The sequence below is a fragment of the Ambystoma mexicanum genome, chromosome 9 (assembly GCF_040938575.1).
Source record: "Ambystoma mexicanum isolate Mex_15411 chromosome 9, UKY_AmexF1_1, whole genome shotgun sequence".
Lineage (NCBI taxonomy): Eukaryota > Metazoa > Chordata > Amphibia > Caudata > Ambystomatidae > Ambystoma > Ambystoma mexicanum.
The window spans coordinates 129,416,017-129,488,105 of record NC_090931.1 but is presented as its reverse complement, the minus strand read 5'-3'; the positions used below and the strand labels follow the sequence as shown (position 1 = coordinate 129,488,105).

Genomic DNA, 72,089 nt, shown 5'->3' with positions numbered 1-72,089 from the left:
AGGGCAAGACTTCACCATAGAGCACAGACCAGGGAAGAGTCACGATAACGCAGATGGCCTTTCCAGAAGGTATGTTGACCGTCTGGATGAGGGTGTCTATCCCGTGGGAGATTAGGCACCCTCCACCTCAGTCTGGCGGGGACGACTGTGATGCTGGAAATGCATCGGAGGGACAGGGCCTCTGTATCCTTGTCCTTTACTGCTTTTTATCGTGTGTTCTGTCGTGTTTTCTGCGCAGGAGTTCATGTGGGACTCCTGGCGGTGCAGCTCTCTCTCTTTTGGTTTGGTGAACGGACCCATGGGATACCCTTATGGCACCCATGGGTGGGGTACAACCCTGTGCCCCTAGTGTATGTTTTTGGGCACCTGTGGGTGGCCCGCAGAGCAGGGTATGGGCTGGTGGACGCTCCATGCTGAATTTGACAGGTGCGCGGAGTATCCTCCATTTTGGATACCCCGGCCCTGCCATTGGATCAGTTGATTCCGGATGGAAAACAAAATGGCCCCTGTGGCCTCTTGCTTTCTATTACCCATTACCTTGTTTTCCCAAAGTCCTGGGAAGCCCTGACTCTGTCCCTTCCCCCTGACTGGCTGTTGGATGGAAGTGCCATATATGGTGTTGTTGTGAAGGCCCGGCCAGACTAGCTGGAGCCTTCCCAGTGATGTATGTTGTGGGTACCTCCTGTGGGTGGGACCTGGGTGAATAGAGTGTGTGACGAATATGCATTCTGTGTTGTGGATGTCTAGTATCTGGTGGTTGACACAATGACTGAGACAGCCCTGCCCGAAACCGGTATGAATGCAGCTTGGAGTGTTGAATGGCTCGGTACTTGTCCCAATACACATAACTTGTTGTGAGTGTCTGGAGAGAAGTGAATGGCCTGAATACCTCGTGTGCCTGATTGGCTGCCTGCCTGCATGAATGCCCTTATTCGTGATTGGATGCTTGAGTGTGACCCAGCGGAATGAATGGGAGATCAACAGTATATCTGGGGACCTCTCACTGCTAGGAATCGTGTTCAGAAGCTGAAGTCCACTACGACAAATAACTGGAGTAACTGAAGCTTGACCTTGAAGCCCCGCTGGACGAGAAGAAGTGCTGTTGCTCTCCTTCACAATCTGAAAGCTGCTGTGCCTCCAAGGACTGACCCAGAGAGGACCTGGTAAGGCGCCCTCTTCCCGAGCTACGAGGGACCATCGTGCACAGCTGATCTTTGCCAATGCTCCCTGGTAGACAGACCTTCGACAGGCTGCCGACCCGAGATGGGGACTGCCGCGGAACCTCAAAGAGAAGCACCCGGACTGTTGTCCGCCACTGTCGATGACCACCGTCGCCGACCGGAGCCGCCGTGCTCCTGTTTGCCTAAGAACTTCATTTGATCATCGGACGCTCTCATCTGCATCGTCGCCCGCTTTATCCCGCTGGAGAAGGCCTGACCGTCGACGCGCTGAGGAGCATCCGCCGGTGAGTTTCCCGCCACCTAAGGACCACAGAGACGCAGACGACTCGACGCCCTTGCTGGGCCACAGTTCTTCATCATCTCTTTGCTGTCCAGAACTATCGTCACCGAGGTGCATGCCTCTTCCTTGCAGGACGCCAATGCTCTGTCGTCGACGAGCACCACTAGGAACGGAGCTGCCACTTCACGGCCGTAGTTCAACCTGTTCGCCGTCGGACGTTTGACGACCCATGACTCCTGCCTTAAAGGGAGGGCACTCAAGAAGGGCCGTCGATTCCCCGACACCGAACGCTGAGTTCCTCAACTCCTCTCGACGATCCGTGGCTCCTGCTTTAAAGGGAGTCACTCAAGAAGGATCGGTCGACGCATCTCCGGAGAACTCTACTCCACCAGGTACATTGGGGGGTAAAACCTTAATAGGAGGAAATAAGACTACCATTTCAACCATCTTACGTTCCTGCCTATCTCTATTGCTGGTTTCCTCGTTATTGATCTGTGTGACATTTTAACCGTACAGTTGATGCACTTTAATGAGATTCGATAACATTGGTGGTACCACTTTAGAATGGTATATATTTATCATTGTTGACTTCTGAGTACAAAGTGCGTTATTGTGATCGTGTACATACCTTTAAATATTAATTATATAAAGACTGTGTTTTCAGTAATACAGTGTGTGGACATTCCTTTGTGGGGTTTCGGGGACAACACTGTACTTAAGAACCAGCCCGCATCACCTGCTGTGAAGCTAGGCCTTGATTGCTCGTCCATTGCTACCAAATAGAGAATCTTGGCTGGGGTCCTCTGTGCCTCTCCTCTACCATATAGAGAGCGGAAGTACAGACACCCCCTACCAGTCTTTACACGAGTACCCTCACAAGAGGCAATTCTCAGGCATAGGACAAATGTGCATGAGATGTAGCCAGGAAAATCATTTCCAAGCAATGTGCAGAGAGAAAAACTCCACCCTCCCAAACTATGGGCCACCCACAAACCCCGGAGCAATGAGATGATAAGAACAAACCCAGGCGCCCAGCTACAGGACATACCCAGTTCATTACCCTCAGAGATCGAACATAAGAAGAAACACAGCCACATTCCAATCCCAGGCCAGAGTAATAAGAGCGATGGAAGACCTGACAGTACAAAACCCACCGCAACACTCTGACGACTATGACTACCCACCTAGCCCAGCAGGACACCACTGCAGCCTACTTGGACCTCACAACATCAGTTATAACATGGACCCATATTGAAACTCGCAATCCAGGCATGGACCAGATCCGTACAAAAACCTACCGGAGTATCAGGAAGGTGAATGACAAAACCAGAGAAGGTATAGGCCGCAAGATAGATACAGCAGAGAGAATGTAAGACTGATCAGCGAGGCGACAGACGACACCACAGCCCTGAAGGTCAATGTCCAAATAAGAGGACTCAACCATCAGTTTATTGTAGACACAGTGGATACTGTGAATGTGATGAATGACTCCCTATGCCAAGCCATCAAAGATGTCTACCCACTGCAACTGTGTCAATTCCAACACTTTCTTTGATGCTTGCTTCACTATCTTCTGACCTATTGCCTCCCTCCGACTCGTCACCTGCAGAACTGGAGTCCGAATGATAGTGCACAGGGCTCTCTCTATAATGCTGCAGTTGTGATGATGGATATCTGCCTCGATTAGAAGCCACAGTGGCCAGCGGTTGACGGTAGCACTGCGGCCCCCTCACAGAGGCAGGTGAATTTCTGGGAAAAAAGCCTTTAGCAGAAAAAACCCTGTGGTCGATGAGTCGTCCTGATGGTGATGTAGATGGTAAGGAGAGGTAAAAGGGAAGTTATCCCAGGAAGGTAAGTGAAATCCAAGCGGCTGTGACCAGAAAACAAACGTCCATCCACCCTGGAAGGAAAAAAGGAGGAAAATGGCTCCTGAGACTCCTGATTCCAGAAAGAGCCAAAGTAGAGGAAGTACGGAAAGGAGAGAGAATACAGGAAGAAAGTGTGTAAGTAAAAAGGGGGAAGCCAGGGACGGCGGAAGATAAGAGAGAGAAACAATGCGATAAGGAGATGAAGAGAGGGAGCGAGAACGGAGGAAGGAAGAGGCAGGAGCCAGGGAAACAGGAAACCGCCAAGGGTAAGCACAACACCGAGCACTGAAACCAGAACCGGAGAGAAAGAAGCAGAGGCTAAAAACGTTGACGTTGCAACGCGCGGCTCATCAGGAGGAAGGATGTTAAGTACTTCCCAGTCAGCCTCACGCTAGCAACCTGGGAGGGAAAGACTAGGCCGCCACCATAAAATAGAGAAAACGTGACAGAACATTCAATGGTCGCCCCCAAACGAAGCAATTCCACTTCTTCCAGGAACCCGGGCGTATGACAGTATGCCCCCTCTTCAAGGTGGTCCCACCGGGCTTCCCCGGGTGTGCCCTATGGAATTTGCACAGGAGTCCCAGAGCGTGAACATGAGGAAGGTTCCCAAGAATCCTCAGATCTAGGATAACCCTTCCAGCCAATCAGGTATTCCACTCGTCCTCTACGATATATAGAGTCGCAGATATGGGAAATCTTGTATTCCTCCTCAGAATCAGCCTGTAAATGTTTGTAGTTAGACTGGGAGCGACCAAGTGAATGTGAGGTACAGGGTTTGAGGAGAGAAGAATGAAAAACAGGATGAATTCTTCTAAGATTGAGAGGCAACTTGAGTTTATAGGCTACTCGGTTGATCTTGGCAAGTATGGGGAAAGGACCCAGAAACCGAGGAGACAGTTTAGAAGGGTGAACCCACCGAGAAAGAAACCTAGTAGAAAGCCAGACCTTTGAACCAATGTCCCATTCGGGACCCTTCTGTCGGTGCTTGCAGCCTGCTGTTTGTATCTTTGGGCAGTAGCCTCAAGACATGAGCGGGCAGTTGAATGAGCCTCCTTGATCTTGTCGTGTAACTCATCAATCGCTGGAAGGTTGGACTGTCGTTGGATTGCAGGGTGGATTCAACGGGGATGGAACCATTAGGAACAGTAGAATGGAGACATGTTTATGGTTGTGTGGGTAGAGTTGTTGTATGCGAATTGAGCCATAGCTAATAGAGGCATCCAATTGTCTTGCTGTTGGTTGCAATAACAGCGAAGATACTGCTTGAGTGTCCCGTTGACCCTCTCTGTTTGACCATTTGACTGCGGATGGCATCCAGATGAACAAGCTCTTTCTATACCCAGAAGCTGACATACGGCCTTCCATAATCTTGGGGTGTATTGTGCTCCTCTATCCGATATCATCTTGTTAGGCAATCCATGGAGGCGGAATACATCTCGGAGGAACAATCTTGCCATTCCTTCAGCCGATGGGACTTTGTGCAAAGGGGAGAAGTGTGCCATCTTTGTGTAAGTGTCGATGGTTACCATAATACAGGTTCAAGAGTACGACATCGGCAAGTCGACGATGAAATCAGTAGTGATGGTACCCCAAGGGCGAATCGGAAGTGGAGTCTGTTCTAGGAGTCCAATGGGTTTCCCTTTTAGATATTTTGCTTTAGCACAGACAGGACATCTTTTTACATATGATATTACTTCCTGTTTGAGATTAGGCCAGGAATACGTGCGTTGAATCAGGTCTAGTGTTCCCGACCATCCTCGATGACCCGCAGCTGGATGGTTATGGCACCAGTACAAGATTTTCTTGCGAAGACTTCAGTAGGTATATAAAGCAGGTTCCCTTTGAACCAAAAACCCTCTTCTTCTGTGATACCGTTGGGTAAGGAGATATGGGATTCCCGTGCTTGGGTGATGGCATGTCTGACTTGCTGTAAAAAGATGTCAACCACGGCAATCACTCGAGTGGTGGGGAACATGCGTTCCGGACTGTGGGGTGGTGAATCTTCATTGGTCCTCTTCCGGCACAGAGAATCCACCAACGTGTTAAGGCTGCCTGGAATATAGGTAATGTGGAAATCATACTGTGCATAATAATGGGCCCACCTAGCCTGGTGGGAGTTTACGCACTCCATGGTTTCCAAAACTTTTAAGTTTCGATGGTCTGTTCGGATAGTGAAAGGTTGGATACTGCCCTGATGGAGATGCCTCCACTCTTCACAGACTTGATTCATGGCTAACAGTTCTTTTTCTAACACAGAATAATTCCTTTGGCTAGAAGAAAGAGTTTTGGAAAGATAAGCAATGGGGTATTCAATGCTCTCTTCCTCCTGAAGCAGTACCACTCCTATAGCTGCGGCAAAAGCGTTGGTTTCTACGATGAAAGGTTTGGTTTGGTCTGGTTGTTTGAGTATAGGGGCCGAACAGAACAGATGTTTGAGATGTTTGAAACTGTCCTCAGCGGTCTCAGTCCATTGAAATGGACCAGCACGCTTTTTAAGGAGATGAGTGATGGGTAGTACTTCTCTTGAGAAGTTAGGTATAAACCTGCGGTAGAAATTTGCTAGTCCTAAGAATCTTTGAATTTCTTTGATGGACGTTGGAGACTGCCAATCTAAAATGACATTGACTTTCTTCTTGTCCATCGTGATGCCGCCTTCCGAAAGGATGAATCCTAAGTATGGGATTGACTTGACTCCGAACACACATTTTTCTAGTTTGGCTAAGAGCCGGTTTTCCTGGAGTCGTTTGAGTACTTCCGTGACCTGTTGAGTATGGCATGTGGGATCCTTAGAGAAAATAAGAATGTCATCGAGATAGATGATCACGGAAAGAAACATGAGGTCAGGGAAGATTCTGTCTATAAACCTCTTGAATATGGCTGGGGCATTGACTAGGCCAAATGGCATCACCTTGTATTCATAGAGACCAAATGGAGTACGAAATGCTGTCTTCCATTCGTCTCCTTGGCGGATGCGGAGCAGGTGATAAGCGCTTCTGTGGTCCAATTTGGTGAAAATTCTTGCCCCCTGCACAGCTTCTAAGATGTCATTTACGAGTGGCATGGGGTACCGATCTTGAATCGTGGCCTGATTCAGGCCACGAAAGTCAATACAGGGCCGTAATTCTGACGAATCCCTTTTGGGAATGAAAAATAAAGGAGCCCCAGCAGGAGGAGACTTGGAAGACTGGATAAGGCCATTCTTAAGGTGGTTGTCAAGATATAATCTGAAGGTGCTCTTTTCTGGTTGAGAGAGCGAGAACATACGTCCGAATGGAACCAAGGAGCCAGGAACCAAATCAATAGCACAGTCTTCAGGCCTGAGAGGGGGAAGCTCCAGTGGTAGTCTCTCCGTAAAGACCTGTTTGAATTCAGTATACTCCAAGGGCAATGAGTGTATTCCCACCGTACCCTCTTGGGCCGTCACCATGGCCTGTACTTTAGCCACATACGGCGGGGAGAGGCAATGCTGCTTGCAATGTTCTGATAGGAAAGCCAACTGATTCTTAGATCAGTCAATGTAAGGATTGTATTTACAAAGCCATGATATGCCCAAAATTATGGGGAAATGTGCTGCTCGGATCATATCGAATCTGAGGGAGTCTGCGTGTTGGAATATTCTCAGCTGAAGATCTTCAGTCTGGTGCGTTATTGGGCCTGAGGACAAAGGAGAACCGTCAACTCCTTCCACTTTCTGGTCTTCTGGTCGTTCGAGTCTGGCAATGCCCATTTTAGTTGCCCAATAAGTGTCCATGAAGTTGCCGGCTCCTCCGCAGTCTAGCAGAGCCAAAGCTTCTATCCAATCTGATCTTCCTTTGACGTGAACAGAGACCGCCAATAGCCGAGAGTCTTCTGTCTGTTGCATAGAAGAGACTGACAAGGAGACATAGGGACTGGCAGCGGATTTGACCCCTCGGACGCTTGTCCCCTTTAGCTCCGAGGGTGGTTGTTTCCCGACCTGCGAGATGACAGTTCAGTGCAACCTTGAATCGCATGGGTGTCTGAAACACAATAAGCACATAATCCTTTTTCTTGACGTCGTCTTCTTTCTTCTAGAGAGAGTGGCCCTCAAGTGATGCCTATCTGCATAGGTTCATCCTGACGTGAAGATGAGGCACGAGTCGGGGGAAAAGGCAAGAGTCTTTCCAGCATGGGTCTGCCTCTGATCCTTCGTCTTTCTGTCAGATGGTGTTCGGCTGAATAGCTGAATAGAATAAGTCGTTCAAAGAGATAGGCCTTGAAGATCTTGCCAGCTCTTCTTTGATCTCTTCTTTTAGGCTGTGCCTGAAAATAGTGTATTGTGCTTGATCTGGCCACTCTGCCTGGGTGGCTAACGTCTTGAACATTGATATGTAAGACAACACGTCCATGGACCCTTGATGTGCATCTAGCAAATCTTCGCATGCCGAGTATGTGATTTCATTCCTTTCGAAGGTCTGCTTTAAGAGTGATTGAAAACCGTCATAGTCTTGGAGAACCGGGTTTTCCCCCGTAACAAGGGGCGTAGCCCACGCCAAGGCATCACCAATCATATTAGAGTTGAGAAAGCCCACCTTGGCTTGGTTAGTGGCATACAGGACTGGCCTGAATGTGAAATAGACCTTACACGCATCGAGGAACCCCTTAACCTTATATGATGTTCCGTCAAACTTGCCCGTGGGTAATGGCATAGGTGGCAACTCGGGAGCAGGTGAAGGTTCCCTCCCTGTTACCAACTGTTTAAGTACTAGATTTTCCGCCTTCAAGGTTTATACCTCTTGCAAAATCATCCAGTTCTCATTCTTTAGAGTCTGGACCTCTTGGGATAGCAACTGCAGAGCACCCACTAACTCCTGAACATGTTCTGCAGTGGCCATTATTCGTAGGCGTTGCAATCTGGAAATTCCGACACTTTCTTTGATGCTTGCTTCATTATCTTCTGACCCATTGCCTCCCTCCGACTCCTCACCTGCAGAACTGGAGTCCGAATGGAAGTGCACAGGGCTCTCTCTATAAGGCTGCAGTTGTGATGATGGATACCTGCCTCGATTAGAAGCCACAGTGGCCACCGGTTGACGGTAGCACTGCGGCTCCCTCACCGAGGCAGGTGAATTTCTGGGTAAAAAGCCTTTGGCAGAAAAAACCCTGTGGTCGATAAGTCGCCCTGATGGTGATGTAGATGGTAAGGAGTGGTATAAGGGAAGTTATCCCAGGAAGGTAAGTGAAGTCCAACCGGCTGTGACTGGAAAACAAACGTCCATCCACTTTGGAAGGAAAAAAGGAGGAAAATGGCTCCTGTGACTCCTGATTCCAGAAAGAGCCAAAGTAGAGGAAGTACGGAAAGGAGAGAGAATACAGGAAGAAAGTGCGTAAGTAAAAAGAGGGAAGCCGGAGGACGGCGGAAGATAAGAGAGAGAAACAATGCGATAAGGAGATGAAGAGAGGGAGAGAGAACGGAGGAAAAAAGAGGCGGGAGCCAGGGAAACAGGACCCCGCCGAGGATAAGCACAACACCGAGCACTCAAACCTGAACCGGAGAGAAAAGAGAAAGCAGAGGCAAAAAACTCTGACGCGGCTTGTCGGGAGGAAGGATGTTAAGTACTTCCCAGTCAGCCACGTGCTAGCAAACTTGGAAGAAGAGACTAGACCACCACCATAAAATAGAGAAAACGTGACGGAACATTCAATGGCTGCCCCAACGGAAGCGATTCCACTTCTTCCAGGAACCCGGCGTATGACAGCCTGCCCCTAGCTAAAATATTCCAGTGGCAAGCAGCACACCCGCTGCAGTCCACTGGACAATTACAATGTGATCTGAACCACAAAGGATGGAAAGTACCTACGACAATACACATCATACAAAGCCCCTCGACAGGGTGATGCATGCTAAGTTATTGCACGGCAAAGGCACTTGCTCTGATAGATATTCACTACAACCAATCGGAAGTTGTCCAAAGCCTCCCGATGGGGGTACACCAAGTGAGCACAATGTCTCACTAGAAGATGTTGCTGGACTCAATTAAATCCCTGTTCTCAGCACCATTTGAAGGAGTGGGCATGATCAAAGAATCTTTGCTCTCCCTCCATATTGACCCAAGAGTAGCTCCAGTCACTCAACACCAACGCAGAGTGGCGTTCCACCTTCAAGCACAAGTGACACAAGAGTTACAAATCCTAATAGACATCAACATTATTGAAAGAGCGAGTGGCCCAACACCATGGGTGTCGCCCCAGGCCATCGTCCCCAAGGAAAATGCCTGATTGTGCCTCTGCGTTGACATACGCATTGCAAATACAGCGATCCCAAGAGAAAGGCACCCGGGCCCAAATAAAGATGAAATGATGGTCAGACTCAACCAAGCAAACCGATTCTCCAAACTAGACCTCAACCAGGGGTACCACCAACTGGTCATCCATCCGCATTCAAGACCAATCACCATGTTTGCAACACACAATGGACTTTTCCGCTACAAGTGGCTTAACTTTGGAGTATCCTCTGCGCCACAAATATTTCAGGAAGCTATCTGCAGGCTAATAGTACCAGTGCCCACTCCACTCAACTACAGCAACCACATACTGGTCTTTGGCACTTCTCAAGAACAACACGATCAGGCCTTGACACACGTGTGTGAAATCCTAAACCCGGAAGGTCTCACCTTGTATGGATCTAAATGTAACATCAACAGAGACAGTCTCCGATTCCGTGGACACATTTTCTCAGACCAATGGATGAAAGCAGACCCCGGGAAAATCAGTGTGATAGTTGACCTAACCTCCCCAACAGAAGTAGCTGAACTGCGGTTGTTCCTGGGCATGGCAGGATACTGGGGCCGCTAACTCCCCAACTATTCCACACTTACTGACACGTTAAGACGACCACTCAAGAAAGACGCAACCTTTGAATGGGACCACGATCTTGTCAGCAACTGCAAACTGGCATATTTCAATCTGGTGAGAAACACGGAGATAACAGTTGATGCCAGCCCACCGGGCCTTTTGGCACCATACTCGCCCAAACAGAACAGGATGGGCAGAAGAAGAGGCATATCATTGCATATGCAAGCAGAGCTCTGTCCTCCACTGAAAAAGCATACTCTCAAGCAGAACAAGAAAGCCTGGTGGCCGTATGGGCATGCAAGAAATTCCACCACTTCATCATAGGACAACCCTTCACGCTCATTACTGACCAACAGGTGCTCATATCCATCTTCGGCAATCTGAAATCGAAAATACTTCAGCGCATTGAGAAATGTGGCATCAGGAATACGACTTCCGTATTATCCACAAGCCAGGAGGGGATGCAGACCTGGCAGACTATCTATTTCACCACCCGGAAAGGGCAGGGAGAAGGGACGTGGGGGAAGGAAACGGAACACTACACCAGCTAGCTATTAGAGACCTTGGCACTGAGTAGTTATGCACTTTTGTAGTCCCTTAGAAGAAGGAGGCCACTTTTTAGTATCAATGGACGAATACTCGATATTCCCAATAGGCAAACATGTGCAGTCTACAGCCTTCCACCACATAGTAGGAGTGATGGACGAACTATTCAGCGAATAGGGAGTGCCAAATGTTGTGAAGACAGAAAATGGGCCCCCATTTCAAGGGCAAGAATTCAGGAAGTTTGCAGCGTACTTAGGGTTTCTGCATCAATGAATCACACCCCTCTGGCCAGAGGCCAATGGGATGGTCGAGTGCTTCATGTCCGCCATCAAGAGGACCAAGCAGAAATCTCTTCTCGACCAAACTCCCTTTCCCCAAGCTGTGTGCCAAATGCTAAGAAGCTACCGCAACACGTCACATGAAGCCACAGGGAAGACACCAATAGAGATAATGTTAAGATACAAACCTTGGACATGCCTAATACAAGTGGAGAACTACATGGCAGAAAAAGATGTAGACATAAGAGAGAGAGACAGAGAGACGCTGAGAAGAAAAGGAAAGCCAAGGAATGGGCCGACCAGCGAAGAGGAGCAAAGAAACAGCAACTACTAATCGGGGAGCCTATTCTGGTACGGCAAATGCAAGACAAGAAGACATACTCACGGTACGAACCGGATCCATTAGGGTCAATGGTTACTGCAACAGGAGATGGATGCGAGATAACTCGAAACGCCCCATTCTTCCGACGGCTCCACAACCATGAGCCAGAAACTGCAGAGCAGATACTGTAAAAGGATTCAATTCAACACTACAGCTAAGTCAATGCCTAGTCTGGGATACTGAATGGAAACCCTTATTGATATATCTTTATGTCCAGTTCATGCGTTCTGGATGACTACCCCTATATAACACCCCTCTCTTGGAATCCCCCTGACCCCACTGAGCCAAGAAGTAGTTCTGTTTTGCAAGTTAAAAAGGTTTATTTGATAATTTAAACAATAGATATATATATCACACTTTATAATAATTTAATAATTGAATATCACACTGAATCTGAGCAGTAATCAATAATGGATAGTCTGGCACTAGCACACTTGTGAATAGGAACAGAAGAATAAGGTGGTAGAGAATGCTTTATATAAGTTCAGATGGATGTAATGTTGAATGAAAATGCAATACAGAAAATACTCAATATGATTTCAACAAAACAATGTAATCACTTTTCTCTGGCAATCCCCTCCCCCCTTTATGCAATGCAAGGAAATGGAAGGAAAGCACACAGTTCTCAGAAATGCAATCAAATGTAATTCAGTTCACCCCAGCAAGCTTAGACTACAGAAGTTTGAAACACAGGCCCAAAATGCTTTTATATGTGCTGGCAATGAAGTGAAAAATATGCTAAAATGCTTTTAATTCCCTCTAGAGGTTCAGGGTGAGTGGTATCTAGTTAATATTAGTCCAGGCTCACTCTAGCAATGATACAGGGATGGCTCTTACGAGGCAAACGAATTTTTAGCAAGGAAAGCGATTGCGGCAAACGTATCGGGGGTAGGAATGCGGTTCTAGGTTCGTTGAAAAGCCAAGGTTGCCAGCTGTCAAAGTTACTGCAAGTCTCTAGGACGAACGGTCACGGAGATATGAGCGATTAAATAAAGGTCATTTTTCGGATTTGGAATGTTAAAATTCAAAGTGACAAGTGACAGTTTTGCAAAATGACAAGGTACAACTTCTAGGAGACAGTTCTGGTTAGATTAAAATAGATTGAATTATATTATTTTAACTAAGAGATTGGTTCTGCACAGTTCTGCTAGGTACTCACAATATATTTAGAAATAGAATGGGCCTCGCCACGGATCTGGTCAGGTTTTAGACTGGACTCTGGTCTGGTCTCGGCACTTCACAGTGATCTGGGTCAGCTCTCTGGTTCTGCTAACAGTGGTCTGGGTCAGCTCTGCTCTCTCTGGGTACAGCACTGCTTCTGGATCTTTCTGCACAGCTTTCTCTGGAGATTGATGGATTTGAAGTCTGGATCTCTGGATGTGGTATGGTCCGGCAGCATGCTCCGCAGCAAATGGAATTGAATGTCCCTATCTGTCCTGACTGTCTGCTTTTATGTGTTTTGAAAATGGGTGTGTGTGCAGCATCACTAGGCTCTACCCCTCTCCACTTGTCATTGGCCACTTCATCCTCTTCCCCTTGATTGGGGGAATGAAATGAAGTGTCATCATGATGAGGTATGTTTATGGTACAGAGAACCCACCCCTGTCAAATTACACACAATCTATATTTTGACCCAAAAGACATATTTCATAGATACACAGTGGTTTGAAATTACATGCACCCATCACATATCACAGGAGGTATACCCTGTCCAAATCTGCTCTTCCTGGGAGCTTGCATTCAGAAATGGCAACATTTGCACTTTTTAACTGGTTTCGTAATATCAGACATTACCCCAAATTTATACACATGTGCACAAGGAGTATGGACATTACTTGATGAAGTGTCAGATTTTTAACATGCATACATTTTAAGTAATACCCTCTTAACTGCTAGTTTGCCCCCAGATCATGCCACCGGTTGTAAAAACCTCTTAAAATGTGGGCAGAAAAATCACAAGAATTATGGTATCATTTAAATAATTATGACAAGTCCGTACTATGAGTTATTCATCTTTTTCTAAAACCATATTCTGGCTACAGGGGTGTGTCTTTTCAGGTCACATGGTACAGAAACCAGTCTTTCCACTTTCTTCAAGCTCAGCCTCTGTCTCCAGTTTCTCCCCCTCCCAGTTTCTGCCAAGAGGAAGCCATTTTTATTACCCCTGCAATAAACCATCTGACTGGGCCCTGGAAGGCCCATTGTTCAAGAGGAAGCCATTTATGGCCACTTCAATAAACCCTCTGCCTGGGTCCTATGTTTAGTCTCTAGCAGTCCCTTGGTAATTCAATCACAGAAGTGTCATATCCCTTTTGGTGGGAGCAGCAAAAGGCAGGTAGGCCTGGGAACATAGCTGTTGTGCAAGTCTCAACTCCTGTCGGGGGTAGCTGGTAGGCAGAATTCAGTTCCTTAAGCCAGCCCCCAGCTAATGTCACTTTTAGTTACCCAGTTTTCTGCATTCAAATAAAACTAACCATTTTACATATGCAGCTAGAATGCTGATTCTAAGTTTAAAACTATGACATTTAAACAATTGCAACCTATGTGACACTCAAAAGTAGGTCACTCATTTCTTTTAAACATTTAGATTTTTAGTGTCTTTCAGTCCAAATTTACTTAAACTGCTGAAATCCACAGCTCAGCCAGTCTTGTTATAAACCTTCAAGTCACTTCAGAATATAACTTTACATTGTATCCACCCCTCAGTAAGTCTTTCTTTGGCATGCTTTGGGTTCATTTATTCAGTTTTACACAAAAAAAAAATCTGGTGGTTTTAAAACGCCGGCTTTCTGATAGTGGTGAGTACTGGTAATGCAACCATTTTTGGGATTTTTCTTGGATTAATGCATTCCAAACAGGAATGGTTCTTACATGGTAGTAAATCCTTGCTTAACATTGTTTTGATGGGGCTCCTTACAGTAAAATGGTTATGTGGAACCCCACAAAAGGGTTGAATCTTTAAAGTGGTCCAATGAGCCACGATTTCAGCAACTTTTTGACATCAGTAACAGTGGATTTTGTTAACAAAGATCTTTCTTTACACTGGTGGGTGGCAAGTTAGGTAACCATTTTGGTGTGCGCACAAACTGCGTGGTTCTCCTGGATTCTGGCGCACTTGTGGGCTTTTTGGCCATCTTGGATTTTCTAAGCCCACAGCACCAAATGTTGCAGCATGATAGCTCAAACGTGGGTCAGGACACCCAACAATACAAGCGGAGGAAGAACAGAAAGAGAGAGAGGACGAAGGAAACGAAGATTGACAGGGTGTAGAGGAATGACCAGGGGAGACACGTGAGTCACCAGGAAGACCACATTGAATGGTGAGGAGGCCACCAAGGCTGATCGAGCAGATGTAAGACCGAGAACTTTCATGATAAGCACAGGGGAGGTGTTGTGGGACATGAAAGGGTTAAGTTCTGCGGCGGACCAACCACCTGATTCTGGGAGGGCGCGGGAGGATGGAGGAAAGGGAGGGGCAACAGGGGAAAGAGTTTGGTTCATGTATGGTGTTAATGAAGGGAAGTTGACGGACACCCTGGGCTCTGTGTCGTGTGTGACCGTGAGGCTAACTTAAGGTACAACAGAGTCTGAAGCATGTTATCTGCCTGCCTCCTCCGGATTACTCTGGGACCCATCTCATGCATTCCATCCTGTTTTAGTTTGTTTTTTTTAATAATGGAAAGGGGACTTTTGCCCCAAGCCGCTTGTGTTTCATCATGAAGTTTATGTTCGTGCATCACACACATGGTGCTACTTGCAGGAACGTGGCCGCCATTTTGTCAACTTGTCAGTCAGCTGCACAGCTGGGCACTAATAGCTTTAGTACCCAAACGGACAACGACAATAATGCTAAATTAGACCGCATTCTTTAGGCATTTAAGGCTGCACTTGGCATGCGATGGCAGCACCGCCACATCGAGCCTTACCTCACATCTTGTCACTACACAATATATGACTCAATAACATTAGATGGCCATGTGAGGGTGAAATGTACACATGGTGAATATATACCAGACTAGTAGCAACAGTAGCAGTAATACTAATAATAATGTCTTGTTTAAATCACAGCGTTACAATTACAATCAACACAACATATTCAAAATAGAGAAAACATTAAAAACACATAAAGGTATAGAAAATGTGCTGATAGCTGAAAGGGACACCATAGATGTGATCTCACAAGACACACGCCACTGTACATACATTGGGCTGAAGAAAAAACATTGGGCTATGGTTTGGCTGCTCAGATGATCACAACTGTCTTCACTCAAATGCAATGTAATAGTTGCTAAGAGAATTGCAGCCTGGAATGACACCCAGGGCCAAAATAAGCCAGTTCCCTGAAGCTGCTTCCGGGTGATGTAGCTACTCGCCTTCCGCGACTGATCCCCTGCAGTGGTGCCAAAGAGCCTCTTTCCAATGAGTCCTTCTCTCTGGGCGACCCTACAAGTGGCCCACATCCAGACACTAACTCCAGACCCTAATATGCCTCATCCAAGCGAGTGAATGAGCACCTTGAACAGTTCGAGCCCCTCAAACACATTCACTAGGCTCAAGTCACTGTCGAATCCAATCCAAAAGGGTTTCAGAAGGTCCTCCTCGGACCCCAGCGGGATCCCCAGCTCCGTCTTCAAGGAGGAATTGGGGTCCCTGAACCTAAGCTCAGAAGGCATCTCAAGACGACTTCCCCATCACAAACTTACTTGAGTCAAGGAGCGAACCCCCCTAACTCCAACCCATATAGTGCCGCAGTGATGACCTCTAGGGGAGCTTTAACAGAGATGGAGAAGATATGGGCATTCAGTCTTAATGTCCCTGGATGACCGGTTGAGTTTGCCCTGTTAGCATTGGATATTTTGCAGTGCCGGCTGCTCCCATGTAGGAAATGAGCCCCAGACTCGAGAGATATCCACCCAACATGAGAAATTAACGAGCATTTATTCATTCATTTTTTATAGCGCTTTTCACCATAGTTATGGTCCCAACGTGCTATTGGAGGGACCATTACATCCCATCCCCTTCATCATGTCGCACTGAACTGCCCGTTGCACTAGCGACAAGGTCAGGGCGAGGAGCCACGTTTATGAGGACATTCTAGAGAGTTCTAGTGCTGCGCACGTCATGTTAGAGACCCTTTATTCACTAGCACCGGCGCTGCGGGTCTGAGAGATTCGGGGCTGCGAATGCCTAGTACATCCCAACACTCTTTTATAGGTTTTAGATCGAATTGTGGTAAATACACGGCCTGCCAGAACATTCCACGGCGTCAGTGAGCGCGGGGGCGCAAAGGCAAGGTTCCAGATTGGAATCCGTCCATTTGAGCTTCCTTACGCGTGAAGGTCGCGGGCTTCGTTAGTGGACTGATAAGCTCCCAGCTGCAGAGGGGAGCGCCCGGTTAATGTATCATATCTCTGTGCTTTGAAGCAGGCGAGATCAGCGAGGAAGCGCTCCCTAAACATTCTCATGGGAAAGCAGCGTTTGAAGGGTGCAGTAGCCGCGCACTCTGTTTCCTTTCTTCAGCGCCCCAGTTTCTCTCGCTGCAGAGCTTCCACCGAAATGGTTTCAGGGGACTCCCCTCACCTGCGGGTGCGTATTACAGAACCCCCGAGCTCTGCTTTTACTCGACAGGTGGCTGCATTTGCAATATTATGGCAGCAATTGCGCATATCAGCGTGTACCTTTCAAATTGCAGCCATACCCGGTGTATGATGCATGACGTCGCAGTAATGGGCCATGCTAGACTGCGCTTGGCATGTAAAAGCAACACTTGAACATGTGATTCTGTAATTTGCATACTATATGGCTAGTGTATACCGCAGGTGAACCCACAACAGACAGAAGATGTCAGAATATAAATGCAGGCGAACATGCCTGGTTTACTATGGCAACACCTGTGCACGCAGGGCTCTCCCATAAAATGGCAATACTGGCAGATGGGGTAAGTATCCCAAAGTACGATGGCACTATCTGCCAACATTGCGTGAGGTCCTCGACATGTGATGTAATAACTGGCAAAGTGTATGCTTGGGCATGTTATAGCGACACCTGGCAAAAGGTACGAGTCCCTGGCAGTCACATGTTAATATCTGGTAAAGGGAGGCAATACCGTGCAACTAATGAGAGAGTGTACTGGGCATTATGATGGCAACAATTGCCAAAGATTTTGGTACCTTAATGGCAGCGCCATTATCTGATGATATCATGGCAATATATGGCAAGCAACAGTGGTCCCTGGGCATTTGATGGCATTTGATGGCAATTGCCGGTAAGGGTTGTGCGTACCTGGGCAAATATTAGTAATACCTGAGAAATATGGTGAGTATCGGGGCTTATGATGGTAATGCCTAACAAGTGGCAAAGGAATACATCTGATTGCAATAGATGACGCATGCTCATGCCCCCTGGGCATATGACATTTCATGCCAATATGATTACATTTATAAAATGAGGATCACTATAGATTACCCAGATCGACCAATCACAGTAGGACATTTGCTAAAAGCCAAATCTATTGGTTTCAGACGCAGGAATATAGAGCTCTGGAGAGGCTCTGTGTCGGACGTGGCTAAAGGATCCAGTGTTTGCTGACGTCTATAATTTATAGTATTGCTTTGTTGAATATAAACTCAGGACTACACGTCCCAGAATGCAAATTAAAACTAGACTGCGCTCGCGATATCTGGCAACCTATGCTGCATAATGTTGGCCTTGAATACCTTGAAGACTGCTTCTGTAACGCCGGGCACTGACCTCGAGCAATGTCAAGGATGCTGAGTCGCTCAAGTCTAAGATGTCCCCGTTCATTACATGTTCCTTCCAGGGGAGATCATCAGGAACTTCAATCAGGTGTTGGAGACGTATGCAGCCAACTCCAAATAGGAGGGCCAGGCAAAAGAAGATGATGGAGACCAGCTAGGCCCTGTCACCCTTTAAATCCCCCTTGAAACACGCATTGTTGCTTCACAGCACTTCAGTGCTGGGTGACTCGCTGGAGATACTCAGAAATGTCCATCCATGGCTGCCCCACTCCTGCTCACTCTCTCTCATCTGACCTTCACAATTTGGTCTCTCCTCAAAATCCCCCAAGACTTTGAGTAAGCCCTGATACTTTGTCAATGTCTTCCTTTAAAAGACCAGTCAACTTGTTAAGTCCTGCAACAATTTCCTTAGAAGCCATGTTCTCAAAGATTCCATACAAGCACCATACACCCAAAACATCATATGCACAGTCATTCTCCAAAATGCCAGGGGTAGGGGTAGTGGAAGTGGCATCACACCACCCTCGACATCTGATGACATCACAGGAAGTGATGTCATTTGACCTTCAACTGCGTCTAACACCCGTGTTTCCATCCAGAACATTCAAACACACCCTATCACTTCCCTATTCCTTCACCCACCAGTCACTCACTCATAGACCTTCTCTTACATCCACTCTCAGTGCATTCTCCACACAGGCACACACCCACCCAGAACATTCAAGCACACACGCTATCACATTTCTTCTCCTTCACCCACCACTCACTGACCCAGAGCACATACATCTGATACGCTCCTCACAAATTGAAAATACACATCACATTTCTTTTTTAAAAGAAGCCTTCTTACCTGTTTTTTCCAGCTTCGGTCCATCACTCCAGGACACCCTTTGCTCCTCCGTGCTGCCCACAAACAGGAGGCAGGAAGCTGAAAGAGCTTCCTGGTTCCTGTGTATGAGCAGCGACGAAGCCGGAGGAGAAGGGGTTGTAGCTGAACGTGGCAAGTGACACATGCCACATCATGTCATGGTCAGCGCATCCTACTGAGTGCTTCCTTCTCGCGCTGCAAGCCCCAGCCAAGCCTTCACCCTGATGGGTGAGGACTGGGCCAGGACCTGCCACCCGCCAGGCCTGGTGTGGCGGAGCCCTCGCTACTCCAGTGCCCAGGAGCTTCCATTTAAAAAGAAATATATATATATCATTATTTTTTTTGTTAATACAGGGGTAGGAAGGGAGACCACAGGGGTAGTAAGGGAGACCACAGGGATCACGACTGCAACCCCCGATGACCCCAAATGACCTTCCTGGTCTTTCTACATCAGACACCTTCAGTCCTCCATTGCCAAACACACGAGTTGCCGTCTCATGACAAATCAAGCTGCCGCTTAATGTCAGACGTTCTGTTGCTTTATTGACATTTTCAGAGGTTACAGTTCCTCTTCTAGCTTCAGTTGACATTGACAGAGGCACTCAATGGCACTCCTCTTCCAGACACAGCTCAAGCTCAAGCTTAGCTGACATTTACAGAAAAAACATTCATACCATGCAAGCAACATTCTCCTGAGCTGCTCATACACTCCGCATTTACCCAACATTCTACAGCATGTAGAAATGGCCTGCAAGACCAGGCATAGCACAAACACATCCTCACACATCATTCAAACCTAGACATAACACTCCTTGCCACCCTTTAACATAAAAACCAAGCCCAGATCTAACAGGCATATCACACACACACACACACACACACACACACACACACACACACACACACACACACACACACACACACACACACACACACACACACACACACACACACACACACACACACACACACACACACACACACACACACACACACACACACACACACACACACACACACACACACACACACACACACACACACACACACACACACACACACACACACACACACACACACACACACACACACACACACACACACACGAAAAAAAAGAGATGACAAAATCGATCACACACTCACACAGTACCCACAAAGCAGAAACAGTATCGAACAATTAAGAGGAGAGAACCATGCAGGCGCACAATATCTACCATCGAGACCAAGATCCGAAACTTCAAAATGCAACAGCAGATGCACAACCCAAAAAAGATTGCCTAGATGGCAACCACGCCTTAAACATATATTAATTAATTCATCTTTTATTACGCGCTTAATACTGGAGACCAGTAACTACTTGCTGGACTGGGATCCGAGCCTGTGCTGCTCTGTATTGTCTTGCTTCCGATACAAATGGGTTGCCCCTGAGCTGCTCTGCATTGTCTTGCTTACAAGACAAACATACCCTCCAGGCCCCCAAGAAAAATATGCTCACTTCCAGGGGTGTCATTTCACCAAAATGCCAGTGGTAGCGGAAGTGACATCACACGACCCTTGACCCCCTGATGACATCACAGGAAGTGATGTCATTTGACCCCACTACAAAGTGATATTGCTGGAAGCGATGGAACACGACCTTTCACCTGTTGACAAAACAGGAAGTGGCATCACATAGCATTGTACACTACGAAAAATGTGGTTACGATATCACTATAATGTGATGTACATTTCATACAAGAATAGATCGCCATATGTATCGTTAAGATCAGTGTGTATAGGCACATATTACCAAATTACTGTAAATGCAAGCAGACGTCCATGACCAAATGATAACGATGTGTTATTATATAGCACTTACGCTTATGACTTTATATAGAAAAAATATACACCCAATATCACCCAACCTGTGTTGGTACTCATTTATCGATCTCAGAAGGATGAAAGGCTGAGTCGAGGCGTTTAAGAACAGACTAAATCAGTGACTCACACCCTGAAGTGTGCCTGAAATAAACCTTTTTTGAGTCTAGCAATTATTGTATAGAATTCCAGAAAGACACATGATTTGGTATTCCTATTGTTTCTTATTTAGGGTCACTACTGAAAGTATTGGACTTGTGGCACTCCTGTTCTTATATTTCTTATTTTTTTAAGGGGCCTGAACAAGGAAGCCAGCCACTCCAGAAGTAAAGACCCACATGGTACTGGCCACAGCCCAGGAGCTTGCATTACGAAAAACGTTTTTCTTTTATTTATTTTTTAGAGGTTGCAAGGGAGACCACAGAGGTTGCATTATCAGTCTATGGCACCATACACACCACCATCCACACATACCCATCATCAGTCTATAGCACCATGCACACTGCATCCACACATACACACCATCAGCCTGTTCCACCATACAGACTGCGATACACACATACACATAATCCGTCTATGGCACCATGCACACTGCCATCCATACATAGCCATCATCAGTCTATGGCACAATTCAAACCCAATGACACTATATACATGCCCTATGCCCCTTAGTATCCCGTATCACAATCCACACCCTCAAACAGCACCAATCCACAGCATCAAAACCATTAAACAAAAGCAACATCCTTCACCCCAATCATGAACACAATCTATACCCTTTGGCAGAATCTGCACCTGAGCCATATCCCACATGCCCCATGCCGTGCAATACCCTCCACTGAAAACCACTAATATACACCTAAGAAGTGACCTAAAATAATAATAGAAATCTGTGAAAAAGCATTTCTGTTTAAGCTTCAAGGTGTCTATAAAAAGTGAAGTCAGCAAATGTTGCAAATGTCAAGCCTATTATTATTGTAAACACTCAATAGAAACTAAATATTAATAAATGTAAATATTCTCTCTCACACTACAAATAAAAACCTTAACCCATACCAAACAACTACTTCACAATATTCACTTTAAATATAAGGTTGTTAACATCAGAACTATACCATAGTTAAATGATTGTTGTGAATTAATGGTGAGAAGTGAGTGAAGGTTCCGTTTGTAGTATGAGAGACTATATTTATGTTCATGAATATTTAATAGTTAATAACGGTTTATAGTAGCATTAACATGGGTATTTCCACCATTTACACATTTTACGTTGTATTGATATTAGCCTTAACTTCCTTTAAAACATGATTTCTCACTATATTCATGTATGTACATAGATCAAGCGCTTTCTCTCTCTTTCTCTCTCTCGCCCTCTCTCTTTCTGTTTCACTGTATGTCTCTTTCTTTGTGGGTGAGCGTATTTTGTCAGGTGCGCCTTTGCTGCAGCCACCCCAGTTGTTGCAAAAGCAGCTATTAAAAAAACAAAAAAGAATTAAAAGGGCAATATTTAATTATACTATCATTATAAACCTCCAGTATATAGTTTAGTTGGTATCAGGTAACAAAATCGTGGCAAAAAGGTCTCCGGTAAAAAGAATTGCGGCAAAAATACTGTGGTTTGACCCGGTAAAGGTGTACCCCATTATACCATTTAAGGAGAGCAGGGGTTGCGGGGGTGTCCCCTGCATCCTTTACATGATTGTGGTGGCAAAACCACTGCATTTTTGCCGCAATCATTTTTATACACAGCCATTTTTGCCGCGATTTTCAGACATGGAACCGTTTAGTCATAATAAAAATGTTACACTTGTTTTACTGAGCAAAGCACATCATCAGAATCTACATTAGCCATATAATTGACATTCTCATAGGATGGACAGTATGGTATAATCATATTGGACAGTTTGGAAATGCATCTATGAGAAAGCTGACGGGGACAAATAACACTATTGATGGTTCTAGCCTGTTTTGCATAACATAAAATAACATATTGTTAACATTAGAATAGCCAAATACCTTTATATTTGACAAATAGGTCTGTAATCAAAGGTTTGCATGCTTGAATCATTATGTACATAATGTACAACGTGCTTGGTGACGTAACATTAAAGGGTATGTAACATTGAACTACATATAGTGATTCAGAGAGATTCATAGATGTGAGGGTCGAGTGTCTACAGCATCAATCCCTTCCTTGGGATCAAGGTTCACCAGGATTTTCGTACACTTGTGTTGTCAGGTGTTCGTTTGTTAGAGTCACCTCGCCTTTGACTGAGAGCAACACAACCAGAGTGAAAAAGCACATGTATCTTGAATGGCGGTTAGTAATTTTTTAAAGGTTCAAAGCAGAATGAAAGCAGCGGTGACAAAGGCAGCCACATAGAAGAGGGTGCCCTTGCCTTTGGAGATAAACATTATCATTGTGTGTGTCATGTGGGAATGTCACCATCACAATGCGGGTGCATTGTCCATACTCAGGGACGTGAGGGGTGAGCAGATAGGCTCTGGGAATGGGGGGGGGGAGAGTGTTGGGGTTCTGACCTTGCAAAGGATCAGAGGACCATAGGGTCTACAATTGAGTTTCCTTTCTATTTTATGTTAATTATTTGTGTTTATTCATATTGTAACACATGCTCGAATTCAGCAGCACTACCTATCAGTGGCAAGCAAGCAAAACAAAACATTGCCATTGCTTTACAAAAATAATAAACAGATAATTGCTTTTAGTTCTAGCATACCCCATCCAAGAGGTAGGTACATTTTGAGAGACAAAGTGGTGTGTATTCTTGGCAAAAGAAGCTAATAAAAAGGAAAATATAGAATTTTACTAACATTGTAAACTGTCTCGTTTCAACATTTTACAATGTCAGTTTGTAAATATTACTTGCAGTAGTTATTGTAGTTATAATTAGAACATTACATTTAAGTTACTGTGCAATGCACAGTATCAAAACCAACACTGGACATATACATTGTTTTCTGATAGAAGGATAACTTTCCCTTTGTACTATTTTAAAATATGCCTATGAGAAAGAGGAAACAGAAAAATAGTACCAGTTGGGGCTGATGTCTGCCTTGCATGAAATCAGAGAGCATTCTGGGTACATAAGTATGATCATGACAATAATCACTTTTTTAGACTGCCCACTATATTTCTTCAAACATATAACGCATTATATATTGTGTCAGCATTGCAATAACATTATTAACAAGGGACATGGAGCGCCTGCAACTCAGAGGTAGGAGGCCACGCCCTTGGAGCTCAGGGAGGCAATGACAGGCACACCTTTTGAAAACCTAAGAGCATACCCTCCATCATACCCATCTCGACCCAAGGGTGGGGGGGGGGGCCTTCACCACCTGCCTGCCCAGAAATCACTAGAAAGTTACAAAGACATGCCACTACTGTGCGCAGAACCCCGGCGAGTGACCCACCACGAAATGGCCCAGCAGATAGCGCGAGCAGAGACCTAACACAGATGTCCGAAGCAACAATGTAATAAAAAAGCCCCGCTAACACAACTGCTAAACCTCAACTCTCTGCATACACCTCTCAAACGCTAGACAAACACAACCACATCCTTGCACAACAATCTGCATGCACTTCAATACACTGCAACAACAAAACAAACCACACATAGTCCCGCACAACAGTACATGGGAGTCTACCGATCCGTAAACCGCACACATGCTCAGCGAACGGTGTTAACCGAAGTGAAGCTGTCACCAGGACATCAAAGCTGTCACTCTGCCTGTGTCCCGCTATGCCCAACTAACGCATCCTACCCGCTTACCTTGCAGATGCGCCGGAGCGCCAGGGGATCACTCGAGTGGTGCTAGTGCACGGTGCAACATCCACATTGACATTAAAGAAATAAGATGCAACATCCGTACACAGGGAAGTCGGTTTATTTGAAAACCGGCGCAACATATGATTCATTTAATGTCGTCTATGCCATCAAATGTCTGTGCAGATTCTATTATGTAGGTTTAACTTCAAGAAAAGTCAAAACACGTTGGTCAGAACATAAGTCCAATGTTCGTACATGCAATTCGAAGTCCCCGGCAGCTGTTAACTTGATGGAGAAAGGTCACAACGTGACACAGATGCAATTTGTCTTTCTTGAATGTGGGAAATTGTGCCAAAACATGGTGGGAATTCAACTAAATTACTCTCACAACGTGAGATGTTATGGATGGTTCATAGTGATAATACCGAATACAAAAATCTCGAAAACCAAAATCTCAAAAACAAAAGGCCGAAAAAAAAAATATCGAATTTTTTTTATGACGTTTTTTTTTCGAAATGGGGGGGTTCCCCCCAACCCCCCTTTTTTTTTTTTTATTTTAACCCTTTTTTTTACTTACCTGACCCCAAAAACACATATAAATAAATAAATAAATAATTCAATATTTTTTTTCGAGATTTTGGTTTCGAGATTTTTGACATTCGGTATTATGTTTTCGGCCTTTTGACTGACCACCGTTATGGATACACAGACTTTCTTCATTGACTCCGAAAGGTCTTAACTTGGATTGGGATCTGGTCTGCCTTTTTGTGAGCAACCATGTGTAATTATTGCTGGAAACTGTCTGGCCTGACAATAAATATGTGTATGTGGTCTGGATTATGTTCTTTATTTATGACACTGCCATAATAATATATACCTATTACATTGTCAGACACGTCATGCTAAACTTCCTGCATACGTTCATTCCTTCTAGGCACAATAAACATACTAACCTCCCTCACCCAAGATGGCGGCAAGGTTACTCCAATTCTTTAACATGACTTGCTGTTTCAGCCACTCTCAACACGAGTGAACTTTGGTTTTGGATACACTTTGGTGAGAGATATATTTGCCCTCCCGATGCATGTTATCCTGGCACTTTGATTTCCTACATAGAAGGTGTGAGAGGTTTATTCTCCCAATACATTTGAGCATAATATGTATGAGGGGAAGGTACATTAAATACTTTTGTACCTAACCTTTGGAACAAAAACAAAATGATAGGTCGACTACCCCTACCTTTAGTCCCTGAGAAACACCAGGTTAGGACCAAGCTAATCTAATATGATTAAAGATTAGTCGTATCACAGCTGTTGTATATTAAAGTAAGAGATTAATTTATTAAGCGCATTTACTGCAAAATATAAAAAAGGGCTCAGAAAAGAGGGAGTCCTATATACATAAAAACAAAAACTGTGCTATCCACTTACAATCTAGCCGGTGTATAGACACCATAACTTTCATGATGAATAGGGACAAATGCAGACAATTCCAAAATCATTCTTAAAAAAACAGGAAAAACAGTGAACAATACTGTGAACACAAGAACATATTTTGTAACCAATTTAAGGATCAATGGCCTAGATCCCAGTGGCATTAATCCATCTAATTCAAGATTATAAGAGCAGGTGTAGGTGTGTTCTTTTCGTTTACATGTTATGCTACCACTCTATTTTATTTCAAAATGTCCATTTTTTTTTATTTGAAACTTCAGCCTGATAGACTCAATGTAAACATTGAGAACTCATGCTTTTGTTACAAGGTGTTGTTCATCAATATTCACAAAAATCCATATTCATAAAAAAGTAATTATATATATCGCTAGACAATCACAGTTTGTCAAGCCATAGTGAATCTAAAAAGTCAACTACAGCACAACTCAATTTTATGCCGTGACCGGCACTGGCGTAAGTCCACCAATCTCGATTTCCTTCTGTTGCAGGCATAAATTCACTTAGATGCTGTGTCCGTTGTGCTACGAGCCGCTCGAACTTTGTTAGCAGATGTTCGGTTGTTTCTGTATCGCTATTACAAAAGCGAACCATATTATCTTTTCCTTCATTAATGTGTCGTCGCCACAGCATCTCTTTTGTTTTGAGCGCGTTTAAGCGGAGTCTCAAAAATTGAGCCCTGTGATGACGAGAGGGGCAGTTTGTCAAATACGTGCTTGGCACATTTAATTTATGGGCACCAGGTCCGGAGTCTAGAGTACTTGGCATTTGGTGATGACGGTCGGTGTTCTGAATCCAGCACCGGAGTTCGAACTTCTTTTTTGTTACTTGGGGGCGCATGATCAAGTCATTCAGATTTAGATCGGCAGCAGTTAGAGTTGAGATCATCATCTCCTTCCACTCTTCTAGTAACTTCGATGAACTCTGGCCCGGTTGTATGCAAAAGATTTGAAAAGCTGGTGTCACTGGAGTCAGACACATCAAATGTCCATATAGAGTATAGGGGTATGCATTAAACCCAAAATACCCTGTATTTTATTCTTGAATGAGAGATAGGAAACAGATGGTACACAATTCCTATTAACAAGTCGACATATGTTTCGGCCCTTTAAACTCATCCGGTACACTCTCTCAGTGCCGTTGGTTTTACTGTTGATGGCCGTCTTCAGACAGAATATCAAGTATTTTCAGAAAGGTAATTCATACTTTCCCATTGGCGTGTGTTATGATCTATAGGTAAAGAAATATAAAATTTGTTTCGCAACAAAACTCTTCAACAGAGCTTCACTTAAAAACTGTGATACTAGACATTGTTTTTGCTGCCTTTTCAGGGACTAACCTGTGTGTGACACAGATTTCTTTGGGACGTATTAGGCGGGTTATTTAATAAGATGACATCCTCTGGCTCCTTAACGGATGCGTGACATACAGAGTGAGTTCCTTCAGCATATCTGTAAGTAGATATGTCTATATCAATGGGATGTTCATTTATAGTGCACACAATACTATACAAGGGGTGCAGGGCAAACAATCTCGTCTTATCGAAAAAGTACCTTTTATATTGGCTTTTGGCGGACAAAGTGGTACTGCTTCTGCAGTGTAACGCTGATCACAGGACTCTGTTGATTCAGTGTGATGATGGTTCCATACTTTAATAAGACAACAATAGCTGGAAGAGAAACCAGCAAGGGTGTCAATTTTGTTTTTATCTAAAGCTCATTGCTGCATATACTTAGGGCCATAGATATGTTACAAAGAAAGGTAATTCGAATGGGAATTGTCAGGGGCATGTACCACCAAGGTCCCGTTCGGGTCTTGATGACGATGTTACACAACGTGTACATCGCCTCTTGAGTGGTGTCAAGAGCATAGAATTGCATATATACATATCAGCCAGTTTTTCTAAATTGAGGCACATTTCTTTTTCATTTTTTCCAAAAAACTACAGTATCTCCTCCGTGCCAATCAATGCATTTCCAACTGTAACAGTGTTTAGTAAAAAAGGGAAGAAGAACACGTTTCTAGTAGCCGAAGTCATATCTTAGTAAGGATGCATTTGTGTTGCCTGCAGCATGCATGCTCGGTCCCCAATGCACAGACGACCTTATCAAATGATTTACACAAATAATCGTCATCAGTTATTAAGCATCACGTGCACCCCAAGAGATGCCCACCGACAGCCACGGATGGCTGGTGTGAAGAGTGTGTGCTGTACATACACTCCTGGGTTCAAAAGGAAAAGTTTGCGGCTTTGCAGGATTCTAGAAGATTGAACACATAGATGTGGTCAAAACAGACATGAACAAAATGCCATTATACACCCATGCTAAAGGCGGAACTCAAATGAAATACGAAAGCGCCAGGGTGCGAATGTCTTGCCATTTTCCTGCCGAGAAAACGAAACTTAAGGAGAGGCACAGCCGCGGAGAAACGAAACTGAGCGTTATTGGACCTGGTCCTGAAAGACTATAAAATACAGGATTCGCAGCACTTCGGAGACACACCTGGCCATCCTTCTCTGGGTAAGTAGACACCTTGCGCGAGCTCATTTAAAAGAACTTTGTTTTGATGTATAGGGCAGCCACAATAACACCTGTAGAAAGACCCCCAAGTAGGTCATGTTTCTGCATAGTCTGACGTCCACTTAAATGAAGAAAGTACATTTTTTTGGTGCCGTGCCTGCTTAATTACAGATGTTTTTTCCTGTAAGTGTAGGACTAAGCTGCTGCACCTTTTCACTTTATTCGCATGATAATATAGGGGGCCAGCAAAGGGGGAATCGGGGCACCTCTGCGCACATTACCAACCATCTTGAGCCGGGAGACACAAAATGCGCAAAAGTGTTTACTGCTGCTGTCCGGGAGAGGGAGGTTTGCTCGAGACATAATTCGTCGAACTAGAAGTTTTTTGGGGCGAATTTGGGTGCAAATATATAGGAGGTTGGGTAATCGTGATGATAAATATAGGGGGTGGTCGGGTGGGAGTGCGGGGGTCCCCCCCATACATTTGCAGCCAAATTGTATAAAAGAAAACAACAATTCGACGAAAAAAAACTCGACCAAATCGCCTAGAACCCTGCTGTTGGGGCCCCTGGGTGCTATCTCTGTTAGTTTTCTTTGTGAGTCCCGGAGCCATCACTCTGCCGCTGCTGTGCCTGCCATCATTACTGATGGCAGTGTATCCCGCAAGATTCTGCTGGTTGGTTCCCCCCCCCCTGGCACAGGCCGCGCCCGGTCTTCCATTTTCCGCCTGGGGGCAGCACAGCTCTTGTTCCGGCGGCAGACGCCGAGGGGCAGATGATCCTCCCCCAACTTCTCTTCTTGCCGCAGGGCTGTATCTACCCCTGGCCGCACGAGCACCCTCCTCGCAGAGGGCCGCGGCCAGGGGAAATCCACCACCAGGGCTCTTGCTCAAAGACACGGCACAGGCTTCCGTATCTCCCCGGTGCAGCCACTCCATTTCTTCTTCCCCCCACGGCCAGAGATGCCGCAGGGGCAGTGGGCAGGACTCCGCCCCACTTCAAACACCCCAGCCGCACGAGCACCGCCCGCAGAGGGCCGCAGCCGGGTACAATCATGGGTGGGGCTCCCACTCCTTCTCTCCTCTCCCCTCAAGACCTCTCCCCCATCCGCGGCAGATGCAGGGGGGGGCAGCATCACCCTCTCCCCGCGGGAATCTCCTTTTTTCTTCTCGGAAGCCACCGCTCACGTTCTCCTCTTTGCGGCAGAACGCCGCGAGGTGTGTGCCCCACCGCAGGGCAACCCGGCCTACATCTCCCACGCCGTGGCGGTGAGGCGCAGGCCACGCTGGACCCGCGGTGGGGTCGGACGCTCCTCTTTCTCCCCACCCCCCCCACTACTAACTTGTGGTCCTCGTCGCCATTGTTGGGGTCGCCTGCTATGGTCATCCGGCAGGCGCCCCTGGGTGCTATCTCTGTTAGCACCACACAGTCCCACTATGTGTGGGGGTTGGGGCCTGCCCTGGACATCCGGCAGGGCCCCTGGTGCTATGGGGCATCCGCACCATGAAGTGGGGTCATAGCCTGCCAGGCCTCTGACCGTGCGGACATCGGCTGCCATCCTGGCATGCGGGTCCCATGGCATCAGGGCGTGCAGGCCTGTGCCTCCACGTGTAGGCCTGCGGCCTACATCAATAATGAGACACGGACTCAGTCGTTTCTCTTTGGGAGTTGCAGCCGCTCTGTCTCATGTGCCTGCAGGGGCTCCTTTTATTAGCTTGGGCCATGACACAGTCATTGCCCATCTTAAAGGGGCCATACACGTGAGGAAAGCACATCCCCTTAAAGGGGCAACGCCCACAGGAGGGTCCCACCTAACACCTGCTGTCCAACATGCACATACACAAACAGACATTTTTTTTCCCCAAAATACCAAAGCTTTAACATGTCTTTGGACCTTAGAGGCAGTAAATCATGTTTCAAGTGTTATAGACATGGCTCTTTCGTCAATATCGCCTGCACAACTAAATCCACGTTTCTATTGCACTTCATATCTCTGCCCAGGCTGAGAAGCTTCGGGTGCAGAAGAGGGAGGCTGACCTTGGGGCTTCTGTCGGGGGTTATTTGGACTGGGAGCAGTGGTCGAAGTGCACGAAAAGAAGTAGTGGAGCTATGTTCCCTGCCAGCCTGCACCCACTCCCCACAAACCCCATCATCACACCGCCTCCCACACACAATACAAACCCCCAAACACATGCACCTGTTGTTTAAGGGAACGTTCAGTGTAGTGCACTGAAAGTGGAAGTCTCAACTTCTTCCTACACTGTTATTTTAAAACGAAACCAAAAGTATAGGAGCTGTAAAATGTAATTTAAAAAAGTAGAGGAGCACTGTTCCCGACCGCTCCCGCTCACTTCGACCACTGACTGGGAGACGCTTCAGGGTGCACAAGAGGGAGGCTGATCTTGAGGCATCTGTCTGGGGTTATGTGGACTGGAAGACGCTTCAGGGTGCAGAAGAGGGAGGCTGACCTTGGGGCGTCTGTCGGGGGTTAAGGGAGACGCTTCAGGGTGCAGAAGAGACAAGCCCTTGGGGCGTCTGTCGGGGGTTATGGGAGACGCTTCAGGGTGCAGAAGAGGGAGGCTGACCTTGGGGCATCTGTAGGGGGTTATGGGAGACGCTTCAGGGTGCAGAAGAGACAGACCCTTGGGGCGTCTGTCGGGGGTTATGGAAGACGCTTCAGGGTGCAGAAGAGGCAGGCCCTTGGGGCGTCTGTTGGGGGTTATGGAAGACGCTTCAGGGTGCAGAAGAGGGAGGCCCTTGGGGCGTCTGTCGGGGGTTATGGGAGACGCTTCAGGGTGCAGAAGAGGGAGGCTGACCTTGGGGCGTCTGTCGGGGGTTATGTGGACTGGAAGACGCTTCAGGGTGAAGAAGAGGGAGGGCCTTGGGGCGTCTGTCGGGGGTTATGGGAGATGCTTCAGGGTGCAGAAGAGACAGGCCCTTGGGGCGTCTGTCGGGGGTGTTTTGTAGACTGGGAGACGCTTCAGGGTGCAGAAGAGACAGGCCTTTGGGGCATCTGTGGGGGGGCGGTTATGTGGACTGAGAGACGCTTCAGGGTGCAGAAGAGGGAGGCTGACCTTGGGGTGTCTGTCAGGGGTTATGGGGGACTGGGAGACTCTTCAGGGTGAAGAAGAGGGAGGCTGACCTTGGGGCGTCTGTCGGGGGTTATGGGGGACTGGGAGACTCTTCAGGGTGCAGAAGAGGGAGGCTGACCTTGGGGCGTCTGTTGGGGGTTATGGGGACTGGGAGAAGCTTCAGGGTGCAGAAGAGACAGGCCCTTGGGGCGTCTGTCGGGGGTTTTGTAGACTGGATTGTCGAAGTTCTCTGCTTTTCTTGACACTGTCTGCTCTCTCCTCAGCTCCTCGAGCAGCTCACTGTGGACCAGCATTCAGCGCTAAAAGCAGCAGCCGAGCCGGAGTGCAGACCCTGTCCAGCGGGTGAGTGGAAATCCAGCCCCCCACAGACGCTGTCCACTGCCACAGAAAGTCATTACTCCACGTCGGTAATGTAACAAAATAAACGCCCTTCTTTCTTTCTTCAGCAAAGACTTGTACATCCATCTTTAAAACCTACACTACAAATATTAGTGTTTCTACGGGTTATCCCTACTTCCGAGACGTATCCGCAGGGCTTTAAGTGGGGGAAGAAATTGAGGGGGGGGGGAACCCTAATTTGGTGGCGAGCTTGTATGATGGGCATGGCCTGAAAAGTACACAAACCATAGTAAGGTACGCAACGAAATATATAAATGTATTTCTATGTTCATAAAAGATGACTTATTTCTATATTTTTAAAAGATGGCTTGAAAAGTACATAAAACATAGTAAGGTGCACACATAACATAGCATTTTTATATTTTTGTGTGCATACCTTACTATGCTTTGCGTAGTTTGCAAGCCATCTGTTATAACTATAGAAATAGTTCTATGTTTATAAAAGATGGCTTTCATAGAACACAAACCGTAGTAAGGTGCGCACATAAATATATAAATGCTTACATTTATATATTTGCTTGCGTGCCTTACTATGGTTTGTGCACTTTTCAAGCCTTCTTTTTTAAAAAGAAATATGTAACATATTTCGAGGTTTATAAAATATGGCTTGAAAAGTACGCTGTTCAATCCATTTTTTATAAAGCTTTGCCTACGGACAAAGGCGTCTTTGTCCGTCTGTAAAGCTTTATAGAAGATGGCTTGAATTGTCTACTGTTCAAGCCATCTTTTATAAACCCTGAAATATGTCACGTAGTCCCCAGGTTCACCGACGGTTGAAGACGCTTTAGTGACCTGGGATGGGAAAACAAAAGGACAGTAACTTCTTCTGGTGACCTCTCGCGCAAGGGGTCACCAGAGGAAGTTACAGTGACTAACAGAAGTGCCAGCCAGCTACAGTGACTCTGTGGCTGGCTGGCACTTGCTTGCCTCACTTAATGGTGGGTGCATCTCCCGTTATGGCAGCCGCTGTGGCAGTATAATGTGTCGCGCCGTGATGTGGTGGGACGAGGGGGCACCGGCAGGGGGGCCCCGGCAGTGCCCCGTCTCAGCCCCACATTTTGGAGACTGCCAGGGCTTGGTCCCGGGTGGCCCGGCCCACTTAAATTAATGTGTGTACGGACATATCCATGAGGCAAATGCAAATGTTAAAACCATACCCTCCCCACCCTTAATGTAAAATTCAGAAATGCACCGTGAGCACATTTCTTTTTTTTAATTTTTTTTTTCAATTTTACAAAATACAGAACAGTTCAGAATGAAATAAATCAAATGGCATTTTCATTACAGATCAAAATAGCTAGTCCATAAAACCATCAATGAAGCAAATTTCAACAATACCTAGGCGAAATGAACCTGAACTCCCACCCCTCCCCATCCCTCTCCTCCCCCACCTTAGTACATCAGGTCCACAACAGTCACACCTGTAGTCTAGTACAATGAAAGAAATGTCCCCCAAATCTTCTCAAACAACGTGTTTTTCTCTTCTCTCCTATATAATAATCTCTCCATCTCTGCAAGATCATGCATTTCCAAGATCCACACATCCATTTTCAGAGTAGCTGCAGATTTTCAATTGGTCAAGATTATTTTCTTCCCGATCATAGTACCTCTGACCAACCACTTTTTTTTAAAGCAGATTTCTTAATAATGCTTCGGGTGCTTTCTGGGTCATCTACCCTTCCTTCCTGAGCAGGACGCTGCCTGCCCCTGGCTCTACAATGCATTTAAGGCAGTAAAAAGAGGGGCAGGGCCGGTGTCGGGATTTATGCCACCTCAGTGGATGCGGCATACTGTAGCCCCACCCATTCTAATTGCCAATGGTGGGTCCAGATCTGGTGCCAGATTACACAAACGTTGCACCGGTGCCAGTGCAAAGTTGCATGGTATTAGCACGAGCGCAAAGTTTACCCTATTTTTAAAAATACTGGGGTATATTAGAAAATCATTGCATCATGACAATTACAGTTTGACATGGCATAACCAAAAATTGCCCTGGTGCAAAAAATATTTCTAATACCATTCCATATTAGTACTTGGGCAACCTTTGCCCTGGTGCAAACATGCAGTGATTATGTATCTTTTTTGAACTAGGGCAATTTTTATTTATTTATTTGTTTTTTTATAACGTGCCTAATACCGTACCTGAGTTTTGTTTCTAAGTGCGGATCCAGGAGTCAAACTTCTGTTGCTCTACGTGGTCTTGCTTCCAAGACCAGCGCATTGCCCCTGTGCTATCCTGCGCTATTGCTTGAAACTTGCCAAACTATACTTGTCATGGTGCAATGATTTTCTAATATGTCCCTGTTTTTCAAACACCTCCCTTTCTACTTCTGCCATCAGAATCAGCTTGGCCTCCCTACAGTAATTATCAAACCAACCACTATCAATCAGTAAACTACCCTTAATCGTTGGATAAGCCTCAGCCTTGGTAGCGCTCCAGCAACAGGTTACCCCCATAACCTTTATTAGGGCCTCATAGACTTCAAGCTTCTCAAGCCCTGAGCAAGAGTCAAGAGGAATGGGTTCAATAAACGTAATACCTTGAGAAATAATGACCCCCTTCTCTCATGTCAGACCACTCCTCACTTCACATTTCTCCTCTCCATGGGATCCAGATTGATACTAATAGAAACAGGGTGAGATTAACTACCCCAAAATCAAGGGGTGCAACAAGAAGCTCATGGTCACTAATTGGCTTACAGTTTGGAAATTGGCCATACATCAAAGGCTTCCAGATGCATCAACATGTTGTCATTAAGTGAGCCAACAAAGCCAGTGGATCAAGGTGGTTGCACCGGGCAATCCAGTGGAAACCTACCATTTAGATAATGTAACCTTCTACCAAAAAAATAATTCTATCAAATGTACCCCCTTTCTGTCAATAACACTAGAATTATTGGGAGATCACCCCACTACCTCTAATATACATCATTTCCACGTATCCTGCAAACTTCCAATCTTGGCATTAATATTCCCATTGAAAACCACCATCTGCGGAATTCCTATAGAAAGTTCCACAATTTCGCCAAGGTTCCCTGGTAGTGATCTGATGCCACCAATAAGATCGCGTTAAATCTTCCCTTCGAGGCCCATCATGGAGCTTTAGAGGTTAAGAATGAAAAGATGTGCACAGGCCTCTCTCTTCCCTCTAGTGCACAATACATTGGCAAACACAATGTAAATCTCATGAACTCTTAGATAAAAATGCCTACGCCAACGTACAGGAGTGCTCTGGTGTTTTGAACTTTATTCAGGGATTTCTCTAATACATGAGTGGTCAATGACCAAGTTACCTGAAATCTAATAATGCTCATTACACTTGTGTGAATCATAGAATTGTTTGGTTTGGCCAGCAATAGTCCAAGACTCAGAGAAAAACATTGTCTCTGTTAATTTGAGTCCAGACCTGAAGTGCAGAGTGAATTACTACCCCGATGCAGGATTCAGTTGAGCAGCATGCATCTAGTGCCACTCCCCATCAACACAATCCCTTTTCTCCAACCCCCCATCCTTAGACTCAGCCCAATCAACCAAATGGATACAAGGAACTCCATTGTCAATGTTATCCCCTCATAAGCACAGGTGCAAATGTTACAGACCCCTTAGTGACCTAAGTAGTCAGATGTGGCAAAAACCCTGCAGATAAAATCTGAAATGGTTAATCATTGCCATGTAAAGAGGATAAACCTGAAAGGGGTTATTAAGATTGGGGCTCTCATCGCCCTGTACCCATAAGGCCATGTCTCTTTTGAAAGTGATTGCCTTGCATGACAGAATGAGTGAGCGGCGGAGCACCAGGGGTGAGGGTGCAGCCCAGCGCACATTCCGCAACAGACACCATTGAAGGCCATTATTATCCCTCTGCCACCTTATCGTTCGAGATTACTCAATGCCATTGATTGCATATATATGTAATGCGCAAGTCACAGATGACCAAACAGAATCAACTATATTTGTATTTTGTATTTGTATTTATTAAGTTTATATAGCGCTTTACACCAAAGCGCTGCACATATTAACAACAAGATACATTTAACAATAACAAAATAACAGTAACATTAGAAGCAAATTACACATTTTGAATCAGACCAACAAAACAGTATGTAGAGCAATCAGACAGATGGGAAGGGGGAGAGAAGTGGAGTAGAGCTGGGAGGAAGAGGGAGGATGGGTAGGAGGAGGAGGAGGGAAACAGAAGGGCTGAAGGGGTGAGGATGCGGTTGGAGAGGGAAGAGGAGGGAGAGGATTAAGGGGAAGAGGGAAAGGGTGGGAGAGGGGGAGCAAGAAGGGGGAGGGGTATCATGGCGGGGAATGGCGAAGGAGAGATTTAAGGGCCGTGCGGAATGAGGAAAAGGTAGGAATAGAGCGGATTGAGAGTGGTAAGGAGTTCCAGTGGGGGGGGGCTAGGAGTTGGAAGGAGCGGAAACGGGAGGAGGCACAAGGGGAGGGAGGAACAGTGAGGAGGAAGTGGTCAGCGGAACAAAGGGAGTAAGAGGGAGTGTTAAAATAGAGAAGGGAAGAGAGATAAGGGGGAGCAAGATCATGGAGAGTTTTGAAGAATAGGCAGAGAAAATGTAATTTAAGTTGGGAGTGAAAGGCAAGCCAGCCAATGGAGGATAGGGAAGCTGAGATGGAGTCTCGGGAGGTGAGGAGACAGGGGGTACGGATGGCAGAGTGGTAGAAATATTTGAGGGGGGCGAGATGTGAAATAGGTAGACCAAAGAGTAAGGAGGAGCAGTAGAAGAGGCGAGAGAAGATAAGTGAGGAGATTAAAAGTTTAGTGGCATGGAAAGTAAGAGAGGGGCGGACCTTGCAAATATTATAGAGGTGGTAGCGACAGGCACGAGAGGTGAGAGGTATATGATGGGAAAAAGTGAGAGAGGAGTCAAAGTGAATGCCTAAATTGCGAGCATGGGGGGAGAAAGTAAGATTAGAGGGAGCTAAATGAATGAAAGGAGGAGGAGAGGGAGGGGGAAGGGAGTTGGGGGGGAAGAAAACTACTTCAGTTTTGTCAGCGTTAAGGGAAAGAAAGCGAGAAGACATCCAGTTTTTAATGGCAGTAAAACAGGAAGAAAGTTTAAGGTGGAGATCAGGAGAGAACGAAGAGAAGGAAAGAAAGAGCTGCGTGTCATCGGCATAGAAATGGTGAGAGATGCCAAATGAGGAGATAACAGGGGCAATGAGGGAGGTGTAGAGTGAGAATAGGAAAGGGCCAAGCACCGAGCCTTGAGGTACTCCGTATTCCAGAGGCTGGGTAGGAGAGGAGTGACCACCCCAGGAAACAGTGAAAGAGTGGGAGGAGAGGTAAGAGGATAGCCAGTTGAGTACAGATCCTTTGAATCCAAAGGAAGAGAGAGTGTTGAGAAGAAGGGGGTGATCGACAGTGTCGAAGGCAGCAGAGAGATCAAGAAGAATAAGGACAGAGGATTTCTTAGAGTGTCGAGCAGTGAGGAGGGAGTTAAGGAGGTAAGTGAGGGCTGTTTCAGGAGAGTGTTTGGGGCAGAAGCCAGATTGAGAAGGGGGAAGGAGAGAGAGATTAGTGACAAAGGATGAGAGTTGCTTGGAAGCGAGGCGCTCAAGAAGTTTAGAGAGGAATGGGAGAAGTGAGATAGGATGGAAGTTAGAGGTGAACAGGGGATCAGCAGAAGGTTTCTTCAGAATCGGAATGATAGTGGCATGCTTGAAAGCAGAGGGGAAGGTGGCCGTGGAAAGGCAGGTGTTGAAGAAGGAAGTTAGGTAGGGAATAAGAAGAGGGTAGATCTTAGGAATAAGAAGGGAGGGGAAAAGGTCAGTTGGAGCAGACGAGGGGTGGGCTTTGGAGGGGAGGATAGAGACGTCAGAAGGGGAGACGGGGAGAAGTCAGTCATGCAGGTAGAGGGAGAAAAGGGAGAAGGGGGAGGGGGAGTAAGAAGAGGAATTGATTTTTTGCCGAAGGGCAAGAATCTTGGAGGAGAAGAAGTTTGCAAAGTCAGAAGGAGAAAGGGTGGAGGAGGATGAGGGATCAGGGGTTGGGGGAGAGAGAAGACGAGAGAGAGTTTGGAAGATGCGGCGGTGGTGGGAGGCTTGGGATTGAAGAAGGTTAGAGTAGTAGGAGTGTTTTGCCAAGGAGAGGCAAGAGTCATAAAGGGAGTGGTAAGAGAAGTAGGAGGTTTGGTTGAATAGTGAAGGAGATTTGAGCCAGAGTCTCTCAAGACGTCTGAGGAGATGTACCATAGAGAGGAGTTGAGGAGAGAGCTACGGTTGAGAGGGTTTCTGGGTTGGACGGAAGAAGGAAAGGGGGTGGAGTAGATTGAGTGAGGAGGAGATAGAAGAGGAGAGAGTAGAAAGTGCGTCATTGGCTGATAGTGAAGAGAAATCTTAGCGAGAGGGGAGAGAAGAAGAGCAAGTTTCAAGAAAGAGGGTGGGATCAAAGCTACGAAGGTCACGTCGTGAAAAATTAGAAGGGGAAGGCTTAGGAGAAGAAGGAAGGGGAAGGGGAGTAAGGGAGAAGGAGAGTAGAGCGTGATCAGAGAGATAGAGAGGAAGTGTAGAGACAGTAGAAGAGGGGTAGGAAGAGTTGAAGAGAAGGTCAAGAGTGGAGCCAGAGGAGTAAGTAGGAGAGGAAGGAAGAGGGGAAATGAGGTAGGAGTTGAGGATGGATGAAAGGGGAGAGGAGTGAGGGGGGGAAGGGAAGTGAAGATTAAAGTTGCTGAATACAGTAACAGGAGAGGGAGAGATGAGAGAAAGGAGGTGATCGAGGTCATCATAGAAGGAAGAGAGAGGGCCAGGGGGTTGATATATGATTAGAAAGGAGATGGGGTGAGGAGAGGAGAAGGATTTGTAAAGAAATTCGAAAGAGGGTAAAGAAGGAAGAGATGGAGGGGAGGGAGAGGAAAGGTATTTGGGGGTGGAAGAGGAGGCCAATACCTCCGCCACGGCCAGTAGCATGAGAGATGTGAGAGAAGGAGGAAGAAGAGGTGGTTAGGGAAGTAGGGACTGTAGTGTTGTGAGGAGGGATCCAGGTTTCAGTGAGGCAGAGGAAATGAAGGTTGAGCCGGAGGAACATGTCTAGAACTGCTGCGGTCATATTGCAGAGGGATCTAGCGTTCCAGAGAGCAATGTTGATGAGAGAGGAGGGTTGGGGGGGCTAGAGAAGGTTAGTTAGGGCGGTGAGAGAGGGTAGGTGTAGTAAAGGAAGAGTGGGGGGATTCAAGAGGGGAATGGACATGAGGAGGAGGGAGAAGGAGAGTAAGAGAGGACAGGGGAGGCAGAGAGGGGGAGAAGGGTGGGGGGAGGGTAAAGAGGACAGTGGGGAAGAGATATGGCCAAAAGCATAACCGAGGGGGAGAGAGAGGAAGGAGAGGTGGTTCAGAGAGTCAGTTGCAGAGGAGGGCTGGTAGTTACAGGGAGCTGGGGTCAGGAAGGCGGGCAGTAGTGAGGACCTGAGAGCTTTCAGATGAGGGGTTGGTAGGTAAAGAGGTCTGGAGGCTGCACTGGGGGGCCGAGTTGGGTTCAGCTGAGGAGGGGCACTCTGCGGAATGGACTAGCCTGTGGACAGTTCTGTGAGGACCAGCGAGCTGGCAGATGAGGGGCTACTAGGTAAAGAGGTCCAGAGGTCGCACTGGGGGGTCGAGTTGCGTTCAGCTGAGGTGGGGCACTCTGAGCTGGCAGATGAATTGGGCAGATGAGTTGGGCACGTGAGATGGGGCACTGAGCTGGCAAATGAGGGACTGGTAGGTAAAGAGGTCCAGAGGCCGCACTGGGGGGCCGAATTGGGTTAAGCTGAGGTGGGGCACTCAGCAGAATGGACCTGCCTGTGGAGGAGGGCGGGCAGTGTCCTTGTGGTTCAGAGAGCCAGATGCAGGGAGGGCCTCAGTGGCAAGGACGCCCCGGTGTGTGGAGGAATGTGGGTATAGACACGGTAGTTTGGAGAGTTGGTTGAAGAGGAAGGCTTGAGGGATCAGCTGGTGAGGGGCTTCCTAGGGCTTGTAGTGGAAAGGACGCTGTGGCCCGAGGAGGGGGCGGGCGGTGAAATTGAGGGACAGGGGGACAGGAGATGAGGAGAGCTGGCGGATGCTGAAGACCAGAGAGCCAGCGCAGGAACTGGGCAGGGAGAGGCTATCTGCATATCTGTGTGTATATCTGGGCTGCAGTGATAGAAGTGCACCAAAAAAGTAGTGGAACTGTGACTCGGGTGGGGGACAGAGTAGGAAGGAAGGGAGCAACGCTTAACACATTTGTCAAGGGTTGCAGCCGTGATGGGTTACAGCCAATTGAGCTGAAATAGATTTCAGTTTAGCTGTAACTGATATCCGGTGGTAAAGTAGTGTGCCCTAACTTCACATGGGCCGTTCTGAATGGTGGAAATGGTTGGAAAAAGTAGTGGAGCTGTTAACAGTAAAAATAAAAGTAGCGGAACACCCCTCCCGACCGTTTCTGCTCACTTCGACCACTGCTGGGCACCGAATGTAAACAGGATTACAAGACACAGTCGGATATGAAGAGAGAAGACATAATGTGGAGTCTTCAAAGCTTTATGGTAGGATGACAGGTTAGGAAGTGCCCGAATGTTGTAAGGGAGGGCATTGCATAACCTAGGACCTTCTCCCTCAACCACAAACTCGGAAGACCTTGAGGTTTCCACATCTGCAGTCCGGGCTCTTCACGGTGGGTCCTGCTGCTGAGCCACACCTTCTGTCACCACAGCTGACATTAACTAAAACCCAAATGCCATTCTACTCTTACTCCTGATGGGATCCTGTGCAGCTTCCCCCACAGGGGGAAATATGTCCTCGCTGAGGGGGGAGACCTGTGTGAGCTGGGGGAGGCGGGGAGGGGAGGTCACCACAGGTTGATGGTGCAGTCCTAGTGGTCCCGCTGCCAGCAGGATTGCCTGCATTGTTCGATCTGCAGCTTTCCTGAGATAGGTCCAGTCCAGTGGTGAATGTGTGGCATGGGGTGAAACATCACTGGAAACCCCCGGCCTGCTGGAGAGGAGGCGGGTGCAGAAGGAAACGCAACAAGCAATGTTATGTCTTTCCTTCCCAGATCGGCTGCCTGCAAAATGGCAGCCAGTGTAACCTTTGAGCGGGGGCTACAAAGGGCAGAGGAGACAGAGAGCAGGCGCAGCAGCTACTGCCATGGTCTAGTGCGGCACAGAGAGAAGGCACAGCAGGTGGTGCTATAAAGGCACAGAGAGCAGGCACAGCAGCTATTGTCATGGGCCAGAGCGGCACAGAGAGTAGGCACAGCAGCTAGTGCCACAGGGCAGAGGGGCACAGAGAGCAGGCACAGCAGGTAGTGCCACAGGGCAGAGGGGCACAGAGAGCAGGCACAGAGAGCAGGCAGAGCAGCCATTGAAACAGGGCAGAGGGAGACAGAGAGCAGGCGCAGCAGCTACTGCCATGGTCTAGTGCGGCACAGAGAAAAGGCACAGCAGGTGGTGCTGTAGCGGCACAGAGAGCAGGCACAGCAGCTACTGCCATGTGCCAGAGCGGTACAGAGAGCAGGCACAGCAGCTAATGCCACAGGGCAGAGGGGCACAGAGAGCAGGCACAGCAGCTACTGCTATGGTCTAGTGCGGCACAGAGAGAAGGCATAGCAGGTGGTGCTGTTGCGGCACAGAGAGCAGGCACAGCAGCTACTGCCATGTGCCAGAGCGGCACAGAGAGCAGGCCCAGCAGCTAGTGCCACGGGCCAGAGCGGCACAGAGGGCAGGCACAGCAGCTAATGCCACAGGGCAGAGGGGCACAGAGAGCAGGCACAGCAGCTAGTGCTATAGGCCAGAGGGGCACAGCGAGCAGGCATAGCAGCTAGTGCCATGGGCCAGAGCGGCACAAAGAGCAGGTACAGCAGCTACTGCCATGGGCCAGAGCGGTACAGAGAGCAGGCACAGCAGCTACTGCAAAAAAAACAGAGGGAGACAGAGGGCAGGCACGGCAGCCAGTGAAACAGGGCAGAGAGAGACAGCGAGCAGGCACTCTGCAGTCAGTGCTATAGGCCAGAGGGGCACAGAGAGCAGGCACAGCAGCTAGTGCCACAGGGCAGAGGGGCACAGAGAGCAGGCACAGCAGCTACTGCTATGGTCTAGTGCGGCACAGAGAGAAGGCACAGCAGGTGGTGCTGTAGCGGCACAGAGAGCAGGCACAGCAGCTACTGCCATGAGCCAGAGCGGCACAGAGAGCAGGCACAGCAGCTAGTGCCACGGGCCAGAGCGGCACAGAGGGCAGGCACAGCAGCTAATGCCTCAGGGTAGAGGTGCACACAGAGCAGGCACAGCAGCTAGTGCTATAGGCCAGAGGGGCACAGCGAGCAGGCATAGCAGCTAGTGCCATGGGCCAGAGCGGCACAGAGAGCAGGTACAGCAGCTACTGCCATGGGCCAGAGCGGTACAGAGAGCAGGCACAGCAGCTACTGCAAAAAAAACAGAGGGAGACAGAGGGCAGGCACGGCAGCCAGTGAAACAGGGCAGAGAGAGACAGCGAGCAGGCACTGCAGTCAGTGCTATAGGCCAGAGGGGCACAGAGAGCAGGCACAGCAGCTAGTGGCACGGGGCAGAGGAGCACAGAGAGCAGGCACAGCAGCTACTGCCATGGGCCAGTGCGGTACAGAGAGCAGGCACAGCAGCTACTGCAAAAAAAACAGAGGGAGACAGAGGGCAGGCACGGCAGCCAGTGAAACAGGGCAGAGAGAGACAGAGAGCAGGCACTGCAGTCAGTGCTATAGGCCAGAGGGGCACAGAGAGCAGGCACAGCAGCTAGTGGCACGGGGCAGAGGAGCACAGAGAGCAGGCACAGCAGCTACTGCCATGGGCCAGTGCGGTACAGAGAGCAGGCACAGCAGCAGTGCCAGAGGGCAGAGGGGGACAGAGGGTAGGCACTGCAGCCATTGCAACAAGGCAGAGAGAGCACGTGCTACAGCTTCTACCACAGGGCACGGGGGCACAGAGAGCAGGCACTGAAGCCAGTAGCACAGGAAAGGGGGGTCAGATAGCAGGTTCTGCAGCTAGTGCGACAAGTCAGAGGGGGCACAGAGACAAGGCACTGCAGCTGGTACCACAGGGACGAAGGGCTACAGCGGGCAGGTCCTCAGCCATTGCAACAAGGCAGAGAGGCAAGGAACCCAGGTGCTACAGCTAGTGCTATAGGCCAGAGGGGCACAGAGAGCAGGCACAGCAGCTACTGCCATGGGCCAGAGTGTCACAGCGAGCAGGCACAGCAGCTACTGCCATGGGCCAGAGTGTCACAGCGAGCAGGCACAGCAGCTACTGCCATGGGCCAGAGGGGCACAGAGAGCAGGCACACCTATTAATGCCACGGGGCAGAGGGGGGCAGAGGGTAGGCACTGCAGCCATTGCAACAAGGCAGAGAGAGCACGTGCTACAGCTTCTACCACAGGGCACGGGGGCACAGAGAGCAGGCACTGAAGCCAGTAGCACAGGAAAGGGGGGTCAGATAGCAGGTTCTGCAGCTAGCGCGACAAGTCAGAGGGGGCACAGAGACAAGGCACTGCAGCTGGTACCACAGGGACGAAGGGCTACAGCGGGCAGGTCCTCAGCCATTGCAACAAGGCAGAGAGGCAAGGAACCCAGGTGCTACAGCTAGTGCTATAGGCCAGAGGGGCACAGAGAGCAGGCACTGAAGCCAGTAGCACAGGAAAGGGGGGTCAGATAGCAGGTTCTGCAGCTAGTGCCACAAGGCAGTGGGGGCACAGAGAGCAGGCATTGCAGCTTGTACAGGGAGGGGGGCGCAGAGAGCAGGTGCTATAGCTAGTGCCACAGGGCAGAGGGGCACAGAGAGCAAGTACTGCAGCGGGTACCACAGGGCAGAGGGGCACAGGGAGCAGGCACAGCAGCTGGTAGCACAGGGCAGATGGGCAAATGGAGCAGGGACTGCAACTAAGACCACAGGGTAGAGGGGCACAGAGAGCAGGCACATCAGCTAGTACCACAGGGCAGAGGGGCACAGAGAGCAGGGACTGCAAATAAAACCACAGGGCAGAGGGGCACAGTGAGCAGGTACTGAAGCCAGTACCACAGGGCAGAGGGGCAGGGAGCAGGGACTGCAACTAATAGCACAGGGCAGAGGGGCACAGAGAGCAGGGACTTCAGCTAATACCACGGGGCAGAGGGGCACAGGGAGCAGGCACTGAAGTTTGGGCAACAGGAATCTGTGCACAGTTACTAATAAATTAGTGATAATGGGGTGAGAGTGGGGGCACATAGTTTAAGTAAGTGCGCGGGACAGGTGTTGCCTTTACATTTAGTACGTTTGAGGGCGGAGAGCACGTGTCCTTGCGATATCTTGGTGAATTCATGTCCCCGTGCAAGTGTAAAGTTGTAATAGGAGCATTAGTTACTAGTCACTTACACTATTGCAACGCCGTGGCCGCAACACCTTGTCACACGCTGCACTATGCTTCCGCCTACCCTCTCCCCTGCCGAGACCACAGTTCCACTACTTCTTTTGGTACACTTCTACCACAGTTTTTTTGTGTCTACTTCCTGTGGTTTTACAGCGTGTGCTGCTTCAGTGATGCTTTCAGGCTAAAGCATCACGTGATTTCCCGTTTCGCAACGTTGTCAAGGCGTCAAAGGTGTGATGTCACATTTGATAACCTTTTGATTTGTGTGGAAATAACAGTGTGTATTCCATTTCATTTTACAGGGACCAAAATGAGTGCTTCATTGGGTGGAGTGGTAGACCTGTGGACAGAAGAGAACTCAGAAGGCTATGTGGACATCACTCTGCAAAGTGCTGTGATTCCCTCCAATGGCAAGCTCTACGTTATGTTCCACGGGACCACGGTGGAGGCGGCAGAGTCAATCATCAGAAATGGATTCCAACGGTCCAGCGGCGGCACACTAGGGCCAGGGGTCTACGTAAGCAGACAGTTGGAGAAAGCTAAAAGTTACCCTCCTCGCATGAGGGGTCAGAATGTGGTCCTGCGGGTACGAGTCAATGTAGGCAGAGTTATAAAGATTGACAGAAAGGGGCACCCACTTCAGGCAACTTGGCACAGCCATTACGACACTGCCTGGATACCCCCCATGGCTGGGGTGGGTCTGGGGCAATTAGAGGAGGATTGTATTGCCAATCCCACCCGACTCAAGGTCATTGATGTGGATTACGCTCCATCTCACGAAACTCTTAATACACTGAAGCAATTAGTAAATAATTCATTAGTCAAAAAAAAGAGGTCAAGTTGATATTAGAGTGTTTTTCTGTGAGATACCGAAATCGAACGTCGGTAAGATATGTATTTGACGGTGATACAATATATGCTTTGTAATTGATAGAACATTTCTTTTGTTGCTTAATACAATGATTTCATCAACATTTACGGTCAATATTTTGGCTCGAAAGTCTGCCCATGGGCTGAATTGGCAGAATTTAGGCCACATCCCTTTTCCAGAAATTCCAGATGACTTTGTGACCTTCTGTCTAGGCAAAAATAAGCTGTTTCCTACTATTGGTTTTAAAATGTTGACTTTCAGGTGAAATGTAGCATGTTTTGGTATTAAAGAATTGATGTTTGGTCAGATGGTTTATTTCCTGAAAATTGAATCTAACGGATACACATCTGGGGATTAAAATCCTCACTTCGCGGACACAATTCCAGATGTTTTCATTTAGAAAATGTCTGGATAATGGATTTTTGACCATGGCAAATCCCTTCCACCGAACATTTATGGGGAACTCACTGCAATTTGTTTAGTTCTCCGCGTGATCCATTGCAATGATGGATGGCCACTTACATTTAAGGCTCTGTGTCCCTTTTTCTGCACAATTGAAACTCTTTTGTGGGTGGTGGCAAGGGATTTTAATGAGATAATGCACACTGCCAACTGGAATTTCATCCTCCCGCCCGAACCACGACCACAACCCTCCAAACCACGATAGCGCAAACACACTAATTCCAAACACTCTTGATCACAACCTCAAAGCACAGGACACGTGTGCATGAACCAGTTTGGGTCACCGAATGGACCCACATTGGATAACGAACATGCCCACCCTAAGGTAGCACTCATCGGACCCCATGCCGCCCAAAAATGCAGCAAAGCTTCGCTGTACCAGGGGGCGTGTTTCTTCCAATCTGCACGCTTCAACGCTTGTTACAGCCAGCTTGCTCTCTGTCTATTCCTACTAACCTCCCACTCCAACCCAAAGCATCCCTTGCAGGTCCCTAAGCACCAAGATGTCATGAAAATGGCAGAAATGGCACAACATAAGATACAATAGACAACATAATAGCATCATCAACAAAAAAAAACAGTCCCACATTGTGCACCAGCTACTTATGCAAACTGGTAAGAGCGGGGGAAGGAGGAGGCCTTCGTAACTTAGAGAAAGATAATGTTGCTGATGAGTCTTAAAATGCTGCACTTGTCTAGCTTGCCTTTAATGCCATACACAATGTCATTGCAAGCACAAGCACAAATCATTCAAATTGTAACTGTCAACCTTGTTTGGAATTTAGTTAACCAAATGACCTCCTAACACCACACCAAATCTGAATCATGATCTTCAATGCTGAAAACATATCACTACATTTAGCAACAATTAGATACTTAACAAGACTAAAGGTCGGATTAAAACCTATATCCTGAGCGAGTTCTTTGATGAACTCATGGAACTCAAGCCTTAGAAACTACAATGAGATTTGTTGCACTACACAACTATACATGACTGAACCTGTGTGATCCAAACTTGCCCAGCCAGCACACATTTGAATGATTTCTGGATGAATTTTATTGGACATATGCCCTAAATAATCACTTTTAGAATTCTACCACAACTGTTTTATTTCTTCTGATCATTGCACACGACTAAGCTCTCAGTTTACTGTATATTTTAACTTTGTAAAAATTCCAAGTTGTGAAAATTACTTTTTTCTTCCACGTGTATTTGTAAAGTTGACTGTCTACTAAATCAAATACATTTTTTTTAAATTAACCAAATGATTATGATGCTAAATATCTCACAATAAATACCTTCTATGCACCTGTTTATTCAAACGTGTGTTCCATGGTTTGGCTCAAGTTGTGGTGGCCACATGCTGAGTTGCTACCATAAGCCAGCGAGTCAGGGGCTTGCCTGAGATGCCTGTGTGCAGCTGTAGTCACAGGTTGGAACCCTGGCATGAACGACTCAGCCCTTCATCGGTCATTAGTATTTACTTCTGAGAACAACTGTGTGATAGTTTCACCTAATGTAAGAGTGCTTGGAAGTGGTGGGTACCCACAATGTAGTGCCATATTAAATAGGATATTATCCTATCTTTTCGGACTTTCCTCTTTAAATGTGCATGATCAGGGCTAAGTGGTGGAACTTTTTGGGCATTTGGGTGAAGCCGAGGTGGGGCGTTGCCTGGACATATTGACCTTCTTGCAAAATGGATCCATTCAGCAAATGCTTCTTATGCAACAGGAGTTACCAAATTGATTCTACCCCACATGACACTTGTTCCCCAGTCTACCCCCACGTCCCTTCCCTGCTTATCTTTGAGACCCACGCACCCCAAATCTCCAAGCTTGACTCATTGCTTACCTCACCTCCTTTTCCACTGGCCTGGCCTGCCCTGCCCCGCCCACCACACCCTGTCCCCTTTCACTTTCCATGCATCGCGGACAGGACGTTATGCTCATGGCCCCAATATCATTCTGACCTTGTAATGTGTTACCATAGACATGTTTAGATAATAATAACTTATTTATTCAGCACTTTTATCCAAAGTGCTTTACATAGAAGATATTTACATGCATTATTACTGCCCAATCGAAAAATTGGTGCTCACTTTATCAACCTCGGAAGCATGAAAGGCTGAGTCAACCTTGCTGGGATTTGAACTTGTGACCTGCAGATTAAACACAGATCACAGCAATACGCGCTCAACCCGCTGTTCTTACCAGCCATGGAGGCTCCATAGAAAGGCCTGGAAAGTCTGACAAAGGATGGTGTGCAGTGGCTGCTGAGAGGGGTGAGATGAAAGGGGGAGGGGAAATTCTGAGATCTTTTAACTCCGGCATGCCCTTTCAGCTAAAGAGTCCTACAGACATCACAGCTATAGATCTTGCCCCTAGCCCTCATGCTACCCTCACTTAGTGGGTGACACTCAGCTTCAACTCATTCTCACCCTTCCAACAACCTCATGATAACATTCAAAGGGTCAGCCTCACAAAAACCCTGTCAGACTCCAAAAACAGTGTTCATCGTCATTAACTTGGCGAGGAAGGATAGCTCAGGGGAAACAAGTTTGTCTTGGAAGCGAAACAGCGCAGTGCAACACAGGTCCGAAGCTTAGAAACCGCTTGTCGCTATTAAGAGCGTTATAAAAGAACAATTATAATGATATGATATGGAATTCATAACACGCCTATACACAAATGTTTCAAGGCGCGACGAGGCAAGGGGGGGGCAACAGAGGGAAGACAAAGACAAAGACAACGATCTTACTCGGCCGGCCAGGTGTCATTCAGATCGTGCAAGTGCAGGGGAGGAAGGGAAAAGTGTGAGGGGGAAGGGGAGAAGGGGCAGTGCAATACATAGGATCAACAGTAAAATAAATAAGGACATTAGGTAAAAAGTGTGGCCAGCTTGTGGCAAGTGCAAGGGTAAGTGCAGACATCAAGTGCCAAGAGCTGACAGGGGACTGTAGGGATACAGAAACAGCCCCCAAGTGCAGGTGTTGCCCAGGAGGCAGTGCAGGTGTGCAACTGGCGGGGGAGGGGACTTAGTCCGAGATCAGAGGGTAGCTAGGTGACCACTGCAGTTCTTGAAGTGCTTCTGGAACCGGAGATGGTTCTCCTCAAGTTTCAGGAAGGCAGGGAGCCTGTTCCAGAGGGAGGCCGCAGCCAAAGACAGAGATCTACCACCAACTCGTTGCTTGGAGAAGTGACTGACCCTGAGGGAGTTGGAGGTGGGTGAGCAAAGAGCTCGAGAAGGAAGATATTTAGGAAGAGAGTGTTGAAGGTACTGAGGCCCCAGAAGGCATTGTGGACAATGCAGTGGGTTTTGAACTTAATCCTCGCAGCCACTGGGAGCCAATGCAGAGATTTCAGTGCTGGAGAGATACGATCCCTGGGCTTGAGGCCAAGGACAAGTCTCACAGTCCTGTTCTGGATGAGTTGCAGAGGGCGTAGAGTAAAGGAAGGAAGATTTAGAAAGAGGCTGTTGCAGTAGTCAAGCCTAAAGAGAACCAGAGCTCTGGCGACAGTGAGCTTCGGGGGGAAGGAGAGAAAAGGAAGAATACCTCCGTGGAGGTGCAGCTGTTAGTGTGACTTGGAGATTTCAGAGATGTGCGGAGAGAAGGAGAGCGTGTAGTCGAAGATGTTTCTGAGGTTGGTTCAGCTTAGCAACAATATTCTACATGAATATACGTATGCTGGAATGTCGCAATGTAAAGAATGGCTTATGTGTCATGGGCTAGTGTTGTGAGGAGTTTTAGACTCCAAGAGGGAACAGGTGAGGTCCTTTGATAGGGTCAAGAGTTTGAGATGCATCTGCAGTTAGTGACAGGAGCCAGTGGCAAATGGACAACACTATGAGGAGCCTGGGGTTCACAGATAGTCTTGTGTCAGGAGCAAGGGATACAGGGGGGGGTCAGTGTCAGGAGAGTAAGGCACATTGACAGACAGTGTGAGAAGCTTGGGACTAACAGATTGGGCGGGGGGGATTTATGGCCAAGAGACAGACAGCGTAGGAGTTCAACATCCTGGGTACTTCACCGTTCATGGGGTGAGGCTCCCAAGTTCCTAGACATGATTAATGTCAGGCTTCCAGAAGCCTGAATTATGAAAAGATGTCACTGTTCTAAATAAAGTGACACGTGCCAACCAGAAAACCATCTACCCTGCGCCACTTTAGTGCTCTGTATTGCATCAACAAAATCATGTTAATTGCGTCGACACAAGATGTCTCTGTTGTGACTTCATAGGGCTGTAGGCTTGCCTTTGAGCATTGTAGGCGAGACTCTAGGCACGTGAGGGTAGTAGACGACGGTGAAGCTGTGTGTTCTGCGACTGGTTGTGCATGTCACCTGCTGTCCCAGCCAGCGATAGGTTGCCTGTAGTCACATGATGTCTTTGGCTGGTATGGTAGATGAAATCCATTAGTGGTAGGGAGCATTGATTGGTGAAGGTGACAGTGGGTGGGACAGTCATACTGCATGCACTTTTGAGGGGCGTGACGCTATAGGCTGTGGATTAGAAATAGCAGGGAGGGAGTTCCCTAGTTTAACACTTTGGATGGACGAGGAAGCTCAGTTGCTGTGATTGGTGGCCAGCTGATACATTTGCATCAAACATTGTCCATCAGTCAATTAGGGGAGATGCCAGAATCCCTGGTGGCCGTACCACAAATCCAACCAATTTCCTATCACAAGTCTCAAACTTCTCTAAAACGTGCACACCGCCACAGCCCAACATAAATGGTTCTTACTCTCTGGTGCCTCCTACCCGCCGCCGTGTGCAAGCTACAGCATTTATCTTTATATTCACAAAAGAATTGATGTGATGGTGCCCTCACTCCGATTACCTCCCGGTGTGGTTTAAAGCTTTAAAAGATATTTTTTGTACACATCAGGAAAATCCAAAAATGTATCTAATCTGGTTAACCTCCTATACTCCCAAAGGGTCCACATACCACACCTCTCCCTTTCTATAATTGTGTCTCTCTCTAGAAATCACCTATAGAGAACAGCCCCTCAAGAAGATCTCCGGTGTCTACCTCCATAGCACCAACCTTTGGCTACTGGGTCACTTGGAACCCTAGAATTACTGGCTGGTTATGAAGCGCTTGTCACTTTTATTTTGGGAACTATTGTCAGGTTACAGCCTAGAGTATAACATAATCTCCTTCCCCTTCTCCTTCAACCCTTTTCATTCTTCTGTGTCCTGAAGAAGGCGGTATATCTAACCCGCCGAAATGCAGTGTTGTGCCTTTGTGTCAACCACTTCACAATTAAATTGTGTTGATTTTGAAAATGCACTTAGTTCGTTCCTCCTCTGTTAGTGGACTTAATTTGTTTGTCACTTTGTCTTGTTTCTCTTCACATACGATGTACTTTCATGGGCATCCGATTTATTTGTCTGATAATGTAAATAACAATATGATTGTGTTTGTGCTTTTTTATGAAATACTCTGTGTCCAAACAATGTTGAATTAAAATTAACCTCTTTTGATTAAGTCGAAACGCTAAGAGTGTGCTCAAATAATATGCGTGCTGAATATACCTGAAAACGAAAAATTGGATTTGATGCCTATATTTTTTTTAAAAACAATCCCATATGAAACAATTTAAATGATCTGGGATCTGTCGTCCAGGTCAAAACATCTCTTATGTTTTTCCAAAATAAATGTCTGCCTGTGCACACCACTGTACACACCCACTGCAAACACCCGCTATACACACCTGCTGCACACACCCGCTGTACACACCCACTGTACACACTCGCTGCACACACCCCCTGTACACACCCGCTTCACTCACCCCCTGCACACACCTGCAGTGCACACTCGCTGCACACACCCACTGTACAGACCCGCTGTACACACCGGCTGTGCACACCCACTGTACACACCCGCTGCAAACACACGCTGCACACACCCGCTGCACACACCCCCTGTACACATCCGCTGTGCACACCCGCTGTACACACCCACTGCAAACACCCTGTACACACCCGCTGTGCACATCCGCTGTACACACCTGCTGCACACACCCGCTGTACACACCCGCAGCACACACCCAGGACACACCCGCTGAACACACCTGCTGTACACACCCACAGCACACACCCACTGCACCCACCCCCTATACACACCCGTGTTGACCCGGATTGGGCCGGGTGTGTGTAAAAGGAGGACGCACAGCCAGAGTAGTGAAGTATAACCTTCTTTATTCTGTTACAACTGCTAACTAGCGCCAAGCGTGCCTCTTTCCCAACTCCCCCCACCTCTTGTCACTCGTCCCCCCCCTTAGTGGGTGGGCTTAACTGTTAAAGGCATGGTGGTCCGTAACACCACCCCCGTACAAATGTACAAACGTCGGGGCTAGCACTCTTCGACCAGTCGTACTGGTCTCTTGATCACCCGTTGTGGTCTCTCATGTCGGGTCTCCACTTCTTCTCCATCTGTGGTGTCTCCACCAGGTTTCGTCCGATCAACGTTTCCCCCGGGTGGAATCCACAGGTCATCCCGCGGCTCCCACGGCACCGGGCTGCAGGCCCGCGGAGGAGATTCGCTCTCTTCTCTTTTGAGGTAGTGTTTGAATTGTGAACAGTTCCTGCGTAACAGCCTTAACTTGGTCCTGCGCTGTCACCATAGTGCCCTTTACGGCCGTGACCCTCATGGGGCTGGGAGCGAATCGTGATTCAGTCTTTCTGATCATTGGCTATTGCACTAGAATTTCGTCTCCGATCTGAAAATCTTTTGGAGTCGCCTTGCGCCTTGCATCAGTGTCCTGTTTCACTTTCCCTTTCACATCTGCATCTCTCTGAACCACTTCAGCATCAGTGTCATCTGGGGTGGATGAACTATGTAAGATGCGGGTGTGCACGTCATACCGAACCATTAGCTCTGCAGGAGATTTATTTGTGGCCTCATGAGTGGTGTTTTGATAGTCTCTGAGGAGTCGGCACAGTGCTTGGTGTGGGTTAATTGCTTCGATGCGGGCTCTCTGGATCGTCTTCTTTATTGATGCCATGAAGCCTTCCACCATGCCGTTCGCCTTTGGCCATTAAGGTGTTATTTTTAGATGTTTGAATCCTAGGTGTCTTGCTAGCGCTGCAAACTCGTATCTGTTGAAAGGTGGCCCATTGTCAGACTTGATCACCCTGGGGATGCCCCATTCGCTGAGTACTTCATCTGGAACGGCAGCTACCTGGGGAAACGCTGTGGTGGTTTGTTTCTTGACGATGGGGAATCGTGAATGCTCGTCAATCAGGAAAAGGAAGTATTCTCCCGATGCCATTGGTCCGTAGAAATCAACGGCCACCCTTTCCCAGGGTCGATCTGGTATTTGTGTGTGTTGCAGGGGAATAGGAGGTTCAGCGGGCGACATGCACTGGCAAGCGTGGCAGTTCTTTATCCATTCGCACACTGCTAATTCCAGGAATGTGAACCATATGTGGCATCGTAATTGCTTTTTCATGGTCTCAGCTCCACGGTGTCCTTCGTGTGCAGTTCAGACAACATCTGCTCTCAGGGCAGCGGGGATGACAAAGCGGCAGCCCCTGAGGAGTATGTTGTGGTCCTTCAGGGCCAGCTCATTGTGAACTCTGGCTAGCCTTTCTATTTCCTCTTTACACACCCCCAGGTGAGCCAAAATCGCACGTCGGTAGTCCCTCCACTTGTTGGCAGAAGTGAGGCTGATGGTGAGCGAGGTCGTGGGGTCTGTTGCTGATGCTGCGGCAACCATTTCCATCGGTAGTGCGGATGGTAGCGAGTTTGCCGCCACATAGTTGATGTACACGACATTACCTCCTCGGGTCAGTGGGGGCCTCACCGGATGTCTCGACAAATAGTCAGTGGGGTTCAGGTCACCTCCAGGGCCGTGTACTATGTCATAGTCGTGTTCCTGGAGGCAAATTCCTCAGCACTCTATCCTCGGAGGCATTTTCGTATGCGGGTTTCCAAAAAGCGAGAGCAAAGGATGGTGGTCGGTGATTAGGGTGAATTTGTTTCCAATCAGGAAGTTATGAAAGTGTTGACAGGACCAGACTGCGGCCAGGCTTGCCTTCTCGGCCTTCAAGTAGGCTGCCTCTGGGGGGGACAATGCCCTGCTTGCATATGCCACGACGTGTCTGGGGTTGACATAAGCACCACTCGTCTGTGCTAGAATGGCTCCCAGGCCTACCGGGCTGGCGTCCACTATCACTTCTGTGTGCCAGGAAGGGTTGAAATAGGCTAGTCGGTGGGCCTCCATAAGGGCTTGTTTGATCGCACCAAACGCACGTTGGCATGCTGGGGACCAGTCGAATGTCACGTCCTTCTGAAGGAGTTTTCTGAGCAGTTCCGTAAGCGAGGCATAATGGGGTATGTACCTGGCGCAATATCCGGCCATGCCAAGGAAAGAGCGGACGTCAGCCATTTGTTGTGGTTCTTTCAATTTGGAGATGGTGTCCACTTTCTTGGGGTCTGCCGTCATCCCCTCGCTCGAGAAGATGTGACCAAAAATGTTTAGCTTCGATCTGCTGAAACGACATTTGTCAATATTATGCGTGACACCGGCGGCTTGTACTGCTTCGCATGTGGCAAGGAGAGCAGCGTCATGAGTCTCTCTTTGGACGAGCCAAAGATGAGGATGTCGGTGCTGTAGTTTAAGGCTCCCCGGATTGGTCTGATGATCTGTCTCACAGCCTCCTGGAAAATTTCAGCTGCGGACGAAATGACAAAGTTCAACCTCTGGTATCTGAATAGTCCGTCATGTGTGGCCACTGTTGTTAGTACTCTGGAGTCAGGGTGTAGTTCCAGCTGGTGGTATCCCTGTATCAGTTTGAGTTTGGAGAAACATGCAGGCATTGTTCAGCTGCACTATCATGTCCTCGCTGTATGGGCCAGGGTGTCTTTCGCGTTTAATGGCAGTGTTGGCCACTCTCATGTCGATGCATAGGCGTAGTCTGCCGCCCTCTTTCGGTACGATGACCAGGGGAGAGGCCCATGCTGTTGGCCCTGTGGCAGGCTCGATTATGCCATCAGAGAGTAGTTGGTCTAGCTCTCTGGAGACTGCTTCTTGGAGGTGGAATCCGACCCTCCTCGGGTGTTGTGGAACGGGTCTCACTGTTGGGTCTATGTGCAATTTGATTGGGGGACCTTTGAGTTTCCCCAGACCGGTGCACATCTGCGGACATTTTTGCACAATTTCTGCTTTGGTGATGAGACCTTGGGAGTGTCTGTAGAGGATAGCAAACTAATGCTGTCAGATCAGCGGCGGCATATTCCTGCAAACTCATTGTGGCCTGCAGACCTTTTCTGACCACCTCCAACAGTATAATTCTACCTTGAACGCTTATCATGTCGTAGATTGACTACTGCAGTGCCCTCTATCTGGGGACCAGCCAGTCCAACCTTAACAAACTGCAAATTACCCAGAACAATGCCAACAGAGCGGCATTAAATATTCCAAGAAACCAACACATATCGGATATCAGGACTAACCTGCATTGGCTCCCTGTCAAACAAAGAATTGCGCTGAAAACACTTGCCCTCACCCATAAATGCTTGACAAACAAGGCCCCCCTCTAACTTTCCAACCGCCCCTCCCTGCACACTTCCTTCCTCTCTACCCCAAAGAACTGCCCAGATACACTGCTTATCTTTGCCAAGATTTAAACTTCAAAAAGCCGGGGACGTAAGCTTCCCTGTTTTGGCCACTAAGCTATGGAACACTCTTCTGTCCAATATCAGGACTGAGCCTTCATTCAATTCATTCAAACTGAAAACCAAATCTTGGCTTTTCGCTCAAATCTGAGGTAGCCTCCGCCTGCTGCAATCACCTGAGTTATCTGCCTCATCTACATTTTGTCTCGCCTAAATTGTGTTCATTTGATAACCACGCATTGTGATCACCTATGTACTATACTGTAAATGTATGCTCTACTGTTGATTTTGTATATATATTTTGGAATATATGTAAATATGCCTACTAAGTTTTTTCATGCCTGGATGCCCCTGGGCATGGCGCGCCCTACAAATGAAATAAATACAAATACAAATACATACAAATACAAATACAAAAACAAATACAAAAACAAATACAAATACAGATGCACTCCTTTGGGTCCTGCTGGATCGTGGTTGCAGTGATTATGTCACCTGTGGAATCAGAAAAAATACAATATTACGGCTGTTACACCGAGAAAAGGAAAGTACACCGACACGGGCTTATAAAGATTCCCAGAATCTTTATTACAAAACTGAACAGTATTCAACAAAGTACACAAATAGCTATTTGGCCGTCAATACATCACAGAGACCACCAGCAGGGTTCAATATGAGCAGTGAGGGAATTTCCTAGCTGGACACCGACGCATTTATACAATTTGTAAAATGATGTCCAGCCCCTTTACAAGTTAATCATGTACTGGGCTAGGGTCGCGCCAGGTTCACTTTCCTAATTTACATATCCCGTGCTTGTGGTTTACTTTTTCAATACATTTACTAACACACTCCATTATTCTTCAATTTAACATTTACACTCTTTATATATTGCTTTAATACAGACTAAACAATGTTTCGCATATTATATTCGGATAGCATTACTGTTCTTGTTTACTTGTAGTTTAACATTGCTAATTCAAGTAATCCCCTGCTCCCAAGGTCAACAAAGGACAAGGTCTACATGACCCTAACATGTAGCCTGAGGGCAGGTTGGACATTAACTCCCCTACAGAGGTTTTAGATTACAGGGTGATTTTGTATAAACCCCAAAATGGCGGTTTCTAACCTAAAATGGAGGCTTGATTCAAGATGGCGGCTTACATAAATTTCTAAGGTCAAGACCTTGCCGCAGAGAGTTATTCGCGTACAATTTTTAAGCAACTTGGCATAGGCCAATATACATACAAATCGTTTGTAATAAGAGGCATCATTTAATATCCGGTTTGACAAACCCTGCTTTTTGCCTATGCCAAGTGCTAATACTATTTCTGATTTGATTGCAAGTAACTCCATGCGCCATCGCCCAGACACCCCGAATCATTGTCGGACACATCTATTGCCAGAGTTTCCTTCAACACATACTCTTTGGAGAGCTCCTTTGGGGCGTATATTTTATTCCCTAATACACTTGTTGCTTGTGCGCAACATCCCCCTAATACTGAGCATATACTAGGGAGACACTGTATACAACAACAAAGAAACAGAAAACTTCCCAAGATAATCAGTAGGGCCGAGAACAACTTGCATCCCCATGACCGTAGGAGGTCCCAAAACCATGTACCAAGTTCCCAATTTCTCTCAGGAACATGTACTTCTGAACTAAGAACATGTAGATTTTGGATCGCCCTAAAGATCGTTGGAGAGGAGTCTGGAACGTAAACGCAGCAAGCGGACCCCACTAATTTACATACTCCTCCTCGCTCTGCCAGGATGACATCTAATGCCATCCGGTTCTGAAGAGCCACTAATCTTATCGCTCTCTGCTCTAACGTCATATTATAGAGTATGTCAGTGGTCCGATTGATGGTTCTCTCCAATACTCTCGCTAGTCCCCTAATATCTTCTGAATTCGTAATTTGACCAAAAAATGGTACAAAAGATTTCATAATATCTCTTAAAGTTTGCGCTGGAGTATCCCCTTTTACACCTTGTTGTGGACGAGTCTTTGTAATTTCTGTAGTACTGGCAAGGTAATAGAATCCCTAAATAACAGGTTCCTTGCCAATCCCTGGGCAACTACGGAAATGCCACATTACCGCAAACAAAATAGACAGGTTTGCCTACGTACAGAGGTCTGTTTTCACTAGTAAACTTCACAACGTTGGCGCACTTTCTAAAATTACCCATTGACCGTGTTCCATTCCTCTGTATGCAGAAGGATACTGAATCGGGGCTGTGATTAACAGAATAAGATGGAGGCGTGGCATCCTTATTGGCTATAGGAGCCATTTTGAAAGAGATTAAAGACTGAAAAGGACAAGACAATCTATCAGAGGGCCTAACAGAAGCAACATTTGGCTTACTTCTATTTGCAAAAAGCGAGCATCCCAGGGGCATCAAAACATTCTTTTCAAAACTATTTAAATTTGTACCATCAAAGTTCTCTGAGATGCTGTCATTCCATCGACCAAAAAATAGTGCTCTAAGAGAAGCGTAACCGGCAGTTGTCAGAGGCAAAGGGTAAATATACCAACCTAGCCCCTTATCCCCATGTTGCGGTAGATGTGTACAGATCCAGCAATTGGTCTTATTAAAAATTGCATGAATGGCATTCATTATTAATAAAAGGGTATTATTCTGATAATTCCGTCTATGCAAAGAATATCTAGGCGACAAAGTATGCAATTACACAGAAGGAGTGGGAACCACAATACATTTTCAATAGATAAAAAGTCCTCTAACGGATATGCTTCTTCCAGATACCATAACCCAAACCCAAAAGTCATTACAAATCTAGTAATTAGTATGAGGAGGCAACAATACACTTTAGGGGTCCCCTTACATACTTGATCATTGTCTCTGCTAGTCACATTTGTATCTAAAAGTTCAGTATGAGCGGTAGCGGGTGCAGGCATCGTAGTCCTCAATCGAAAAACACCAATTGTTCGTTTGCTGGCGACTCCAGTCGCGCGTCTTCTTAATGTCTTTCCCACAACCCTTAGCCAACAGAATCTTTCCGTACAATCGGGCCAAAAAGACAAGCCCTCAAATGATTTTTTTCAGTTGCACAGTCAGACCATGCTGTACATTTATTTCCTTGGGCGCAAATTATATTTTGCAGTTTCTGGTGGGAACAAAGTGTCGTCACTTCCTCCTGGAAGTGGCGAACGGACGGAAATCGGATCAAGAAAGGATTGATCCGGAAGTTCCACTCTTGGGGAGTGCGGAGACAAGATGGCTGTTTTGTCCGGCCTTGCGGATTCTGAAGCGGTCTCCGATTCTCCCTTGTCGGTTGTTGCTGTTTCAGGCACGCAAGTTACAGCAGTGGGGAGAGATTCTGTATCTTCTGTATCATATGGCACGGGCTGTGGGATCCGTTTGGTGTGCGTCGCATGGATCCAGTGTTTACGACCCGCTACCCGCACAGCAGTCTGGGTGACTAGCAGGACTTGGTAGGGACCCCTCCACCGAGGTGCAAGGCAAGATGACCTCTCAAAAACCATTGTGAGGATCCAGTCCACCGGTCGTAGACTGTGACCGGGGCCCTCGTAGTGTACAGGTAATGCCTCTCGCACCTGGTGATAAATTGAAAACAGATTTTTAGTCAACTGGTTACAGTAGTCTGAAAGAAGCACATTTTCTATATCCCGTAATGAGCGACTTTTTGGCATACCCCAAATATTAGCAGGTCTCCCCATTACCACCTCAAAGGGAGAGAGCCCAGTCTTAGTTTGAGGGGTCGTTCTCATCGATAGTAACACGATCGGTAAGGCGTCTGGCCATTTTAACTTGGTGCCAGCACACGTCTTAACGAGTTTGTTCTTTATAATGCCATTGTGCCTTTCCACTAATCTGGCACTCTGGGCATGTCTAGCTGAATGGAACCGCTTGTCAATCTGTAATCCTTTGCAAATTTGCAGGATTGCAGTGGCAATAAAGTGTGGCCCATTATCAGACCAGATGACTCTCGGCAGCCCGAACCTAGGAAAAAACTCTTTCAACAGAGTTTTTGCCGTGGTTATGGCCGTTGCATCTTTAACCAGGAAGGCCTCAACCCACTTACTAAAGGTGCAAATAACAACCAATACATATTTAAGATTGTTACACCGTCCCATTTCAATAAAATCAAAGTGAATAACCTCCAACGGGACAGAAGGTGGAGCGAAACTTCCTCTAGGAGTCGAGGTACCTTTCCCTACATTCTGCTGCAAGCAAACCATGCAGTTCTGGACAAAACGCTCTGCAATTTTGAGAATCTTATCATTGGCCCATACACTGTGTAGCATTTTTGTTAACGTCCGCGCACACACATGTGTCGGACCATGAGCCATAATAACCATCATTGTAATGCAGGCGTCAGGGAGTAACCATTTCCCTTCAACATTGTCTACCCAACACCCATCATCATCCAATCTTCCTGCACCCTCGATCCATCTCTTAGTTTCATCTATGGTAGCATCTGCTTGAATATCTTTTACAACAACAATACTTTCTCCCAAAGTGCAAACATTTACAACTTCTTTTACAGCGTACATTTCTGAACTGAAATCAGTGGCAGTCTGTTTAGCTATCTGATCTGCGAAGGCATTCCCTTTTCCTACATCATCTGTAACTTTTTGATGTGATGAACATTTTATGATAGCTAACTGAACAGGGAGTGCAAGTGCTGAAAGCAATCACACTATTAAAGTGCCGTGCTGGATTTTCGTTCCGTGCGAGGTCAAGAAACCTCGTTCTTTCCAAAGTCTACCAAAATTGTAGGCCACCCCAAAGGCATACTGACTGTCAGTATATATATTCACTGTACGCCCTTCAGAAAGCTCACAAGCTCGAGTTAACGCTATAATTTCTGCGGCCTGCGCAGAGTTATGCATAATTCTTTTAGTTTCCACAACCGTGCTTAAAGTAGTGACAGCATAAGCAGCCATGGATGTACCGTCTGGAAGTTTAAAACAAGAGCCATCACAAAATAGCTCTCCTTGAGGGCTATTCAAAGGCGTGTCTTTCAAATCGATTCTGCCTTTAGTCTCTTGTTCTGTCATATAAAGGCGTCCGTGTGACGTATCGTCATCATCAACACTATTTTGTGAGACAGGTAAAAGTTCAGCCGGATTTAATATGCAACACCTCTGAATTTGAATGTGGGGAGCAAACAAGATCAGTTCATATCTTGTCAATCGTGCAGAAGTGAGGTGTTGCGTTTGAGTTCTATTCAATAGAATATCTACAGAGTGAGGTACCATTAGGGTTAACGCATGACCCAGGACCATTCCCTCACTCTGTTTTACAGACGCGGCAGCAGCAGCAACAGTGCGCAAGCATCTTGGCAAAGCGCATGCTACAGGATCAAGGGCGGAGGAATAGCAGCCGCACGGCCTATTCTTCCCTCCATGTTCCTGCGTTAACACAGCCAAAGCACATCCATCACGTTCATGCACAAACAATACAAAGGCCTTATCATAATTCGGAGTTCCTAAAGCTGGCGCCGAACACAGCGCGGATTTCAGCAAATCGAATGTTGTCTGGTGTTCCAAGGTCCATGGCAATGGCAAAGAAATGCCCTTCTTTGTCAAAGCCAACATTGGTTTAATCGTTAACGAAAAATTTGGGATCCACAATCTACAATAAGAAGCCATACCTATCCAGGCTCTAACTTCCTTTTGCGTATTTGGGACAGGCATACCAGAAATGGTCTTTATTCGTTCAGGTGTCAACCGTCTTCCCTCCTTTGACAGGAGATAGCCTAAATAGGCGACCTCCTGGCAACAATATTGGAATTTCTTAAGTGAAGCTTTGTGGCCATGTTTTGCTAGATGACAAAGCAACAACACGGTACCTTCTTTACAGGCACTCTCAGAATCAGCAGCCAAGAGGAGGTCATCTACGTACTGTAGTAAGGTGCAAGTAGTAGGCAACTCGAGGGTATCAAGCTGCTCTTTCACTGCCCTACTATAAATACTTGGACTCTCAGTGTACCCTTGTGGTGCATGAGTGAATGTAAACGAGCGTCTACCTAGGGAAAACGCAAACAAATACCTACTATCCTTGTGTATTGGAATACTGAAAAACACGTTTTTAAGATCAACAACGCTAAAGTGAGTGGTAGAAGCTGGAATCATGGTTAATATCGTTGTAACATCAGGTACAATAGAAAATATAGGAGCCACAATTTTGTTAATAGCGTGTAAATCAATTATAAAACGAAAGGGAATCGCATTATCACCTTTTTTGTATACCGGCAAAATGGGCTGTTACATATGCTACCCGTAATCTCCTCAATTACTCCACGATGTACAAAATCAGAAACTATACATTTCAAAGCCTGTTCGCCTTCAACTGAGATCTTATATTGCGGGATGCGAGGCAATTTTACTCCATGTTTCAAAATAATTTTAACAGGCTCAATTTGGAGAATGCCCACATCATTATCATCAATTGCCCATAAGCATTCTGGAACATTACTAAATTCTGGCGGTAAAGGTCGAGTCAAAAACTGAGAGGCGAGTGATTGCTGAGGTGAAATTGTTAGCCGAATTCCATCCGGAGAACAATGAATTACTGCGTGTAATGCCTTCAACAAATTTAGCCCCAGCAAGTTCTCCCCACAGTTTGTGGTAAGCAAAAATGGACACTGTTCCGTGAAGGGACCCAGTGTTATCGGTACCGGCAAAGAGACCGGACAAACTACAGGTGTGCCTGAAAACCCTACGGAAACGTTGGATTGCCCTGACAGGGGAATATTTGGAACCCGTGAATGGTCAATGGAACATTTCTGTGCTCCCGTATCTACTAAAAATAGATGCTTCCTATTTCCCACCGCCATCTCAACGTAGGGGCCTTTCTGATGAACAGGAATAGGCGTAGGTTCCAAATCCTGCTTCAGGCAATCCTAGCGGAACAAAATATTATCAAAAGGAAGTTCTTCGGAGAGGTACGCGGCAGAAGGGTGATCAAAAATGTTTCTATTATCCAAATTCGAAACTTGCTTATCCTGTGAAGGAGATTGCTGTGATTCTGAGGCAAACTGACCTCTGCCAGGGCCCCCGGCACCTGGGCGACCTCTGGATCGTCTACCCATGTTCCCAAATGACCTTTGCTGTAAGGTCGGACATTGTGCGCGCCAGTGGCCCTCCTGCTGGCAATAGGCACACTGGTTAATGGTTACCGGAGCCAAGGGCGCATTTCCCTGTGGAATGTACTGAGCTCTAAATTGATTACCCCCTCTAGGGTTTCCAACAATCTGCTGCAATAAAACTTTAGTTTTCAAGTCACCCTTTTTTTTCTCAAGTTTCTCTTTTTCAGTGTTTACACGATTTTCATAATATTGAGCCATATGCAATACTTCTGATTGGGACTTCGCCTGCCAAGCGCTTTCAGAGGACATAATCTGTAACTGGATGTCAGGCAGCAATCCACGTACAAATGTGTCGACAAACAACCTTTTCCCTCACTCTGTGCCCAAGTCTTGTCCACTGAAATCTGAGAATACCTGCTCGAACCGATTGAAAAAATCGGTAGCACCCTCAGACTTTCCGTGGACACAGGCCGTAAGCTTGTTCCATATGATTCTTTTTTCTGGAACCATAGTTTTCAATTTTACAATAATTCTATCAGGCAAGGTTAATATCACTTGAGGTGGTCGTTCGCCAGCTGGTCTTTCTCTGTCCAGCCTAGTCATGTTATCCCATGTATCTCCCAACCCAGGTATGTCATCTATCGTCCTAATCTGCTTCCACAAATCAACTGGCAGGAGTACGGGAAATAATAGGTCAATATCACTTAGAGTGAATACCGACGACTGTAAGACCGACTCTATTTCTTTATAGAATCCGGTTGGATTTTTTCGTATATCAGGAATATATTGCTTTATGGTGTTCACTTCCTGTCTTGAAAACGGGACGTGAACAAACTGTGAAACGTAATGTGCAGGAATTTCTACGGCTACTATACCTCGTGCAGCATCAGCCGCAATCTCAACTTTTGGGACAAATGTCGGAGGGACCTCTCTCATAGGCAACTGAGAAGTAGGCAGCTCCGAACTCTTACTAAGCAACAGAGCCAAATCAAGCGCTAAGGCAGTCGAAGAAGTATCAACCGAAAAAGCTCTCTTATAAACACTCAACAATTCTGCGGGATAACAAATCTTTCTTCTTACACACTCATTCTGCAGGTGCTCTACCATCACCTGTATCACTTTCTTTTGCATTTCTAACGTATATTGACTGTATGTGTCATATACTTCATCTGGAGTTATCGACATATCCGAAATCCATCTTATCGCGTCCTTTGTACAAATTCGTGCTTCCTCACCTTTTAATTCTCGACGAGGAGAAAACCGTTTCTGTAAATACATAGTACCTAAACTATCACCATCTACTTCCTCGTTCTGTAACTCTTCCAACTCCTTCCTATACTCAAAAATCATCTCAACATGCTCATATACCTTCTCCGAAGTATCTCTGGACAACGCTAAGGCGTTCAAATCCTGTAACCCTTGTGGGAAATCTACATCTTTTAGTCTATTCCACATTATACTTAAATGAGTCCCTAATCCTTCGATAAAAACATTTTTCTCAGGAATTGTTTTTAAATTTTCGAGTGTGGAAAAAACATCAGCTTGTTCACCCTTCTCCATACAATGTCTAGCCCAAGCAGTCAATTCACTCCTCTTGTCTGGTGACACAGTATTACGAGTCACAACCCTTGGTCTTGCTCCCTGGTCTACTACAAGCAATGCAGGATCACTTGGAAGAGGAAGAGTAGGCACATTCTGAATAACAACAGGTGAAGGCAAGGGGGCAGGCAAAGGGGCGACGGCTGGAAGAACAACTGGGAGGACCGGAGGAACTATGGGAGGGGGAACTACAACAGGAAGGGGCAAAGCGCCAGGAGGAGGGACATATGGAGGTGGCACGGAGGCATCAGGCCTTCGTTCATGTAAAAGTTTATTAATCAATTTGTCTGAAGTATGAAAATCTTTTGAAGGGTAGATTTTCTGAATGCCTAATTGAAATGCCCTGTCCGTGCTCCTAACTGACTCCAATTGTTTATTTTGATCATATAACCGTGCCTTTTCGACACTCGTCATATGTCGACGCATATGTTTCTCTCTACTCTTTTGTTGCTGCAAAGCTTCTATTTTCCAACTGTGCAACGCGTCAAATGCGGCAGGCCTAGCCTTCTTCTTTACTAATACAGACTCTAAATATTCTATACGAGGGATTTCAAAACTACCATTGGTTGGCCACCGAAGATTAGAATTATGTCTGGTTTGTCTGTGCCAAATGTCATTAAATGCTATAGTCCCAAAGCCTTTCTTACAGTACATAGTACATGCCGGCGACCCCTCCTGTGGTGCGGGACGGCTATCTTCCAAAGATTGTCTGTCACTGCGGAAAAATGCCTTAAAGCAGGCAGACAATTTCCCAGGCATATCAAAGTTCTGGTGTTATCTGGTTAAATAATTGTGCTCGCGAGTGCAATGCTCCAAATTCAAATTTGTCAGGATTAAATTAAGAATCGGGACACGATTCACCTGACCAAAGGACTGGGAGGCCCGATCGAGTTACTAAGGACAATGCAAAGGACCCACGTGTCTGGTTATTTTCGGCAACTTTTCCAACCTCAAATATATGGACCCTCGTCAAGACGCCGTCTCGGGCTACAGCTCACCGTCCAGGGATCGGATCGTGCAGTTTCGTCGAGGAATTCACTTCTCGTCTTAGAGTGGCCGGTTCTGTTGACACCGTCCGATCCCGGTCCGATAGCTGAGCCAACCTTCAACGAGATGAAGTCAATCTTGAGGGTCCCTATTTGGGCGCCATCTGTGGAATCAGAAAAAATACAATATTACGGCTGTTACACCGAGCAAAGGAAAAAACACCGACACAGGCTTATAAAGATTCCCAGAATCTTTATTACAAAACTGAACAGTATTCAACAAAGTACACAAATAGCTATTTGGCCGTCTATACATCACAGAGACCACCAGCAGGCTTCAATATGAGCAGTGAGGGAATTTCCTAGCTGGACACCGACGCATTTATACAATTTGTAAAATGATGTCCAGCCCCTTTACAGGTTAATCATGCACTGGGCTAGGGTCGCGCCAGGTTCACTTTCCTAATTTACATATCCCATGCTTGTTGTTTACTTTTTCAATACATTTACTAACACACTCCATTATTCTTCAATTTAACATTTACACTCTTTATATATTGCTTTAATACAGACTAAACAATGTTTCGCATATTATATTCAGATAGCATTACTGTTCTTGTTTACTTGCATTGCTAATTCAAGTAATCCCCTGCTCCCGAGGTCAACAAAGGACAAGGTCTACATGACCCTAACATGTAGCCTGAGGGCAGGTTGGACATTAACTCCCCTACAGAGGTTGGAGAGGTTAAGGCAAGAACAAGGACACACGAGACGGCCATTTTAGATTACAGGGTGACTTTGTATAAAACCCCAAAATGGCGGTTTCTAACCTAAAATGGAGGCTTGATTCAAGATGGCGGCTTACATCAATTTCTAAGGTCAAGACCTTGCCGCAGAGAGTTATTCGCGTACAATTTTTAAGCAACTTGGCATAGGCCAATATACATACAAATCGTTTGTAATAAGAGGCATAATTTAATATCCGGTTTGACACACCAACCTCCACATGGATGTCGATCAACCCCAGGCACGAAGCGGTGTAGTAGCTGAGGAGGCACCAACCTTTGGTGAGGGACCGGATGACGTGGATGGTGGTGTCTACCTGTCGTCCTTTGAGGAGGAGGCGGCGCGTGAAGTGTCTGATGGTCTGTAGTGGTGTGGCTGCTCCCCACTGGAAGATTTTGGATTTTGATGGTCCGAGCGCCGGCGGATTCAGGATTCTCAGATATTCCTGCTCGCCCATGATGTTCACGGTGGTGCCCGAGTCCACCCTGAAGTGAAAGAGGCAGTTGCCCATTTTGATTGGTATTTTCGGGCTTCTCTGGCTTCTTCACTGTCGAGCACGAGGTTGATGTACTCGTCCGGTGAGGTTGGGTCATAATACATGGTTCCTGGCGTTGTCGTGGGGTTGTGATAGTACACCTCCTCTGCGTATCCTTCCGGTGGATTGTCGTACTCATCCGTCAGGTAGGGTGGCTGTTCCATATAATCTTGTGTTTGTGGGTACTCTTGGAATTGGTATTCGTCGACGGCTCGCACGTATAGATGTTGGTTTGGTTGATAATATCTTTGTTGTCCATACTGGGGAAGTGGTGGGTGGAAGGGTGTCCTGACGGGTGCTTGAGGCCATATGGTGGGAAATTGGTCTCCCTTCTCTGAACGCAGATTGAAATGTCCTTCTCTTCCGCAGTTTGTACACCTTTGCGACAAGGCCGGGCAAGATCCTGAGTGTGGAAATGCCATGCCTCTGTTGTTGTGGTACTTTCAAGGCTTGTGGTCTGTATGGGTAGGTTCCTGTGTCGCTCTGGCGAGGTGGAGGTGACTGGACGGCTGCTATTAGTTCGGTGGTATCATGTTATGGTGCATTGGTACCTGTCATGGATGCGGCTTGAGCATCTACCTTCTCAAAAATTCAGTTCACGGACCTCGGGGATTGTGAGGGGCTTCTTCAGCAATTGCTTCTTGAGCGTCGGTGACAGACAGCCTTCAATGATCCTCAGGTGTATGGCCTCATCTAGGGAGAAGGTGTCAAATTGACAGTGGGCATCTTTCACTCTTAAGCGAGTTATATATTCGTCTACAGTCTCTTGTGGTTTCTGAGAGCACTGGTTGAAAAGATACCTCTCATAGTCGCGGTTGGGTTCAATTATGGGTAATTTGTCAAGGGCTTTGATCAGGGCTGCAAAATTGTTTTGTTCGGCTGCTGGGATAGTTTTAACAATTGTTTTTATCTCCCCCCCTACCAGGTTGAGAAAAATGTCTCTTAGGTGGGGAGAATCGCCGTCCCCTGATCCCCTTACAAAATGATGAAAATCTTCCTTCTACTCTGTCCATCGTGGGCCTTTTGTGGCTTGTGGGGTCATGGTGAATGGTAAAGGCATCCGTAGTTGTATGGATGTGCTGGCGCGGACAGGTTGGGGTGACGGTGGATTGCTGGGGTTGCTCATGGTGGTGGTAAGATGCGCCTGCCTGTGGTTTATGCATTGACGGCCTCTTTTCTCTGTCGCAAAACTGCAGGCTGTGCCACCCCAGGGTGGGTGGCTTTTCTGGCACTATGCACCCAGAGGGTGTGGATCCGTAGGATGGGTGATCAGGTTGTGTGGTAGGCTTTGTCTCAGAGTCAGGACGTTTTCCAGCAGTGGTTTTCCCTTGAGCGAGCAGCGTGGAGTGGCAGCGTTCACTGGGGTGCTGGAGTTCTTGAACCTGCTTGTATCATGGCCCCTCCAGGAGATACAGCAGTGCACGGCATGTGCTAGGAAGGGGGGGGCTACTCCCTGTGGCGTGCGCACTCACCCTGCAGTGTTCGGCAGATCCGAATTGTTGGTGGTGGTCAGCCTCGTGGAACCTGTGGGGGTGGGGCGCCTTTGTCCTCGGTCTGCGTGGTGCTGCTGCTCTGGACGGGGTCGCGTGAGGAGGCGTGCCGCGTTGGCGTGCTGGAGGCATGTGAAGGCGGATGCAGGAGGAGGGAGAGGGCTGGCGCGGTGGGATCACCAGCCGCACTAGAAGGAGGACGCTTGGTGGGACCACTGGCCACGTAGGAGGCAGGACGCATGGCGGACTGCCGGCAAGGAGGACTCCGGAGTGCGGGGAAAGGCCTTGTCGCCAGTGTTGACCCGGATTGGGCCAGGTGTGTGTAAAAGGAGGACGCACAGCTGGAGGAGTAAAGTATAACCTTCTTTATTCTGTAAGAAACTGCTAACTGGCACCAAGCGTGCCTCTTCCCCAACTCCCCCCAACTCTGGTCACTCGTCCCGCCCCTTAGTGGGCGGGCTTAACTCTTAAAGGCATGGTGGTCCGTACAACCTGCTGAACACACCCGCTGTACACACCCGCTGTACACACCCGCCGCACACACACCCTGTACACACCTGCTGTACACACCCACTGTACACACACCCTGTACACACCCGCTGTACACACACCCTCTGTACACACCGAGTGTGCACACCTGCTGTGCACACCCGCTGTACACACCCGCCACCACTCAACTGGCCTGCTATTGAGGACGCTCCATAGCTTTGGTTTCAGGACGATGCAGAACCCGTTCAGGCACTTATATGAGTCCACACTCCACCTTTTATCTTTCGTGCTTCTCATTTCATCAAGGAGAACTGAGGAGCAGGAAGGTGGAGTGTGGACTCCTTAGAGCACCCGAGAAGGCTGGGTACACCTTCCCTTGGCATAGCGGCTGTGCCACACGTGCAGGAAGGTACAGAGGGGCATGCCTAATACCACCCGTTGGAATGGCTTGCCTGTGTTATTTATCAGAAGGTTCAGGGAAATTCAGTGAAAGTGTTCAGTGCGCATCTGCTGAGGACGCCATCATGTGAGTCTGGGGACTCCTGCAGTTTGAGGATGATGCGGCTAGCCACTGTGGCAGCTAAATCCCAAACAAGACGCAGTTACATTGAGATTAACAACCCTCCTCCCCGCTCATCCACGCCTCCTCCCCTTGCACTAATGATTATTGGGCCAAATGGCATTGCCAGACCGTGACAGTCCTCTGCCTGCTTTTCGGGTCTGAAAGCTGAAACAATGTAAAAATGAAACGGCAAGCTGCCTCTCCTCTGACGCAAAGTACACAACCTCCAACACACGTTAGAACGTTGCAATTACTGCTCTGCCCACTTTTAGTCCGTTCTTGCATGCCACTATTCTCACGGCCGGGGCCAGGATTTATGCCAATCCTCGCCCTTCCACGGGGTCTAGATTTTATGTTTGTAGGGTCGTGTAAAAGAATCACTGAATTGGGCTTTATTCTTCCTTAGACTCTCAGGGTCGTGGGCTTCCTTAGCAGGTGGACAGAGCTCGCCACTGTGATTTAAAGCTACTAATGGCACTCAAGGAAGAGAAGGAGCATTTTAATAAATGTAGTCTCTAAAATGTCTCAAGCGAAAGCGGCCCACACTGCAAACCTTGCAAACACAGCAGATTTAAACACGCAGTCGCCCCCACACTCTCCATCGATAGACCTCCATAATGTTATGGTAGTTTTAAACAGGTTTGAACTAAAAAAACACATTTTACCTGAAATTTGAAAGCATGCTAATACATTTGAGCCAAGTCACACATGCCACAGCGCCTCTAGCAGCCAACCCTGTTAGTTCAACTACAGTTTAGAGCCCCATCAGTAAGGCATTGTGGGTATGCAAATTAGCCCAAATGCAAGCCTTTTCCTCCAGGAAATTGTCTTTGTCTTAGAATGCAGTGCTACTTTGTACACAGCTTTATCAACCCAAGACAGACCTTTCTCAAGGCTGCCAGACAGCGACATACCTGGTTTCACCCTTACTAGCCATCCTCAGTGCAGCATAGTCCTGACATGCAGCCTTGGGGCCGCTTACACAACACACATAAAGTTATGGTGGGTTTAGGAAGGCTCGAAAAAACCTGTTCACCTGTAATGTCAAAGTAGGGTAGGACATTTGAGCCAGGTATTTAGTTGTTCTTTTTGGGCTTTTAGTTAATGATGTTTGTTGTTGTAGTATTTGTGAGCACAGAATGATTCATGCAATGAAAGGATGGCCTCGCCAATTCATTCCATTATTCGTGTGCATTTCAACATTTTATATAATAGGGTTGTATTCAGTAGGTTCCAACTGTAAATGACTTAAGGCAGCAGACCTACAGCAGCCCTTTTAAACATGTCAAATGCTGTTTTGGGGGTGAAGCAGGACCTGTTCCTCTAAAGCTTATTGAGGGCTGTTTTGTCAATTTCTTCTTCACGGACCCATAGGTCTATCTACACTGGTGCATGCAGAGGCTGGAAGCGGTTAGCTGCACTGACCCTTATCTACACTGGTGCATGCAGAGGCTGGAAGCGGTTAGCTGCACTGACCCTTATCTACACTGGCGCATGCAGAGGCTGGAAGCGGTTACCTGCACTGACCCTTATCTACACTGGCGCATGCAGAGGCTGGAAGCGGTTAGCTGCACTGACCCATATCTACACTGGCGCATGCAGAGGTTGGAAGCGGTTAGCTGCACTGACCCTTATCTACCCTGGTGCATGAAGAAGCTTGAAGCAGTCGGCTGCACTGACCCATGGGTCTATCTACACTGGCGCATGCAGAGGCTGTAAGCAGTTGGCAGCACTGACTCACAGGTCTATCTACACTGGTGCATGCAGAGGTAGGAAGCAGTTGGCTGCACTGACCCCATAGGTCTATCTACACTGGTGCATGCAGAGGCTGGAAGAAGTTGGCTGCACTGCCCCATAGGTATATCTACACTGGTGCATGCAGAGGCTGGAAGCAGTTGGCTGTATTGCCCTATAGGTCTATCTACACTGGTGCATGCAGAGGCTGAAAGCAGTTGGCTGCACTAACCCATAGGTTTATCTGCACTGGTGCATGCAGAGCCTGGAAGCAGTTGGCTGCACTGACCCGTGGGTCTATCTACACTGGTGCATGCAGCGGCTGGAAGCAGTTGGATGCACTGACTCGCGGGTCTATCTACACTGGTGCATGCAGAGGCTGGAAGCAGTTGGCTGCAAAGCCCCATAGGTCTATCTACACTGGTGCATGCAGAGACTGGAAGCAGTTGGCTGCACTGACCCATAGGTTTATCTGCACTGGTGCATGCAGAGGCTGGAAGCAGTTGGCTGCACTGCCCCTTAGGTCTATCTACACTAGTGCATGCAGCAGCTGGAAGCCACAGTTGGCTGCACTGCCCCATAGGTCTATCTACACTGGTGCATGCAGAGGCTGGAAGCAGTTGGCGGCTCTGACCCATAGGTCTATCTAAACTGGTGCATGCAGAGGCTGGAAGCAATTGGCTGCACTGCCCCAAAGGTCTATCTACATTGGTACATGCAGAGGCTGGAAGCAGTTGGGTGTACTGCCCCATAGGTCTATCCACACTGGTGCATGCAGCGGCCGAAAGCAGTTGGCTGGACTGTCCCATAGGTCTATCAACACTTGTGCATGCAGAGGCTGGAAGCAGTCGGCTGCACTGACTCATGGTCTATCTACACTGGTGCATGCAGAGGCTGGAAGCAGTCGGCAGCACTGACTCATGGTCTATCTACACTGGTGCATGAAGAGGCTGGATGCGGTCGGCTGCACTGACTCGTGGGTCTATCTACACTGGTGCATGCAGTGGCTGGAAGCAGTTAGCTGCACTGCCCCTTAGGTCTATCTACACTGGTGCATGCAGTGGCTGGAAGCCACAGCTGGCTGCACTGCCCCATAGGTCTATCTACACTGGTGCATGCAGAGGCTAGAAGCAATTGGCTGCACTGCCCCATAGGTCTATCTACATTGGTACATGCAGAGGCTGGAAGCAGTTGGCGGCACTGACCCATAGGTCTATCTACACTAGTGCATGCAGAGGCTGGATGCAGTCAGCTGCACTGACTCGTGGGTCTATCTACACTGGTGCATGCAGAGGCTGGAAGCAGTTAGCTGCACTGCCCCTTAGGTCTATCTACACTGGTGCATGCAGCGGCTGGAAGCCGCAGTTGGCTGCACTGCCCCATAGGTCTATCTACACTGGTGCATGCAGAGGCTGGAAGCAGTTGGCGGCACTGACCCATAGGTC

The 72,089-nt window shown here is 47.3% G+C and overlaps 1 long non-coding RNA gene across 1 annotated transcript; it reads left to right on the top strand.

The window, feature by feature from the left end:
* Window positions 1-28,470: 28,470 nt before the first annotated feature.
* On the top strand, window positions 28,471-47,072 carry LOC138487739 (uncharacterized). Its single transcript, XR_011274536.1, has 3 exons — window positions 28,471-28,598; window positions 31,953-32,031; window positions 44,733-47,072. It is a non-coding gene; the product is annotated as an uncharacterized lncRNA (long non-coding RNA).
* Window positions 47,073-72,089: the final 25,017 nt, after the last annotated feature.